This window comes from Miscanthus floridulus, chromosome 17 (assembly GCF_019320115.1).
Source record: "Miscanthus floridulus cultivar M001 chromosome 17, ASM1932011v1, whole genome shotgun sequence".
NCBI classification, from domain to species: domain Eukaryota; kingdom Viridiplantae; phylum Streptophyta; class Magnoliopsida; order Poales; family Poaceae; genus Miscanthus; species Miscanthus floridulus.
Genome location: NC_089596.1, coordinates 21,706,006 through 21,778,094, shown reverse-complemented (window position 1 = coordinate 21,778,094; position 72,089 = coordinate 21,706,006). Strand labels below are relative to the sequence as shown.

The 72,089-nt window shown below is 48.4% G+C and overlaps 1 protein-coding gene and 2 pseudogenes across 1 annotated transcript; all 3 read left to right on the top strand.

Annotated features, from left to right (window-relative positions):
* Nucleotides 1–37,447: 37,447 nt before the first annotated feature.
* Nucleotides 37,448–40,468, top strand: LOC136518853 (disease resistance protein Pik-2-like). The gene is made up of 3 exons (XM_066512532.1): nt 37,448–37,556; nt 37,653–38,524; nt 38,913–40,468. Exons 2-3 carry the CDS (start codon nt 37,677–37,679, stop codon nt 39,244–39,246), a joined length of 1,182 nt encoding a protein of 393 aa, XP_066368629.1. The 5' UTR covers nt 37,448–37,556; nt 37,653–37,676; the 3' UTR covers nt 39,247–40,468.
* A 3,048-nt stretch (nt 40,469–43,516) lies between these two features.
* LOC136515392 (protein TOPLESS-RELATED PROTEIN 2-like) lies at nt 43,517–47,758 on the top strand (annotated as a pseudogene).
* Nucleotides 47,759–59,508: 11,750 nt separating this feature from the next.
* On the top strand, nt 59,509–70,789 carry LOC136515025 (disease resistance protein PIK6-NP-like; annotated as a pseudogene).
* The last annotated feature ends 1,300 nt before the right edge of the window (nt 70,790–72,089 follow it).

The window sequence follows — 72,089 nt, the reverse complement described above, 5'->3', positions numbered from 1 at the left end:
GCGCCCACAATATTGTTCATGTCAGACGCATGTGGGAGGTTTTACCGTGTTCACCAGGTATGGCAAATGACGGCGCCCACAATACTGTAAGCCAAATGTCGGCGCCCACAACACTGTTTGGGTTCTGACATGCCTGGAAGGTTGTAGGGCACCCTTCTGACACGTCCTGTCGGTACTGTCTGTAGGTGTGCAGGGTACGGTCCTTGGTATTGTGGTTGACTTGAGCGTCCTGCCTTACTTGCTCCGCCCATTTCTTGGGTCCTCACTGAGCGGGCGTCCCCGGTCGGTTGGTCCTAGTTGGCTCCGGCTGCACCGGTCGGAGAAGAGCTGTAAGCAGAGGTTCGATGTATCCCCGGTCAAAGAAACGGGTCGGAGTCGGAAGCGAGCGTTGCCCCCTCCTTGGCCAGGCCTTCCGATCGGAGAAGCGGGTTGGAGTTGGAAGCGAGCGTCGCCCTCTCCTTGGCCAGGCCTTTCGGTCGGAGAAGCGGGTTAGAGTCAGAAGCGAGCATCGCCTTCTCCTTGGCCAGGCCTTCTGGTCGAAGATTGGATCGCTCTTCCAGCCTATCGTTTAGATATCTGGGCTGGCCCAGGAGTTACACGTCGTTCGCAATGTCGTATGCTGGGCCGAGCTTTTGCTAGGAAGCAGGCCCATTAGGGACCCCGGGTTTATGAACCCGACAGGAGCCCTCGAGCCCCCGGGTGATTCGGGTAGAATCGTCTAGGGGATTTTCTGTTTTTGCCAGCGGGTGCGTGTGAGCGCACCCGGTGGGTGTAACCCCTGAGCCCCTGGGTGATTTGGGCAGAATCGCTTGGGGGATTTTTCGACTTGTCAGCGGGAGGATTTTTTGTTTTGCCAGCGGGTGCGCGCGAGCGCACCCGGTGGGTGTAGCCCTCGATCCCCTGGGCGATTTAGGTAGCATCGCCTAGGGGATTTTTTGACTTGCTAGTGGGTGCGTGCGAGCGCACTGAAGGCGCCTGAGGGATTGGGCAAGACAGACTCGCGGACCCAGGCGTCGGGTGCAGCCGAGGGATCGGACGAGACGGACTCGTGGCCCCAGGCGTCGGGCACAGCCGAGGGATCAGGCGAGACGGACTCACGGACCTAGGCGTCAGGCGTGGCTGAGGGATAGCCGAGGGATCGAGCGAGATGGACTCGTGGACCTAGGCATCGGGCGCAGCCGAGGGACAGCCGAGGGATCAGGCGAGATGGACTCACAGACCTAGGCGTCGGGCGCAGCCGAGGGACAGCCGAGGGATCGAGCGAGATGGACTCACAGACCCAGGCATCAGGCACAGCCGAGGGAGAGTTGAGGGATCGGGGGAGACGGACTCGTGGACCCAGGCATCGGGCGCAGCCATCGGGCGCACCGAGGGTTTGGGCGTCCCTAGCCCCTGAGCCCCGTTGGGCTCAGTAGGGGTCAGTTGAGTTTCATGCATTACCCTGTCCGCGGTTTCTGCAACCAGAGGGACTGAGCTAACGTCGCTTGCCTCGATGGCTCGAGTGACGCGCTCGGTGAGCTCGCTAATGGGCATGTTTGAGTGGAATCTAGGTCCGTCGTTCGTAATGGGGTCGGCATAGCCTTCATGTGGCATTCCACTGCTCCTTAACCCACGTCCTAGCAGATGTCTGGGTCATTTCAGAGACCGACCCAGGTGCCCCGCTGGCCTCCCCTCGATGGAGATTCTGTGGGAATGGCTTGAGGTTAGGATCGAACGAGAAGGTTGAGATGACCTTGTCTGCTTCTGAGCATATCGGGTGAGGGCCGCTAGGGCTCATCTGCATTTTCTCCCCTAGCTCTGTTTGACATGAGGCGGCCTTGAGCCCTTTGTGGGTCGGCCTTCGAACCCCGGTCGGTCGTTGCTCATATTGAATGACGCAACTATCGCTTCGTGACGCAACACGAAGCGTTGTGATGCATCAATTGCATATGCGATGCTTTGGATGCATGGGATGAATGAATGATTGTATGAATGAATGTGTGAATGCATGTATGAGAATGGATGAATGAATGATCATGCATTAGAAAATAAAGTAAGAGGGTTTGGTAAAATTACCTTGATGACTCGAGTGACGGATTTGAGGAGTTCTTATCGGATATGTCCGAATGGGACCCGTGTTTGTCGTTCGTGATGGAAATGGCATGGCCCACATGGGGCATCCCACTGCTCCTTACCTGTCTCTCGACATTCGCCTGAGCCGTTCGATTGACCCAGGAAGCCCGTTGGTGTCTCCTTGATGGAGATCCCGTCGTTGGGCCCTTCTAGGTCCTGCCTAGGTAGGCGGAGGGCCGCTTGTGTGTAGTTGCGCCTTGTTTCCTACACTCAGCATGCGGTAGTGGTGGACCATGCCTAGGCCATGTCCCATCTAACCAGGCACCCTTACGTTAGGTAGGGCATGTCCCATCTGTCAGGACGCGTCCCACCGTATGCCTATCCGCATTAAAATAGGGGAAGGGAGAGGGTTTTTTGGCCCAATCCTTTGCCTTTCTCCAATAGCTGGCTCTTCTCCTTAAATAGGGGAAGGGAGAGGGTTTTTGTCCCATTCCTTCGCCTTTCTCCATCTGCTACCTCTCCTCCTTCTTCCTTCTCGCCAATTGCATTCGTGTGCCACGACGGTTCCTAGGAGAAAGAGGGTGAGGCGAGATAGAGAACTCACAGATCTATTCATGAATCCGGAGCATGATGTCGAGCTGGAGGCCATCCAACATAGATGAGTCGGTGCTGGCCGCCTTCACCGAGAAGGGGCTGCTCCCACCGAAGGAGGTGGCGCACTGGAGGGCTGCTGCACCGAGGGAAGCTGTTCCACGACCTTGGGCCGATGAGGTTGTCTCCTTCCTTGCTTTCCATGAGTGCGGGTTAGGATATCCTAGGCACTGGTTCTTGTGCAGGCTCCTCAATGAATGGGGCCTAGCGTTGCAGCACCTCAATCCGACTAGGGTGCTGCACGTTGCTGGTTTTGTGACCGTCTGCGAGGCCTTCCTTGGGATGGAGCCACACGTGTACTTCTTCCGGCGGATCTTCATCGGGCGAGCCTTGTCGGAGGGGAAGCCACCCAGGACCACGCCGGTTGGGGGCTTCATGCTACAGAAGAAGCTAAGTTTGTTAGGATCCTACACCGCGTGCTCCCCCTGCGACTCCAATCGAGGGTGGCACGGGGAGTGGTTTTACATCAGGAACCCGGCGGAGGCGCCATTCCCGTTGTTCACCGGTAGAAGGCCACAGAGGCGGGAGAGCTGGTCATGGGGGCCCTCCAGCCGGTAGAACAAGCTAGAGATCATTGAGGCGGAGCTCTAGAAGTTGGTGCAGCACGGCCTCGACGGGCTGTGGGTTTTCCACACCATCTTCCACCGTCGGGTCGCCCCACTGGTGGAAAGGAGGCGGCCGATGTGGATGTACTCCAGCCTGACGGATCTCGATCGTGCGTCTAGAGCTGACTCGACCGGGTGCTGTAACTGAGGGCCAAAGAGTCCCTTGAAGGAAAGCCCGGACCTCTTCACACCATGAAGCTATCCAATCTGGTATGCTCCCCTCTCCTTATTCCGTGTCCTTTTTCCCTTTTTCTCTCCTCTATCTTGACTTTGAGTCATCCATTTCATAGGGACTCATGGGTTACAGGTACCGGCCGCATCTTCTGAAGGGGCCAGAGGGCGTGGCTTGGCAAGCTGCCCTGAAGGAGGCGACGGACACCAAGAATAAGAAGAGAGCTGAGAAGGCTCGGAGGAGGCATGGGAAGGAGATGGAGATCGTCCGGTGGGTGTGGGCCGATGAAAATATGAGCGACATGGAGGCGGAGCTCGAGTCGGAGGAGCCCACAGAGTTCGGTGGCGATGCGAGCTCCTCTAAGGATGGAGACCAGGGCGACATCGTGACCTCGGTGGAGCGCCGTGAGCCTGCGGCCGTGTCTGCCGATGGTGAGCGGGACACGGAGAGGCATGGCGATGTTCCCACGTCAAGGAAGCATGCCACGAGCTTGGACACCGCTGTCGAGCGAGAGGCGAAGCGGCCACGGTCGCTGCGCCTTTCAGAGGTGTCGCTGGCCTCGCCCCCCCGTTGCTCCGAGCATGGTGGGGTGCTCCAGCCGGTCGGAGGAGCATGCCCATACCCCCACATCTTTGGGGTCAGCGCGTGCGCGTGAGCCACAACGGGGAGATGCCCCGTCAGCTGCCCCGGTGGGTGCGCCATGGGCCGGTGGTTGCAGCGACTCGTGGGCCAATCAGGAACTGATCGGGTCGGCTCCCCCCTCGCTCAATGTGAGGGGGCGTGGGCCATGACCCATGAGTGGTCCTCGTCCGGTGGGCTCATTGCCAGCGGGTCGGGGCTTCAGGGTCCTGCCCCTTTCGTCTAGGTATGTACCTATGTTACTTTTGATCTCATAGTTGAGTTTCTTGAGCCCGACTGACCTGTACTTTTTGATAGCGGCCACGGACTGACAAGACTGAGCATTGCCCCACCTCCCATGCAGGAGGAGTGGAGGCCTAGCCTACAGCGAGCCGCGATGAGCGGTGGGGGAAGCAGACTGGCGGTAGTGCGACCTTCCCCTCTGGGGGTTGCCCCCTCTCGGCCGGTCATGAGTATGGTGGCGGTGGTAGTGATGGTGATGACGGCGATCTAGGTGATGACGACGAAGGTTGGGTTAGAGGTGACCCTTGCGATCCCTCCCCCAACAATCCTGGTGGAAGAGAGGGGGGAGACCAGGCTCCCTGCCTCGCCCGGCGGAGGAACACACGGCTCACCCTCCTGGTCAGAGCTAGAGGGGTCCGGAGGAGACGTGGCTAGGACGGAGGTGGGACATCCACCGGCGGGCCATGGAGTCGAGATCGTGGAGATCCCCTCCCTCGGTGAGGCAGGAAATAGGGTGGAGCCGCCAGCCATCCCGTCGGCGAAGGAATTGGCGATGGTCCTGTCGTCGCACGATTTTGTGATGGCTGGACCTTCCAGCAGGTTGGGGGCGACCCGTGAGCTAGTGTGGCCCTACCCCAGTGACCCGAGGAAGGCTTGGTTTGTCCCTCGTGATGAGGAGGAGGTGGCGCTCTGGGACTTGCTTAGGGGGAGAGGACTCTCGATGGAGTCCGATCTCGCCCAAACCAAGGCGAGGCTCGAGGAGGCCTTGGAGCGGGTCAAGCTCATCCATCAGGCGGTTACGGTCGACATACCCCATGTCGTAGAGGTAAGTTTTCTGTGTTTGCCCTTGACTCCTTGGTCTTTCACTAGCTGTCTCAGCATGCTTGCATCTCATTTTATAGGACTTAGAGGCGATGTCATCCCGCAAGACCCATTTCCTCTAGGAGGAGCACAGTCGGATGGAGCGGGAGGCTATGATGTCACAGTGGGTCACCGAGCTTGAGCGCCAACTGGAGTCCACCCGCTGCGAGTTGCAAGACCAGGTGACCGAGGCGACGGGAGCACGGTTGGTAGAACTGCTCACGGTGGAACGGGCGACTGCCGCTGAGCAGGGACTCCACACGGCGAAGGTCCACCTGGCGGAGACCAAGGCAGCACTCCAAAAGTCCTTGGACGCTCTGGAGATGGAGCAGAAGGCCCGGTTGGAGGTTGACCAGGAAGTGCTTGCACTCTAGGGGCAGGTGCTTGGGGTGGAGGAGTTGAATGCCCGACTGCTCGAGAAGGTCACCCAGCAAGAGGAAGGGCTCTCCATCCTCTAAGGCACTCACGTTGGTATGTATCTATTCTTCCTTTGGTTGATTACCTTGATTTTTCCTTTCCTTTGCTTTTGAGCTTGTCATCCTTTTTACAGAATTGGGCAGAAAAATTGGCTCTCTGGAGTGAGAGTTGGAGACGACCAAGGCAGCTGTCGGTCAGAGCGCGGAGGTGCTGGCCAAGTCCCTTGAAGAGTGATGTGCTCTCTAGGGGGAGCTCGACCAGATCCGAAACGTCGCCCAGGTGGTTGTCACCGAGGTGTTCGGGTCGGCGCCGAGCACCAGCACGCCCGCCATCCGACTAGTGGAGGTCTCGGACGAAGTTCGGGCACTCATCTCCGACGGGATGTTCTATGGGACGTTGGGGGTGCTGACTTCAGTGGCGATGCATCACCTAGACCTAGACTTTGCTGCCATCTGTAGAGGGTATGCCATCCACGCGCTCAGGGAGAGCTTGGTGCCACACGCACAGATGGTGGCCGAGCAAGTCTCCGTGCAGTGGGTGATGGAGGCTCGCCATGCAAGCGTGGCCGAAGGCATGCGCCAGGAGGACGTCATCCAGCCTGTGGATGGGGTGAAGACCTAGTCAGAAGCGAGCATCATCCCGCCTCTGACCTAACCGAGCGTCGCCCTGTCAGAGAGCGAGCAGCCCTTATCCTCGTCGACCGTGCTGTCAGCCCATGCCATCGGTCGGTCATAGTAGAATTTAGAGTAGAAGTAGTTAATATGTGTAATAGTTAAGTTCGTGGGGGAGCCCCCGTGTGAACATTTTTGTGTATTCATGAATTCATCATTTTCATTTTTGTGATGAAATCACTTTGTAAGGGGAAGCTTGTCCCATCTGTTCCTTGTGTTTTCCCTAGCATAGCTCAGTTTTTTATCCTTTCTCTTTCGCACCTGCCCGTTGACCCATAGGCTGCAACCTTAAGAACCCAGGCATGGCCCATGCGGCTCAGCTGCTCATAACCGTAGGTCGTGGCGGGGTGCGATTGGTTGGGAGTTTAAAACAAAGTCACGTAGGGTAATCAAAGGAACGGAATGCCCTTTCGCTCGGGCAATGCCCTTTTGTTTGGGCGGAAAAAGTATTACTATATGATAGTAAAAAAGAGAGGTGGTATTGCACCCTCGTGGAGCCCCCGAGTGACCTAGGCCAAAAGTGTTCAGGCTGGGGTGCTTGCAGGAGCAAACGTTGAATGAAAGAAAGCGGTAAGACTGAATTTTTAGGTTAAGAAACGACGTACCTGTTTGATGTTCCAAGTGTTGGTGAGAACGTTGCCGTTGTCATCCTTCAGTCAGCAGGCGCTTGGTCGGATCACCTCGGTCACTGTATAGGGACCTTCCCATGGTGGAGAGAGTTTGTGTTTCTCCTTGGTTGATTGGGTTCTTTGGAGCATGAGGTCTCCGACTTCGAGGATCCTTCCTCTGATCTTTCTTTCATGGTATCTACGGAGAGTTTGCTGGTAGCGAGCGGAGTGGATGACGGTCGTCTTATGAGCCTCCTCGAGTAGGTCAACCGCATCTTGTTGAGCCTCCATGGCTTGGTAGCGGTCGAAGGCCTTCACTCTTGGGGCGCCGTGGTCGAGGTTTGAGGGCAACACTGCTTCAGCTCCATAGGCCAGGAAGAAGGGTGTGAACCCTATAGATCAGTTTGGGGTCATTCACAGGCTCCAGAGGATTGCTGGGACCTCTGCAACCCATCACCCGGTGTACTTGTTGAGTCAGTCGAAGATGCATGGCTTAAGTCCTTGGAGGACCATGCCATTGGCGCGTTCGACCTGACCGTTAGTACGTGGATGTCCAACCGAGGCCCAGTTGATCCTGATGCCGTATCCATCATAGAAGTCTAGGAACTTCTTCCCGGTGAAGTTAGCTCCGTGGTCAGTGATGATACAGTTAGGAACGCCGAAACGGTAGACGATGTCGAGGAAGAACTTGACCGCCTCTTCTAAGCGAATGTTGGTGATGGGCTTCGCCTCAATCCACTTGGTGAATTTGTTGACCGCTACAAGTAGGTGAGTGAAGCCACCCATGCCCTTTTTGAGGGGTCCTACCATGTCGAGGCCCCAGACCATGAATGGCCAGGTGATGGGGATGGTTTGAAGCTCCTGCGCCGGTAAATGAGTTTGCCGAGCATAGAACTGGCATCCCTCACACCTGCAGATGACCTCCTCTGCATCTCGCAGCGCGGTGGGCCAGTAAAAACCTTGGTGAAAGGCTTTTTTGACCAGCGACCTCAGGGCCATGTGATGTCCATAGATTCTGGCATGGACTTCGAGGAGGAACTGTTTCCCTTGGCCAGTCGAGATGCACTTCATGAGTACTCCCGACAGACTTCGTTTGTAAAGTTCATCGCCGAATGCAACGAACGTCTTGGCGCGTCGAGCGATTCATCGTGCTTCAGTCCTTTCGGGTGGGAGAACCTCCTCGAGGAGGTAGGCGAGTAGCGGTGCTTGCTAGTTGGTTTGATTGAGTTCTACCACGGCGACGTCGGCGGGTGATGTCGTCATGGAGGCACCGAGGTTGGAGCCCCCAGGCATCGGGTTGGTGTCAGAGTGTGTCTAGATCAGACCTTCCAGGACGTGGGCTGACGGCTCGTGGACGTCGTTGATGAAGATGCCATCTGGAGATCGAGCCCGCCTAGCAGCCAATTTTCTGAGGAAATCGGTGGCATCATTGTCCTTTCGGGGGACATAATGTAGTTTGATTCCCTAGAATGTGTCCTTGAGCTTGCACACCTCCTAGCAGTATGCTGCCATGAGGGGGCTTTTGTAAGAGGATTCCTTCATGACTTGGTCGACGACCAACTATGAGTCACCACGGACGTATAGCCACGTGGCGCCAAGCTCGATGGCGATGCGGAGTCCGTTGATGAGGACCTCGTATTCCGCGGTGTTGTTTGAAGCCAAAAAATGGAGGTGGATCATGTACCAGAGCCTGCTCCCGTCCGAGGAGATCAGAACCACTCCAGCCCTCGAGCTGAGTGCCATCATCGACCCATCAAAGTACATCGTCTAGTACTCATGGGTGACGTCCGAGGTCGGTAGTTGGACCTCCGTCCATTCGGCGACAAAGTCTGCGAGAGCCTGAGACTTAATAGCAGTGCGGGGGATATACCTGATATCGTGGCCCATTAGCTCGAGTGCCCACTTGGAGATTTGTCCCATGGCATCGCGGTTGCGGATGATGTCTCCCAGCGGGTATGAAGTGACAACCGAGACTTCGTGGTCGGTGAAGTAGTGTAGGAGCTTCCGGGTCGCCATCAGCACGGCATATAGAAGTTTCTGCACCTAGGGGTACCGAACCTTGTGGTCGGTGAGTACCGCCCCGACGAAGTATATGGGTCGTTTGACCTTAAGGTGGTGTCCCGACTCCTCCCTTTCGACGACTAGGGCGGTGCTCACCACATGGTTGCTTGCCGCGACATAGAGGAGGAGGGGTTCTCCCTGTTCTGGAGCAACGAGGATTGGGGCCGATGTCAGTGACGCTTTGAGGCTCTCCAAAGCCTGTTGTGCTTCCTTAGTCCAGACGAATGTGTTCGTCTTTTTGAGAAGCTTGTAGAGAGGCATCCCCCGCTCACCTAGCCAAGAAATGAACCGGCTCAGGGCGGCCAAACAGTCGGTGAGCCTTTGTACGCCCTTGACGTTGCATATAGGGCCCATGTTGGAGATGGCCATGATCTTTTCGAGGTTGGCATTGATACCATGTTCGGACACGATGTATCCAAGCAGCTTCCCCTTCGGAACCCCGAAAACACATTTTTTGGGATTCAATTTGATGTTGAACCTTCGGTGGTTCACGAACGTTGCGGCCAAGTTTGCGATCAGGTCACAAGCTTGAGCCATTTTGACCACTATGTCATCAACATAGACGGCGATTGTTGGCTTTGGCCACTCGACTTGATCAGGCTACTTGAGCGAATCGATTTGGTCGGCGAAGCATTACTGCATGCACCGTTGATAGGTGGCGCCAGCATTCTTTAGGCTAAAAGGCATGGTTATGTAGCAGTACAAACCATACAGGGTGATGAATGAAGTTGCGAGCTGGTCGGACTTCTTCATCACGATCTGGTGGTAGCCTGAGTAGGCGTCCAGAAAGGAGAGGATTTCACATCCTGAGGTGGAGTCGAATATCTGGTCTATGCGTGGCAAAGGAAAATGATCCTTTGGACACGCCTTTTTGAGGCTAGTATAATCAACACACATTCTCCATTTCCTAGTCTTCTTTTTAACAAGAACAGGATTGGCAAGCCAGTTGGAGTGGTATACCTCCTTGATGAATCTGGCTGCTAGGAGTTTGGCGACCTCCTCACCTATGGCCCTGCGCCTCTCGTCGTCAAAGCGACGTAGGTGTTGCTTGGCGGGCTTTGAGGCCGAGACGAGACGTAATGTGTACTCGGTGACCTCCCGTGGTATGCCTAGCATGTTAGAAGGTTTCCATGCGAAGACGTCGTGATTGGCGTGCAGAAAGTCAGCGAGCTCGTATTCCTATTTGGCCGGGAGCTGGGTCCCGATCCACACCATCTTGGTTGGGTTGGTGGGGTCGATCCCCACCGCCTTGGTTTCCTTGAGTGGGTGGAAGGCAGTCAAGGAGGTTGACTTGTTGCAGTCTAGGACTGCTGGGGCCGATGATTCTCTGAGCTGAGGGAGCTCGGTAGAGTTGATGACGGCAGTGGCGAGCTCGAAATGCTCGTGGTCGCACGTGTAGGCGTGCAAAAAGGTGCTACCCACAGTGATGATGTCATTCGGCCCTAGCATCTTCAGCATGAGGTAGGTGTAGTTGGGGATCGCCATGAACTTGGCATAGCATGGCCGCCCCAAGATGGCATGGTAGGACCCTGGGAAGTCCACTACCTTGAAGGTGAGGACCTCTGAGTGGAAGTTGGCTCGATCACCAAACTTGATGAGCAGGTCGATCTGCCGGAGCGGGTATGCCTACGTTCCTAGGATCACATCGTGGAAGGGAGAGCTCACCGGGGGATGCGCATGGCGTCGAGGGTGTCGACATAGAGGATGTTGAGACCACTGCCTCCGTCCATCAGCACCTTGGTGAGGCGCTTCTTGCGGACAATGGGGTCAACGACGAGCAGGTAGCGACCTGGTCTGGCGACATGGGAAGGATGGTCCCTTTGATCAAAAGTGATCGGAGATTCTGACCAGCTGAGGAAGGAGGGTACAGCCGTTTCGGCGACGCACGCTTCTCTGTAGCACACTTTGTGCTAGCACTTGGAGTAGATGGCATCAGATCCCCCGAAGATCATGAGGCATTCCTTAGGATTGGGAAAGCCGTCCCCATCCTTGCCTGCCATGCATCCTTTCTTGGCCACTGCTTCCTTGCCCTTTCCTTCTTTCGGTCCGCTGCCTATCGCAGAAAGCGCTTGAGGAGTTCGCAGTCCTTGTAGAGGTGCTTGACAGGGTAGGCATGGTTGGTGCACGGGCTATCCATGAGCTTGTCGAAGTGGTCAAGCTAGGGCTGCTTCCCCGCACGATCAACGGCGGTGACCAAAGCGGAGTTGACCGGTCGGCGCTGATCCTTCTTGGTCTTCTTGCCCCTCTATGTGGAGGGGCCCTCGTCTTAGTCCTCGCACTTGGCCTTGCCTTTGTCCTGGCCTCCACTAAAGACCACTCCAACTGCCTCCTCGCTAGAGGCATGGTTTGTGGCGACGTCGAGCAGGTCGCGGGTGGTATGGGGCTTCAGACAGCCAAGCTTGTGGATCAAGGACTCGTAGGTTGTTACGGAGAGGAATGCGCTGATGACGTCCGCGTCAACGACATCAGGAAGGGAGTTGCATCGCTTTGAGAACCTATGGATGCAATCCCGTAGGGACTCATTGGGCTCCTGGTGACAGCTCTTGAGGTCCTAGGAATTCCCAGGGTGGACATAGGTCCCCTGGAAATTCTTGATGAAGATCCACTAGAGATCTGCCTAGTCGCGGATGCTGTCAGGCGGGAGGAATTCGAGCCATGCTCGAACATGCTCCCCCATGTAGATGGGAAGGTATTGAATGATGAAGTGGTCATCATCCACTCCCCTGGCTCAGCAGGCGAGCTGGAAGTCTTCGAGCCATATACCAGGATTCGTTTCCCCGGTATACTTGGTGATGTTGGTGGGTGGTCGGAAGCACTATGGGAACGGCCCTCTATGGATGCGACGTCCAAAGGCTCATGGTCCTAGGCCATCCGGGCTGGGACTCTGGTCATTTGGCCGATGACCATGCCTAGGGCGTGTTTCCCCACTCCCCTTGATGGTCCGGCCGGGGCCCATGCCAGCTACCCTCATCGCCCCTTGATGGACGTCATCATCAAGCTAGGCTTGCCGCCGATTGTTGATGACGCTGTGAGCATCTCGGTTTGGCCCGAGGCATTCACGCATAGGTAGTCGGTGTGGAGCGGGTGCATAGTCAGGCCATGGCGCAGCTGCGTCCTCCTGTTCCATGCTCGATGACTGTAATGGTGAGCGGACGGAGCGATTCGACTGGTGTGCCCCCATTGCCCCGGTAGGGAAAGAGGTCGTGAGTCTGTGCCATGACGCGGAGCTTTCCACATGTTGAACGACAGCGGTTTCCACCAGTGCCTAGAGGTTTCGGTGGACCGCCTGCTCCTAGGGGTCGATAGGCTCAGGAAGGCCATGGAGAAGCATCGCCGCAGCGGCGGTGTTCTGGCCAGCCCGGGTGAACTGTGGGGGATCGTTCCTGCCGTCCATGATGTTGCGTTGGACCTGGCGGGCACGACCTCAGGCGCCGCTTGTCGGATTATGTGCGCATGGCACAGCATGCTGCGCCGAGCACGCCAACGCAAGTGGTGGCTGGTTCTGCCGCCTTTGTCATAGCTCCTCGCCATGCTCCTACGCACGCGCGAGGGCATCCGCACGAGGGTCCGGATGGGTATGAGTCTGTTGAGACTCCGCTACCACCGATGGCTGTCCTGAAGCATCCGCCATAGCGCACTTCTAGGATAGGGGGTAGCTAGGTGCCACGACATCGCCGATGCTGGAGCCGTCGCTCTCAATCTCATCATCCATGAGGTCGTGGAAAGAGGCGGGAGCGTAGCCTGCAATCCCCATGAATTCGGATGTGTGAGGGGGTGGCGTTAGCATCTTTTGGAGCCCCCATGCGTACACATCTACGAGGGACGTGAGGCCATAGGGGAACCGGTTGCATGGAGGTCGCGGCAGGGGCAACAGGGCCCCTTCAGAGAATCAACAGAAAATATTGAATAGCGAGTAAAGAACAATACGTACGCTACTCACAGTGGGGTTTGAGCCCAGCGTGGGCTCAAAGCGAAGCGTAGGTGTCTCGTTGTTGAGGTCGCCAGGGGGTCCAAAGCCGACGGAGAGCGCTCCTCCTCCGACGGGTGCCGGGACAAATGCCTCCTCGCGATGGCGAAGCACGCTGAGCCGGTCGGCGATGAAGTCCAGGCTTTCGAAGAGGAAGGACTGGGACGTCTTTAAGACGGGAGGAAGCCACATCCCAATAGGTGGGAGCATGGGAAACTCCAGCGAGCCAAAGCGAATCGTATCGGTTGAGCCCGTCATGCCGAAGATGGCAGAAAGGTGGGCCATCCAATGACCAAAAAGCATGAACATACCAAAAAGCGTGAAAGGGGGCATTATGGTCCAACTGGAGATAGAAGCATCCGACAACCATGCACCATTCATGATTTAGCTTCGCCTCGACGCAAGCCTCATGATGACGCCACGTGCCACCTCCGAATCCTGCTAGAACCGCACCCGGGTTTTGAGGCCCAAACCCGATAACCTGCCACCCGGTGGTTTTGAGGCTGAACCCACTAAACTGCTCGAGAGTAGCGTACTCCATATGCATCCCCCGCAGCTTGACACGTGTCACCGCGTCCTCGACCGCCCGGCCACCAAGTCTTCTAGAGCCTCTGCTCGACTCGCCCGGCCACCATTTTGACTTGGTTAACATGGTCACTCCCATGTACACTTGTACTTGTCGATGTCCCCAAGTGTCAGCCATCGTGGCTAGTCACCCGACCTCCTGGTCCCTCGGTCCAAGCCTCAAGTACGTCCTTCACCACTCCTGATCCATCAGCACGGCATGTCCCTACTTGACCTTCACCTCACCGTCAACCACCGCCTCCGAGCTCCACACTTGCACCACAAGCCAAGAGACATGTTGCATACCCCAACTCACACCATGGTTAGTCCACCAAACTCAACTCGAGGCGCCAGCTCGTTGACAATCACTCATCACAACATCGAACCACAAGGGCACATGTCAACCTTGTGTTCGCAATCTCCCCCTTGATGAGTGCATTATCAACACCAATGCACAACAACTTTTGCAAAAGAAGCAGAAGAAGAGGAAGAAGAAGAGAACTCACCCAAATGACCAAAAGCCAAAGAAAAGCCAAGGCGGGGTCATTTGAAATGAGCAAAACTTCCAAAACTTGGTCCCCAGTGACATGGGCAACAGCTCGATGCAACCAAGTAAAACATAGCTAGCCCTCAAGAAGAGGCAGAAGGGGCTCGACACCACTAGCAAAGCTCAAAGCACCTGAAAAACAGCTAGACCCTCCAGAAGAGGCAAAGGCTCAACACATCTAGCAAAAGCAACTCAATGCAATCTCTCAAGTGTATGCATGCACTCAACTCTCTAGATTTGTGGTTGTGTGTTCTCTCCCCCTTGTTGACACATGCACTTATCAAGATAGCTCTCCCCCTTGAAAACACAACAAGAGGCTGAAGAACTGTAACTCCCCCTCAGAAAATGCTATGAATGCAGAAGATGCAAAACTTTAGGAGTATAGCAATCAGAGTGAAAAGATGCTCTAAGTGGTGCTGTTATGTGTGTGCAGCAACAAGTACAAGTGCTAGCAAATGCTCAAACTGATCAAGTGAAATGAAATATGACAATTAAGCATTTTTGAGCAATTTTAAGCAATTTAAAGGAGGTTCACCACTGAAAGTAGCACCTAGCAGGTACAAGCAAGAAATCAACCGAGTGCTAACAAGTGCATACAATGTGAACTACCCCAAGCAGCGGTCATACATCATGTCAAATACAAACCTAAGACTTGTGTTTTCATCAAATTTTAATTTTATCGGAGTTCGTAGCTTAGCACAAGAATTAGTCAAAAAAATGTGTGTGCGAGAGGTTATCGGTACTGTCAGCCTTACTTTTCAACCACATCGGAGCCTATGTCAGAGACAATCAGGAGCTCAAGGCAATGGTTTCGGTCATCCACTACAAGGCTCAGGTTCATCCAAATGTGCAATTGGAAGCCATCCCGATACCTTGAGGTGGGACAGTACAGACCCATCTCGATCTTTTCTCATCACTTAACTTGGATTTTAAATTTTAGCACAAGTATATCGGAGTTGTCCAAGCAAGTGAATGACTCAAAACAAGAGACATAGCAACCTTGCATATAAATGATAGCATCAGGGATTTCATCATATCCTACACATGCTAGTTTGCTAATCTCAGCGGTGAACAAGTTTTCATGTTTCATCAATTTTTAATCATGTTCACAAGATTATAAAACAAGCTTAGCTCATAATATGTATCAAGTGATCAAAAAGAGCCTAAGCCACAAGCACCATCATGTACGCACAGAACACACCAAAGAGAGCATAATTTCATTCCAATAGCTATAATCAAGAAGCTCAAAGATGCTCTATCATACATAATGCTATGTAATGCAAATATGATACGGAAGCAAAAACAAAGCTAAACTACATAGGAAGTCAAAACTATGATACAACAACTAAATACTTCCCTCCTCTAAAAAGGGAAACAAACTCCTAGTTCCTCTCGCAAGCGGGAAAAGGCAGCTTGGTCAAGTGGTTTGGTTAGGATATTTGCAAGCTAGTTTTGGGTGTCAATATGGCGCAGGTCTATGTCTCCTTTCTCATAATGATCGCGCAAGAAGTGAAAGCGCACATCAATGTGTTTGGTTACACTTATGGCACTTGTGCTGTCACAAAGCAAAGGCACTCCAGTGAACTATAAGCCAAAATTGCGCAAAGTGGCAATCATCCAAAGCAGCTGGGAGCAACATCAAGCGACAACGACATATTCAACTTCTGTGGTGGATTGAGAAACACTAGATTGCTTGCGAGAGGACCAAGACACAAGAGAAGACCCAAGAAACTAACAAGTCCTCGACGTGGACTTTCTAAGTGGCAACCAACAAAATCTGCATCAGAATAACAGCAATGAGAAAAGCGAGGAAGAAGCAGAATACCAAAGCCTGAACTCAGGAGTGGAATGGAGGTACCTCATGATCCGCTTGATGGCTTGGCGATGAGACATGCACGGCAAAGCCTGAAAGCGCACACAAAGACACACCGCGAACTAGATGTCTGATCTCATCACCGTTAGGTATAGCAAAGACCCGATCATGATGCGGTACTCCTTCTGGTCCACTACTTCTCCTTCTTCATCAGCGTCTAGGGCCATCATGGTCGACCTAGGCATCCAAAGAGGCTTGGCCTCACCCATATCGAACTTCTTTAGCATGTCCTTGGTGCACTTCCCCTGGTGCATGAATGTCCCTTCCCAGGTTTGCTTGATTTGCAACCCAAGAAAGAAGGTCAACTCTCCCATCATGCTCATCTCAAACTCCTTGCTCATAAGATCTGCAAACGTGGCAACAAGTGCATGAGAAGAGCCACCAAAAATGATATCATCCATGTATATCTGAACAATGAGAGTGTCAGTGCTTGCTTGAGGAGAAAAAGAGTTTTATCAACCAAACCCATTTTGAACCCTTTTGCAAGCAAGAAGGATTTCAAGCGCTCATACCAGGCTCTAGGGGCTTGTTTCAAACCATACAAAGCTTCGTGGAGTTTAAACACATGATTTGGAAACTTAGGATTTTCAAAGCTAGGGGGTTGCCTCACATAAACCTCTTCCTCTATGTACCCGTTTAAGAAAGCACTCTTCACATCCATCTAAAACAGCTTGAACTCTTTCAAAGCTGTAAAGGCTAAAAGGATCCTAATGGTTCTAAACGAGCAACAGGGGCAAAGGTTTCCTCATAATCTATACCCTCCTTCTGGCAAAACCCTTGTGCTACCAACCTAGCCTTGTTTCTCACTACCACCCCATCCTCACTCTGTTTGTTTTTGAACACCCACTTGGTTCCTATGAGATGGCAATCTTGTGGAGGTGGTACCAAAACCCAAACCTAGTTTCGCTCAAAGTTTTCTAACTCCTCATGCATGGCATTAACCCAATCAGGATCAGATAAAGCATGTCCAACATCTCGGGGCTCGAAAGAAGCAACAAATGCAGAATGAGCAAAGTGTGAGATTTGATAAGACCTAGATCGCGTGACTCGCTGGTCAATTTTGCCAATCATTGTTTGAGGTGGATGGCGATGCTAAATATGCTGAGGTGCCTCCCTGGTTCAAGTTGCCTCCTCCTCAATAGCAGCTGGTGCTTCCTCAGGTGCAGCCAGTGCAGGTTGAGGAAGCAGCTCGAACGGTCCCCAAGTAGTGGAAGAAGAGGGGTCAGGACCGTGAGCTGAAGTAGTCGTCGTAGGCTCAAGAGGGGCATCCGGTGGAGTCGGCTCGAGATCGCTCCAATCGGCATCTTCCTGCTCCTCCTCCACAAAGATGCTTTCACTAAACTCCTGCTCACCTGCATACTCAAAGACAGGAGTCGAACAAGGCATTGTTTCATCGAATGTGACCTTGCAGGTCTCCACGATGTGGTTAGTCTCAAGGTTAAGTACTCAATAAGCTCTAGAATGTGAAGCATAACCCAAGAATATCCCATTGGAAGACCTAGACTCAAATTTGTCCAAATTACCTTGTTTCAAGATGAAGCGCTTGCATCCAAACACCCTAAAATGGCTTACCTTGGGTGGATGCCAAACAACAACTCATAAGAAGTCTTCTTCATGAAAGCACAAAGGAAAATGCAGTTGGAAACATAGCATGCGGTGTTGATCGCTTTAGCCCAATATCACCTAGGAGTCCTGTGCTCATCGAGCATCGTCCTAGCCATTTCAACCAAAGTTCGATTTTTGCGCTCAACAACACCATTTTGCTGAGGGACATAAGGCGAGGAAAACTGGTGCTCATGACCCAAAGAAGCATAGAAGGTTTCAAACTGAGAGTTTTTGAACTCGGTGCCATTGCCACTGCATATAGCTCTCATGACATTCTTTGGCATCTTAGTTTATAACCTAAGAATCAAGACTCAAACCAAAGAAAATGCCTCATCCTTAGTCTCCATGAAAAACACCCAAGAGTACCTCGAAAAGTCATCAATGATCACTAGAAAGTACCACTTCCCTCCCACTGACCAGACCCGAGCTAGACCAACTGTGTCCATATGAAGAAGCTTGCATGGTCCATTGGTCATAACTTGGTTCACAGGGGGTGAGAAGCAGGAACCATCTTCCCGTGATGATAAGGGTGGCAAACCAAATCCTTCTCAAATTTCAACTTGGGCAATCCTTGGATTAAGTCAAGTGAGCTCAACCTAGCTAGTAAGTCAAAGCTCAAGTGACCCAGTCTCCTATGCCACTTCCACAACTCATGAGAAGAACCGGTCACATGACAGCAAGAAGAGCCAAAGGAGTGAGAAAAATCAGCTCGAAAGACACGGCCAAATGGGGAAATCTGACATACAAGATCACCCTAAGAATCAAGAACACGAGACAGGCTTTTCTTAAAGTGCACTTCAAAATCATCCTCAAGGAGTTGCGAAATTGAAAGCAAATTAAAATGCAAATTGGAAACCAAAGCAACATCCTTGAGAACAAAGATCTCGTTGACCCGAATGGTCCGATGAGATACCACCTTACCTTTACTATTGTCCCCAAATGTGATGTACTCCTTGTGTTGCACGGGTTCGAGGCTAGAGAACCATTTGGAGCTTCCGGCCATGTGGCATGAATAGCCGAAATCAATGAGCCACGTGTTCTCCAGGCCTCCATCCTACATCAACAGAAAGGCATAGGGTGAGCAAATGGCACAACATTGGGGTTAGTAAACTGAGAAGGATACCAGTGTTGGCTCATTTACCCTGGAAAAGTGTTAGGAAAAACACCAGATATGCCATGTTCCATTTGAGGAAAGTGATCACCATGTGGTGGAAAACATGGTCCGCTAGAGCTATAGGACTGAAAGCCACTACCACAGAACTCAAGGTCATATTGACCATGACCTGAACCCTGCTGGGCATGACCACCGCGTGGTCTCACAACCTGAGGCATTACACCTCTTGCCCTAGCACTATGCCTCTGAATAGGCGATACATGTACGCCATGGGGAGGGTGGTACATGTTTTGGTTGTTCAACTCATACTCTCATCGCTCCACTCTCTTCCTCCTAAAGCAAAACTCCTCAAGGTGACCATCCCTATGGCAGTACTCATAGTGATACCTCACCTCTCTCTTGGGTGGTCATTGGTTCACTCTCTTGTGGGTATGGTTCACTCTTGGTGGCTTTTGGGATCTAGGAAGGGGATCCTCGGAGATGTTTGGTAGAGTGTCAAGTGGGTTCCTGAGATGGTTAGGTTTTGGAATCCACACTTGTTTCTGGGGTGGAGCTTTTGGAGGTTCTTCAAACACTCCATCTTTGACAGTGGGCTCAGTGAGCTTAGGTGTAGTGATTTTGATCAACTTGGGAGTAGTGGAAGGTTTCTCACTTGGTTTCAAACCACTGCACTCACCAACCTTGCCATATAGATTTTCACCCTTCCCACCTATAGCAAAGCCTACACCTGATCCACCAGTTCCTCTCCTAAACTGGCTCATCATCATGCCCAACTGCGACTCTTTGTAGGACACCTAGCTCAAGATGGACTGAAGGTATGTGTTGTCTTCCTCGGTTCTCATCTTGTCGTGCCTACAGGACTCAAGCTCCAGCACCAAGCTCTCACAAGGCGCGCACTCAGCAACTCTTGTGCCATCTGAATTGGCCTTCTCAAGAGCAGAGATCTTGGCATTCTTCTCTGCCAGCTCAGATTGCAAGCCCGAGCAGGACTTTCATGCACCTAACAAGATAGGCCTAGCCTTCAACTCATCGTTCCCATCAAGCAGCTTGGCATACTTGGTTTGCAGGTCAGCAAGGTTCGACATGTGAACAACACAAGCAACGCACTCAGTCTTGTCAGACACTACCATAGAGGACCTAGCAAACTCAAACTCCTTATGCACACCCTCAAGCTCCTTAAGCACAACCTCTAGCTTGTCCTTATACTCCTTCCTCTCACGAGCAGCGCGCTTAAGCAACTTATCTTGACTAAATAAGGCAGCAGTCAACTTCTCATTGTCAGTAGAGAGCTCATCGGTGGAAAGTGATACCTCAGAGGTGTTGTCGTCGCCGGTAGCATCATCCTTGCCGCTGCCTGCCTCGTCACCAAGCGCCATGGTGCAGAAGGGTTTTCGATCTATGCACGAGACTGGTAGTCAATCTCGGTGGACTTGAGCTTGCTGAAAAGCTCATCCACTGTGAGGGTCTCGTAGTTTGCGAACTCAAAGATAGCGGACACCTTCACATCCCAAACCCTCTGATCTAGGGCGTTTAGAAGCTTGAGAGCCCTCTCATGATCATCATAGGGTAGCTGTGGCTTGTTTGCTCGCATCTTGTTCACAATTGTCAGGCCCCTACTTTAGGGCCCTTTGTGCATCTTGTATCAGTCCCTAGATCAGTAGCTGATATGCACAATTCGAACAAGATTGATATCAAAAACCATACTTTTATTGATAACGGGGAAAACACATTGCAGAGTTCGTGTTTACATAGATTGGGCCATTGGCCTTATTGCAACATTGGGGTTCTATCACAGCGATCCTATGACATCGTGGCTCCATTCCTACAGGCAACTTGGAGTGCGGACGTAAACCTTATCCTTAAGCTCAATCCTATATCTTAATCGTGGTAGTCCTAGCGTAGCTCTCTTGTGTAGTCGTGCGGCTTCTTCCTCACATGTACTCCTGTTGTCCTATTCTTGCGTAGCTTTGGTAGTTCCATCCTCGTATGTGCTCCTATAGTTTCTCTCCTAAAAACATAGAATGCAGGGGATTGAGTACATAAAGTACTCAGCAAGCCCTAAATTTGGGGTAGAGGTGAGGTGGATGGCGGAGGCTGTATGTGGAGGTGGTTTATGGTGGTGGAGGTGTATATGGTAGGAGTGGGTGAAGGTGGTTTATGAAGGTGGAGTTGTACTTAGTGAGAGTTGAGTTATATATAAAAGGGGAGTTTGGACCCTGGGAGAGCATTAACCCTTCTCACCAGTTCCTGGAGTTTATAGGTTGTAACTTACCAAATTAATAGATTGCAACTTACCAGATTATCAAAGTTTCTTTTCATCAAAACATCTAATCATTTGAGACCTCATCCCAGCGGTTGCCCATTCCAAGGACGTGGCTATTCGAATAGATTCAATACACTCTGCAGAGGTTGTACACATTTCCCCACATGATAGACATAGTCCGACACCATTGTCATGGCTTAAATAGGGCTAACGAGATCCCGTACCCAAATGTACATGACCTTAGATTTTCGTATAATTCTACCACGGCTTCTTAGGGGTTGGAAACACACAATGCTTTGGATGATCACACAGCATCCAATTCAATAATTCGGATGATACCACATCATCTAGTTAATAACAAGAAAGGGCTCGAACATGGCCAACAAGAATTTTACATGGAAGATCACATAGCATCCATGCCAACCAAACCATGGAAGATCACTCAGCATCCGTGTCTTCTCCTGATAATCCGCTGCCAACACCGGCCTCCTAGTAGAAATTATACTTCTATCTAACAGGGTGTGAGATCAAGTCTACCCATATAGATATGTGGCTGTACGGAATTCTGGCTAGGCGAGATGGCAAATGAACCGGTCCTTATATCATCGAAGCGGGTATCTCCCAACAGGAACCCTCACTAGGTGATCCTGCCAAGGTAATCCACTCCACATGAAATACCCCCACTTGCTCCCATCAGAAATAAGTTTTAGTTTACCAGTTCAATTAACAACATGGTTGATGTTCTTTGCTCATCCATATCATAAAGCTCATAATGTATCACAAATATTCATCATATATTATATATGCTCACAACATTGTTCACATAATAACAAGAATAATATAAATTGTGTTTAATAGGTAATTAATGGTAAGTGGGAGGTGGTAGGGTATATGGTTGAGGTGGTGAAATTTGGTAGTGGTGGAAAGGTGGAATTAGGATAGATGTGTGGTAGTATATGGACGAAGATGGTAGGTGGGTGTTAGGACTTGCCTCCGCTCGCTGACGATTATACCCCCATTCCATGTTATCCTGATTCCTGGTCTTCTCGCTCTTCTATCTTCATGTAGCTGTGCTTCTGGGTTCCAACGGGTTCCTTCCGCGTCTTCTACCCTACGTTGTCTAGCGTCGACAAGTAATACCAAGCAAGGAAAGCAACACATGCACATTCAAATAAACTTAGAAAAGAAGGGAACGGTCCTACATAGGTGGGTCCTGATTGGTGGAAGGTTTACTTCTAAGACTATCATTACTATGTCAATTTGAAGTAAGATTGAATGAAGTGAGATTCATTCATCAAGGTGTGGCTTCTATGTGTTAAGTTGAAGCGGTGTGGTTACCTGGTGGAAAACCAGACCACATTATTAGGTTAAACTATTATGTGAACCTGAAAGGGAAAGCCTAACCAAGTCATCATAAATGTCCTGTCTGACCTCTATAGGCTCACAAAAGAGCATTTGCTAAGGTTATTTAGATGGGTTCATGTATAGATATTATTACTATGCGAAGGTAGGGTTAGGTGGTTAGGTATGCATATATGTAGACATATACTCATACAGAGAAAATGTAGGCTAAGCGGATGGGTAGAGTTAGGATGGTGTAGGCTATGGCTAGGTTTAGTGGTACATATGCTCATTCATATGTATATGCCTAGGATTATTCAGGTTTGTAACGCTAGCCATACATAGGCGTATACCCAGGTGTATATATGTCCTATGTACGGGGTATATCTATGTATGTATGTACCATGTTATCTTATGTGAGAGGGTGTAAGTATATTCGAGTATGTATAGAGTACACACATACGCGAATACACGTTGATGTTCATTGCTATGGTTTGTGTTAATTTAAATAAGGAAAAGGAAAATAATCAAACTAGAATTTAAATGGGCACCAAATAATAGGATGAAGGATATGAACAGATAGAGCTTGATTTTAGAAATTTTTGGCGGAAGAATCAAGGGATTTGGATTTAGGATGGAAGAGATATGATTTATCAAAGATTTAATAGGAAAAGGCATTTGGAATATACTCTGGAAAATATTACCAGAATTCAGGATAATGAAAAGGAGATGGAAAGAGCTTGGGTAGGTTCTGGGGTGTACCTAGTTTATTTAGGAATTTTTCTATGCAAGGAAAATGGATTTTCACTCCCCTGTGTGCAATACCCGGGTGCTCCCAGCACTTTCCTCTCGGTCCAGAGGCTGGCGCGTGGGCCAGGGTTGGCAGGCTCGGCTGGCTGCACTACTCCATGGACTGGTTCTTGCACTGTGCCGTGGTCTCTCTCTGGGTTCATGTGGACCGAGTCCACGGAAGGAAAGGGGGAGAAGGGAGGGTGTGCCGTGGCTGCCGTGTGGGGTCCTACGACGACGTAGCGAGTCACCGACATGTGGACCATCTCCAGCTCCTCCTGTCTGATGGGTGCGGACACCATTGTGGCTTGGGCCCACCGGACAAAGGGAGGGGAGGACGGAGGGATTACGGCGACGACGGCGAACAAGGGAGGGCCCTCAGAGTTCACCAGAGTAGCTTACGCCGGCGGCGTCTATGGCCAGAGTTCGTCGCTACGTGGTGGCCGGTGCTCCAGAAGACATTCCGCAGCGTCCGGTGTAGTCGGTGGTGACCACAGGCGGTCGGGACGGTGTCGGTGGCTCGCCGGAGTAAGTACGGTGGCGTGGAAACATGTTTGTCCCCAGGCGAGTCCCTTGAGGACGCTACGGCATGCGCGGCGCGATTGCGGTGCGAGCACGAGCACGTAGAAGTCCGGTTATGCTCTTGTCGTGCCTTGTAGATGATGGGCAACGGCTATGGCGGCTCGATGGCTCGGGCGGCACTTCCCGGCGTTAGGCAAACACAGAGGGCTGAGGGGGCTAGGAATGGCAGAAAGGATGGAGGAGGTGTCAAGGAACTTGCCGGCTAGCCTAATTGAACTATGGTGGACTAGAGGGGAAGAGCTCAGAGCTCGGCTCCCATGGCGGCCATAGCACCCAGATTTGGGGGAGGCCAAGCCAGAGCACGAAAGGAGAGGGAAGGGGAGCAACTGAAGGGGAGATGATGTGTTCTAAACCTAGGCAGGGCTTGTGGAGCTGCTGGGACTCGCCGGTCGGACCTATTTATAGGCCGGCGAGGTCGGTTCCGCCGGAGGCGAGATATTTCTAGGGCGCCTCGCATTCTTCCCTGGTGCGCACATGCTCAAGCTTCACCTGGCGATAGCTGGCTGTTGCTCAGTGCATGCTTATCCGAACTCAGCCAGGGGTGCAGAGCTTTGGCTATGGCGGCGGCAACGGTCAAGTGACCTTGCGCTGTCGCGTGTACGCGGGGAGAAAAGGGAGAGTGAGGAGGCGGCGGTGTCATGAAGCTTCAGTGGGTCTTGGGCCATGTTTAGTTCACCCCCAACTCCCAACTTTGACACTATATAAAAAGAAGATTTCTCGTCACATCAAACTTGCGGTACATGCATGGAGTACTAAATGTTGACGAAATTAAAAATTAATTGTACAGTTTGGTTGTACTTGGTGAGACGAACGTTTTGAGCCTAATTAGTCAACGATTGGACAATTATTACCAAATACAAACGAATACTACAGTGCGCTACAGTGTCGCTGGAAATCCGACGGCGCCAATTCCGGGCGCAACTAAACGCGGCCTTGGTGGTGTCCTTGGTCCATATCCACTTTGGTTGGGGTGAGGCGGTGGCTACAGCGAGCTCGAGGAGGTGTAGAGGGACGTGGTATTTGCGCCGTCGTCGTCAGGAGAACAATGAAGCTGACAAGTGGGGCCGTGGCGTCAGCAGATGCGAGAGAGGGGACGGGCGCGCGCTGCGGATGGGCCGAGCGGACAGGCCGGCCCATACGGAGGGAGGGAGAGGAGAAGAGAAGGCGCGTGCTCAGGCTGGGCCAGGACGGTGGCGGCCCAATGCGGGAGGAGGAGAAAGAGGCGGGCCGCGGCACGGGCCAGAAAGGGATAGAGCCCGAAAGGCTCTTTCATTTATGAAATTGCTTATCCATTTTCCAGAATTAAACCAGGGCACATTTGAATGGATCTCAAGTTTGGATTTCAAGGAAGTTTGAAGGTGAAGGGATTGGTAATTCCAGGGAGAGGTCAAGGATGGTTTTCAAGGGAAGTTTAAGGAATTTGGAGGGGAAGTGCCAAGGGAAACTATTTGATGCCAAGATAAATTTAAGGGAAAAAGTCTACTTAACCCTCCACCTATCAACCATGGTCTACTTCACCCCCAAACTATAAAACCGTCTATTTTACCCCCTGAACTTTTCAAAACCGTCTATTTTACCCCCTGGACGGTTTTTGACGGTGGTTTTGCTACAGTAACGGTGGTTTGCTACGCTACCTGTGGTTTCACCTTTTTCTTTTTTTATTTATTTTCGCTGAATCTTTGAAAAATCATAGAAAAATCATAAAATGGAAAATCCAATTTTGTTGGACTCCACATGAGTAGATCTACATAGTTAACATATAATGTGGTATGCTTTAGTACAAAGGTTTTGCTGTACCTTTAGATTAATTAGAAAATCTAATTTTGTCTGTAATTAATTGGAATTTATCTATAACTAAGTTATACATGGTCCAATGAGTACGAAATTTTTACTATAGTTCAAGCATACAATAATTAGCCTACCATAAAAATTTCACCATAATTGGACCACAGAAGCTGCAGCTATGAAGAGTTCCAATTAATTACAGACAAAATTGGATTTTCCAATTAATCTAAAACTACAGCAAAAATTTTGTACTAAAGCATATCATATTATATGTTCATTGTGTAGATCTACTCATGTGGAGTCCAACAAAATTAGATTTTCCATTTTATAATATTTCTGTGATTTACTATGATTTTTTAAAGATTCACCAGAAATAAATAAAAAAGAAAAAGACAAAACCACCATCACTATAGCAAAACCACCATTACTGTAGCAAAACCACCGTCGACAACCGTCCGGGGGGGGTAAAATAGACGGTTTTGAAAAGTTCAGGGGTAAAATAGACGGTTTTATAGTTTGGGGGGTGAAGTAGACCATGGTTGATAGGTGGAGGGGTTAAGTAGACTTTTTCCTAAATTCAAGGGAACCAACATACAAGCATTCAAACAACATTTCAAACATAAATGCATATGGTGATTTTTTGATGCAAGGTTTATGAAAAGGTTTTCAAGAAAATTTGTAGGAGATAAAACTATTCAGTTTTAGTTTGTTATAAAGTTTTAAAAAGTTCAAATTTTTAGTGGATTTTAACATGAGGCAAAAGACAGTGTGTTACCACAATCGACCGGAAGCGAGAAAACATAGCATCGACAGACTCTCCACTCTTCTGAACAAAGTTCTCATACTCACGTTTGTACTTCTCAAAGAGTCTGGTCTTGACCTGAGCGGTCGCCTCGTGATAGCTCTCAAGCTTCACCCAGATCTCTCAAGCCTGGTGAGGTGAGAAACTCACTCAAACTTAGAAAGCGAAAGAGATGAAAAGAGAGCATTACATGCCCTGCTATTGGCATTGTGCTCACTAATTTGCAACGGACTGGTACGAGCAGCAAGGACGGCGTAATTTGGATTCTCACAAATCTCCCAAACCCGTGAGCTCATGCCCTGAAGATGCGCAGACAAGCGGAACTTCCAATACGGGTAGTTTGTTTCATCGAAGAACGGCAGCTTACCAGAACCGCGCTCCATGTCGCCTTCGTGGATCACGGACCGATTAAGGTGGAATGATCCTTAACCACTCCGATACCAATAGAAGGACCGAAAACAGCGAGCAGATGGGGGATGAATGGGAGCCTCAAATTTTTTTCGAAATATTCAACTGCTGTCCTAAAATCACCGCCAAACACACTAAGTAAACACCGTGGTTTCCACGACCCAAACGAGTGGGTGGATGTTCCCTAGAAACAAAGCGGGACACCACAAAACAAGCCAACACTTCCTGAACCGAAGGACTAAAAATAGGATACTCAACTCCTATGGAGAAGAAGCGAATTCCCGAATCTATAATACCCAAGCCAACCGGTGACGAGAGTATCTAGATAGGTTCCTTGGATCGATGGAAGACCAATGCAAAAGACGGAACACGAATTGGAGCTCAAATGCGCAAGATATGAACAAAACAGCAAGAAATAGCACTCAGTCCCTCCTACCGGACATGTACGGTGTGTCTACCGGATATGTACTGTAATCACTCCGACCAAAACTCGAACCACGGTTCATACCGGACATGTACTGGCTGGCTACCGGACATGTCCGGTATTCTGAACAACACAGAGCGACTTTGAGAGAAAAATCGAAAACCCTACAAATTGTGTCAAAAAATTATGAAATTTTAACCATAGCTTTTAGACACCTAAGGAAAGGTCTCCATCAAATTTCATCTCCAAACTCAAAAGTTTGTCCTACCGGACATGTCCGATATTCGCACCGGACATGTCTGGTATTTACGAGCAGATTTCAGGAAAAATCGATTTCTAAGTCCAAAACTCGACCAAATCAACTCGGATCGACTTGAGATTTTGCAGGGAAGTTCTTGGGAGTGTTGAGAAGATATCTTCAGAACATCAACACCTAATTCCAAGCAAATCTCAAACAAACTCAAAATCCATCAAGAAAGATTGGGTTTCCTCAATTTTCCTCAAAAGTGTGGATTTTCGTGCTCGAGTTGAATCTGCCCAAACCAGTTGGAGGGAATGATTCTTAGATGTCCTTGCACGTTTTGATCCAACCCAAAACACCCAAAAAGCTTGGATTCAAAGAAATCACCAAAATCAAGAGAAGGGAAAATCGGGAGAGGAAGAACGCCAAAACCAAATGAAAACCTGACTCAGATCTTGAAGCCACGAGGACAAGAGGAGGTTAAGGCCTCCATTCCCACTTTGATCAGGTCTACAAGATTTGGTTTACACAGATGAATGATTTGGCTAAATCATCTATAGATCACTACAGCAGTCTAGAGACAGGGAAACCCTAACAAGGATGAAAGAAATGACCAACTGAAGAGATGGCTGGTTGGCGGCAGCCTCTACCTTATTTATAGAGCTATTACACATTCCCAACAATGCCCTTAGATATTTTGAGCCGAACCACTTGACCTCGGGGGCGTTATGGTCCAATTCGAGATAGAAGCATCCGACGGCCACGCGCCCTTCATGACTTAGCTTCGCCTCGACGCAAGCCTCGCCATGACGCCACGTGCCGCCTCCAATTTCTGCCAGAACCTCACCCGGGTTTTGAGGCCCGAACCCGATAACCTGCCACTTGGTGGTTTTGAGGCTCAACCCACCAAACCACTCGCGAGTAGCGTACTCCATACATATCCCCCGTACCTCGACACGTGTCACCACGTCCTCGACCACCCGGCCGCCAAGTCTTCTAGAGCCTCCGCTCGACTCGCCCGGCCACCGTCTTGACTTGGTCAACACGGTCACTCCCATATACACTTGCACTTGTCGATGTCCCCAAGTGTCAGCCACCACGGCTGGTCACCTGGCCTCCTGGTCCCTCGGTCCAAGCCTCACGTCCATCCTTCACCGCTCCCGATCCATCGGCATGGCACGTCCCTACTTGACCTTCACCTCACCGTCGACCACCACCTCCGAGCTCCACACCTCCTCACCACAAGCCAAGAGACATGTTGCACACCCCAACTCACACCATGGTTAGTCCAGCAAACTCAACCCAAGGCGCCAGCTCGTTGACAATCACTCATCACAACATCGAACCACAAGGGCACATGTCAACCTTGTGTTCGCACAAGCGGAATGAATGCAGAACCCTGTCAAAATAATTGGAAAATTTGTAAAAGTTTTTTTTATATTTTCACACTAATTTGTTTCCAGACATACTAAATCATGGAAATTTTTATAAAAAACTATTAAATCATTTATCTTATTTTGTGAAAACTATTCACAACCCAAAATAGCAATTTTGAGGTGTGGCAGCGGTGGAATTATCTATCCCATGTTTGTCGCCGCTGCGAATCCCTAGAAGCCAAATTAGATTGCAGTGGGCATGAGCGATGGCGCAGTTCATGTGGTGGAGCCACTGTTTGGACACAGACATGTAAGCAGGGATGAAAACGGTACGGATATTTTCCGACCGTATTTGAAACCGAATCCGTTTAGAGGGGTTGAAATCTGTCCGTATCCGAGTCCGGATATCCAACATCCAATGCCGTATCCGTATCTGAATACTCAAATCGCATATTTATGATGTCGATATCCAATCGTATCCTATCCGACATAGTTGACAATATCCGTATTCGAATCCGAATCCGAACAGAAATATGAAAACAAATGTAATATCGGTGATATCCGATCCGTTTTCATCCCTACATGTAAGACTGGCGCCTCCTCCTTAGAGCAACGTTCACCCGGTGATATCAGCGGGAGCAGTAGTGATAGCCAACAGAGTGTCTGATCAACCGACGAGGCACAACCTACCGTTTTTTTTTATCAAAACTGTGGACCAAAGCTCCCCAGGAATAAATTCAAAAAACACAGGGGCAAGTTACAAACGTGTTAGCTAGGAGCTAACAAGAGCAGGACCTTACCTTACAAAGGGAAAACTACCTACTACAAAGAGTTGAGCCAAAGTTCTATTACATGTTAAAGTTTGGGGGTAGCGACATAAGTGGAGCCTAACTTCACTTATAAAACAAGCTTTCCAAGCAGCTGTGGATGGCACATGATTGTTGAAGATGTAGTATTCCTCTCCTTCCAAATACACCAAGCAGCAATAAGGTCCATGAATAAGGGCAGTTGAAGCTGTTCTATCTCGTGGACAAAGCATCTGATAAATGCTACCTTGGACATTCCATTGTATGCCAAGCATGAACCACCGTGTAACACGTACTAGATGTACATTCAAAGAACAAGTGCATTTCCTTTTTCCTCAGTGTCATCATGGCAGAGAACACAATTGTAGCCTTCATCAAGGCACAACCTACAGTTGCCTAACATCAGTTAACTATTAGGCTTGGCTTCTATTTATATATTCAGCCAAATGGGATTGTTTTTTTATGCACCCATCCAGTTGCGTATATACCAGCGATCTCCTCGAGATCTGTATATTTGAAACTAGTGTTTTCAAGTCAGTGAGGGCTTACTTATTTGTAATCTGCACGTTGCTAATGGGTCAGACATTTCCCTCGCTCTCCAGCATCTCTCCTCTTCTTTATTCAAAAAACATAATTGGATGGTGGACAATGTATTCTCTCCTATTATTACAAAGACGTTGGGGGACAATGTTGGGCATATTATATCCATGAGAACAGAAAAATAAATGATATGACATATATAGCAAAAATTGAAAACAAATGAATAACCAAAAAATAAATAGAAAAAATTAATAAAAGACAAAACAAATATAAAGGGAAGAGGTAGGAAACAAGGAAAAAAAGTAAGGCCATGTAATAGAGGAAATAAAAATAGAACATCAGATGGATACTCATGAGATTATTCTAAATTATAAGACGCTACAGCTTTTTTAGATAGATAGCTTTTACCGTGCATTTAGTTATACACTATGTTTACATAAATTGTAAAAACAATGTACCTATAAAAGCCAAAATGCTTTACAATTTGGAATGGAGGGAGTACATTAAGAATTTGACTACATTAGGGCTCCTTTGGATGACAGGTAGTGATCGAAACTCACGTGGAACACAATCACGTGGGGGAAATTTTCTGTGCAAATGACATCCCTGGCACTTCGGTGCTGTATTCTCTCTTGTCATTTGGCTGTCAAGCAGATGGGGAGGTGCAGGCGGGAGTAGATCAGACGGCGGGCGGCCGCCGAGCAGATGGGGACGAAGCCGCAACGACAAAGAAATAGAAGCAAGCGACGTGGAGAAATTGTCACGGGACAGGAGGCGTTTTTTTATTTCCCCGTAGAAGGACGAGGATGGGGAGGAATCGACCAGGGTTATTCCGCCACATGATTGCTTCCAAACGGGCACCTGTGCTCGGAGGGGGAGCAGATACACAGGGCTCTCTCCACCCGTGGATGAGGCCGGGATACCGGCGGTATCCAAAGGAGCCTTTAGGGGGAATGATCATTTTTGTCCTAATTAAACTCCACCACTGTATTTTAGATCAGGAGAATCATATTCCCGTTAGGTCCAGTGAGCTTTGGGATGGGCCGACAATGCCGCTTGCGCGGTTGCCGCCTCTCCGGTGCCTCATGTGTTCCATCGCGTTCCGCTGGTAGTATGTTAACAGGGGAGATAGGAGTGGAGAATTGGGGATCGGAAGGGAAGAGTAGAACCGGAGTAGAACAGAGAGGATTCGAGCGAGGACAGGATTACGATAGTTGGAGGAGTTTGTTACGATATTGTTCTTACCCTCTTCTCTCCTCACACTTAGCTAATATATATCCCTCTTACACGGGCCTTGCCCGGATACGTGCACGCAGACACAGCTCACAGCCACTCCGTGTAACAGAACCACCCAATTTATACAAGATCAAGTACGGCTGTCCCCGCTTAACACGTTGACACGCGCATACTCTCACTTATATAAACCCGGTAGTCCGCCGAGTGTCACGCAAGACCTCGGTAAATCAACATCACAACCAAGATCGCGTGATTAAGCAAATACACATCACATACACAGAGTTGCAGCGGAAATAGTATTACAATGAGTTCACAATTAATAGTACAAGTTTGGGGTTTCAAAATCGATTGGTGAAAACAAGATAGCTTTCAAATGATTACATTAATATAAGTTCCAAATACATTGCTAGCATAAGTGACATCCTCAGACAAAAGCATGTAGATGAGAAGTAAATATAGAGTCACCGAGCCCATCGGCGGTTAACCACCATCTTCAGCAGGCCAAAACCTCACCTGCAACATGGTGGGATAAACCCTGAGTACTCGAATGTACTCAACTAGACTTACCCGCCATAAACCAGAAATAAAATTGACTCCAAGGAGTATGCAAGGCTTTATAAGTGGAGGTAGCTTGACAACATTTTGCATAAAAAGCGATTAACTCAATTATACCATTATAATTCTGTCATCAAGTTAATTAGAACTATCCATCTCTAGATTAGCAACTATCCTGTGCCAAACATGTGGTATATCTTTTTAGAGCATACAATAGTAACCATAGCAGGTATAGTAATTCCATGTTTATCTGAACCATCACATTCCATAATCCAATTACTACGATGTTGGGACTAGCCAAGTTTCTCACTATCCGGGAGAGACGGCGATTCGAATCGATTTCAACCAGCTGGGAATTTATTCCTAACACAAACCCAGGCAGACCAGATCAACGGTCACCTTAGGTCACCTTTGGTACAACTCAGGTACACATTTCGCGGGTCCATACTATGCCGCACAATCTGGAACACCAGATGCCAGGATGCTCAGGCCAAGCCTGCCCTTGGGCTCAGTCTGATCGTTCCCCGGAAGGAGCGCACAACAGAACGATTCCCGACCTGAGTTGAATTACTCGGCTTCGCGGTCGGAACGAGTTATCCGGCCAGCTAAGTGAGAGGCATGCGTTCAATCTTGTCAGAAGCGCCAACAACGGTACGGTCCTTAATCAACACAGACGGGGATAAATCCACACCCAAGACCTCCATGTCTCGTTGCTTCTCTATCGACTTCCCGTCCGGTCTCGATTTACTTTTACCTCATGGTTCTGTTCCACGATAGCAGATATAGCCAACCGTGCTCCGGTATCCACCTACATCTCATAGGTGACAGGACATCACCCGACTTCTACCGGTCTAAGCATGGCTAAGCATGTATTCGATCCTGGACCTATACCGGTTAAAGGGTTAATATCTGGACAAGGAATTTACATGCATCAAGTGGTTTCATTTAACTCTTATAACCTAATGCATCAATCATAAATACGTAAGTAAACATTTGTAAATTACTGGGAGACTTATAATGCTCCGAGGCTTGCCTGGGATCCGACACAAGTCAGTTCAGTTAGCTTGCACCGACTTGGTGACATCTCCGGCCCTAGCACTTGCTTAGTCCTTCCATCTTCGGGTTTGACTCCACATCACATCCTTCATGTGGTTTATCTAGCGTACCTAAATGAGATGCAAGATGCAGGTGTATGAATACATGGAAGTGCAATAGGCAATGCATCGCATGCAGTAAGTAAGACAAGCACAAGGTTACATTAACATGCACAAGCACTTCACATTGCTTACTATAAATATCGCACAATTTATCATGCCACGATAGCAAAGAAGATGTCAACACCAAGCATGACACAAGTTTCCCAAGATCTCAGGTACTCTAACTCAACCATCATCAAAGGTATGAGCCACACTTAGCAATATACAAGCAAACAACTAAAATGGGAATCTGTCAATTTCTGGACATGCAAACAGCAGCTACAAGATTTAGCTATAACTAGAGTTACACAAATCCAAATGACTTACAAGAAGACATTATGGAAAGCTTATGAAATTTTCGACAATTGATATTTAATCACCTTAGCATGATTCTCAAGTTAACTAAGCCAAACATACCCATGTACAGAAACTGGTCTAAACAAGGCAGAGAGTAATCAATTCTGTAACCCAACTTTAAACAGGCATAACTCCCAAACTACTCAGCCAAATACCACCAAATTTTAACAAAATCTAGATACATGAATTATATACAACTTTGTTATTATCACCAAAAACTCATTCAAATCCTAACTAGATCAAACACTAGCATCTTTCAGATCTGCTCAGAATAAAATCAAAACTTGATAGAGGACTTAAAAGTCATGTAACTCCTAAACTATCAGGCCTATGGTCTTACAATTTGAACACAAGCAATATTATGAAATTTGCTACAACTTTTGTATTCACTACAACCATAGCAAACATCATTTACACCACGAAAATAATTGCACAAGCAAAACTGCAAATCCAGCCCAACAGCAGTGGTATAGAAAACTGATAGCATCATCAGAGAAGCATAACTGGAGTTCTAGACCTCCAACAACCATGAACCATAACTTTTTGAAAATCTTAGGAAGTTACCTACAACTTTCTTATTCTCATATTAAGATGATTCTACAGTTAGAAGGGTCAACTAATCCAATAATTGCATCTCTGTCCAAAACATAGACAGAAACTAACATGCCACTTTAAACAGCTATAAATGGAGTTATACATGTCCAATAAATGTGGTTCTAGACTCTTTAGAAAGCTTAGCAAATTCTAAACAACTTTGTTGTAAACACCTAAAGCTAATTCTACTACTAAGAAGGCCCCACAGTAAGAACAAGGAAACCCTGTCTGGGTTTGGGCAGAAACAGCCACAGAGATTTAAGCAAGTATAACTCAAGATCTACTTAGCCAAAAATCATGATATTTAACTTTTTGGAAAGCTTAAGAAAAGTACTAAAACTCATGTATTGTCATCAAATCATGATTCATAACTTAACTGAGCCAATTAATTCAAACATGCAGAACTGTTCAGAATAGGAGCAAATCAAAATAGGGCATTTGTTATTTTTATAACTCTTAAACTATAAATCCTAAACTCATGAAATTTTTACCAGACAACAACAATCACCTTAGTAGCACTCCACAAAAATTTCACATTTATTTGAGCACATCAACTGCAGTTATAAAAAAAACAAGTAAGACTAGCATTCAAACCCTGACTGCACAAATCCATTTTTACAGCTAAAACTTTAAACTAAAACCTGACATATTATAGATCTAGTGCATAGAGAAGTTCACAAGGATTCCAAAAAGTCCTCATTTACTATTTTACGAATTTTCTACGATTTACTATGAATTTCCAAAGTTTCACCCGATTTACAACAAATAGGTCCCTCGAGGCACTATTCACTTGAGTCAATGACATCGCATTTAGGCCCTTCCCTTTAGTCGAATTTTAAGACGAGGTCCCTGACGCGAATTTTTGAAGAGCTGCACAGGAGCTCGCCGTTCGCCGGCCGGAGGAGGCCATACCGGCGGCAGCGGAGGAGGGCTGCCTGGCCTAGCCGCGGCCAGCTAAGGCCACACCTGGCCCTGGCCGGCCCAAGCTGCAGGCAGCAGTAGTGGCGCAGCAGCCGAGCAGCAGGACGGCACTGGCGGCTGGAGGCGGGCAGCCAAGGCGGTGAGCAGCGACGCTCCAGCGACGGACGGCTGAGGAGGAGGAGCGTGGCCGTCACAGGATGGAGAGGTGGAAAGGTTGGAGGAGGGAGCGACGGCAGCTGCGAGCTCCCGGCATGGCGAGCGAAACGGACAGGAGGAGACCGAGCAAAGGGAGAGAGAGTGAGTAGAATGGAGAGGAGGGAGGAGTGTGCTCAGGCTCGGCCTCTTCACATCCGAACAGCAGGTGGTGCGGTGGCGGACATGCAAGAGAGCGAGGACGCCACGCGGCGTTGCGCTCCAGCGGTCGGTCGGCCATGACGAGCTGAGCTTCAGACGTTACAGAGACAGAAGGAACAATACTACCGCAAAAGTACAACTGAAACTCCGACTTTCCCATCCTATAACTCCCGATCCCATGGTCCTGTGATCAAGGAACAAGAGGCAAAGTTGTACATCTATGTGAGGTGAACAATATTGCCTTAAGGATCAAGAGCTAAGTCGGCCTAGATTTGGAGATATGGATCTTCAAAAGGAGGGTACCTCAAAACTGAATTCAGCCGTTCAGTTACGGGATGACTGAAACCGTATTCTTCTCCCTCTTCTACTCCCAAGTACATCCAGTTTCAGCAAAAACGTCAGTAATACAAGTTGTATATCTATGGGAGTACTACAACTTTTATTAAAGGTTCATGAATTGGTTCGGCCTGGTTTGGGAGATACAGAGCACCAAATAAGCTAACCTGAAACTGAAATTTCCGTTCCCAGACTTAGAAAAATTTCAAGTGCTGAAAACAGCTGCTGATTCAAAGTTTGAGCCTCGGTTTGACTTGCTTACAAGCTGATCTAGCTCTTGGTCCAAAAATAAAGTTTGTTGTGCATAACATGGACTCCAACTTTTATTTAGGTTCCACTACCATTCAAAGAATCCAAGCCACAGTTCAAACCAAGTCAAAGTAGCCTCACGGTAAAGCTTAAATCTGAGTTTTAGACCGATTGATGCATTTTCTTGATCTCTGCTCAACACGAACCCTTCATGACTTTTGTTGTGGAGTTCAATTAGAGTCATTTGGGCAAGGTTGCAAGGTTTGGTTGATGACCTACATTTCCATTCACTTAATAGTGCAATTCAAGCACTTAGTAAAGTCATTCCAATAAGGATATAACTTATCATTTCATGTGACTTTTTGATTCCAAACTTCATGAAACTTTTCCAGTGATCCATATAGATGGGTATTGATGTGAGACACATGAAGATATTCCAATAACACCAGCCAAGCATATATCTTTAAAAGGGCCTATATGTAAAGCAAGGGTGCAACATCCGAGTTTAGGTTGGGGCTCATTCCCATAGGTTTGACCTTGACATCTCCACCACCACTTAACATGCCATGGTTGAGTTTAAACTCATTGCTTAACTGGTGACAAACACCTGGGGTGTTACACTCCGCACCGGTCACACGCGAGTTGGGCTTCCCAACTCGACCCGACCTGCGTGGCCGGTTGGCCGGCTCCTCTTGTGGGCTTGGGCTTGTAACATGGTAGTGGCATGGTTCTGTGTCGTGGTGCCCATGCATGGTTGTTCCACCACTACCGTCCTGATGGACCGTACTTTTTTCCGCGAAATAAAAAATTTTGGATGTCACATCGGATGTTTCGGGGATGTCGAAAGGGGTTTTTGGATACTAATAAAAAAACTAATTACATAGCTCGTCTGGAAACTGCGAGACGAATTTATTAAGCCTAATTAATCCATCATTAGCGCATGTTAGTTACTGTAGCACTAATGGCTAATCATGGACTAATTAGTCTTAAAACATTCGTCTCGCGATTTCCAACCAAACTGTGCAATTAGTTTTTTTTTTGTCTATATTTAATACTCCATGCATGTGCCGCAAGATTCGATACGATAATTTGGGGTGAAAATTTTTGGGAACTAAATCAAGCCTTTATGCACGCGTGATGTAGATGAGCTGCCATGTAGCACATCATCACTGCCGTTGATGCAACCTGATGAACGCTCGGCTGGGTCCTTCGCAGCGCAGCTGGTCAATGGTGGCGGTACTGATGAGCCGGGCCAGAGTAGTTTACTACCGACACATCAAACACGAAGCAGCAGAGCTGTTTTTCTGCGCAACTTCCTAGCTCTGCGTGACACACACGCACACGTTAATCAAACAATTGAAAAATGAAAAGCTCACCTTTTCTCTTGTCGTCAACTGGAAAAGTTGTCTGCCTGCTCGCTCTCTCTGTCTCTGTCTACTATTTTTAATTGTCTTGGCCCGCGGGCTTTTCAGCTTGCTCCAATCTCAAGAACATGGAACAGTAGTTCTATACATTTCTCTTTTCATTTGGAGCCACCCAATCTGTTCGCTCGTTGGTTTCAGCCAGCCCAAATCAGCCAACCAACAGTATTTTTTTCTCACAACAAATCAGCACCAGCTAGCCCAAACCAGCTCAGAAACCGACCAGCGAACAGGCCGACCATCGCAAGGGGCGTGAACCGAAGATCCAGCTGCTGCCCGGCTTCCTCGACCAGTCTGGCTTTCTCCTGCTACAGCTACAGGGCTCAGACCAAGAACAGGCGGTGAATCTAGGTGAGCCCACTGCCCACCTTTACCTTGCTTTCAATTTCAACACAAAAATCAGCCCCGCTTACTACTAGTCTTTTTAATGCAAGCTGCTGCGTGTAGGAGCCACCAATCGATATTGCAAGCATGGAGCTGGCGGTGAGGGCGATGGGGAGCCTGCTCCCCAAGCTGTGCGAGCTGCTCAAGGAGGAGTACGGCCTGCAGAAGGGCGTGAAGAAGAAGGTCCAGATTCTCTCACGGGAGCTCGAGGCTGCGCACGCCGTCCTCCGCGAGATCAGCGACATGCCACCGGACCAGCTCAACGCGCTGGTCAGGCTCTGGGCGCGTGATGTCAGGGAGGCGTCCTACGACATGGAGGACATCATCGACGCATTTCTGGTGCACGTCGATGCCCCTGAGCCTGCTACTGAGACACACAAGCTCCGCCGCCTCAGGAAAAAGGTGAGCAGCCTGTTCAAGAAGAGCAAGGCTCGCCGCAACATCTCTAGCCAGATCCAAGAAATCTACAAGAAGCTTGAGGGGTTGGCAGCAAGGCGTGACCGGTACAAGACACCCGACAGCGTTGTCACCAAGCCAGCAACGACCATCGACCCTCGCATCTTGAATCTGTACAAGAGTGCAACAGAGCTTGTTGGCATTGAGGGACCAAAGGATGAGCTCATAGATATGCTGTCCCTAGGGGATGACGGCGGTGATGCGTCTGGTCCTAAGAACAGTAAGAAGATGAAGATAGTCTCTGTTGTTGGATTTGGAGGACTGGGCAAGACTACTCTTGCAAAAGCTGTATATGACCAGCTTAAACCGCGGTTCAAGTGGGGAGCTTTTATTCCGGTGGGTCGAAACCCTGACATCAAGAAAGTCCTTAGAGACATTCTTGTTGGCCTTGATAAGGAGAAGTTCATGAATTTGAATATGACCATGTTGGATGAAAAGCAACTCATGGACGAACTCAAGGAATTCGTCCATGAAAAGAGGTACGAGTTTAATCACTCAACACAATGTTGCTCACTGCATACATGCATATATAGAGACTTAATTATATTTCAGTAAGTATGTAGCAAATTCTTTCCTCATATCTTATTTATTTTATATATTACATTAAGGCTGGAAGGAGCTAGCATGTTCCACTTCAAGTCTATAAATTACCACAGTAATCTTGGATCCATACACAATTGATTTAAAAGAGTCATAAAGAAGTAAATTTGTATTTTCAGCAATAAGCGTAACTAGTTGTATGAAATACAAATCTACAACCACCTGTTCTTTTTTATGGTCGATAATGCCACTGCTCTGTTCTTTATATGCTTTCTCATTTTAATTACCAACTCATGAAGGCAATTACGCTGTCATGTAAATGTGTAGGTGTTTCATTGTCATTGATGATATATGGGACAAGGAGTCATGGAAATTAATCATATGTGCTCTGCAAGAAATTAATTGTGGAAGTAGACTTGTGATCACTAGTATTTATGAAGTTGCCACATATGCTGGTCAAGCTTATAAAATACAGCCGCTTTCTCATGATAACTCGAAAAAGTTACTGTATGCAAGAATAGTTGATGGTGAAGGGAAGTACATCGATAGTCCTTTGGCTGACGAATGTGAAAAGGTTTTGAAGAAATGTGGTGGTGTGCCACTAGCTATAATTACAATAGCCAGTTTGTTGGCTAGTAAACCAAGGGAGGATTGGTCTTGAGGTCTACAACTCTATTGGTTTTGGGCATAAAGGCAATGATGACGTAGATAATACCAGAAAGATATTGTCCTTTAGCTACTATGATTTGCCTTCATATCTAAAGCCTTGCTTGTTGTATCTAAGCATATTTCCGGAAGATTATGTGATAAGGAAAAATAGATTGATATGGATGTGGATCGTTGAAGGTTTCACCTCTGAGGAACAAGCAGCAGCAGCAGCAGGGGTAGGATTATTTGAGCTTGGGGAGAGGTACTTTAATGAATTGATAAATAGAAACATGATCCAGGCACAGGAGACACAATATGAAGGGTACGTTCATGCATGCTCAGTTCATGATATGGTTCTTGATTTGATACATCAATTATCGAGTGAAGAAAATTTTGTCACTGTATTGAATGGTGGTGAGCGACAGAAACTTCAGGGGAGCATTTGAATGGTGTGTTGAAGAGCACAACGTTGGTCTACTGTCTAAATGTGGAGAAAGTGAGGTCCGTCTTTGCTGGTCGGTATGATTTTTGTGCATTGTGCCCACGCGTCCCATTTTTACGTGTAGTAGACTGCGGCGGAGATGTGCCACGTCATCTTGGGAGTTTACTTCACTTGAGGTACCTTCGACTACATCGTATCACTGAGCTTCCTAGGGAGGTAAGATATCTGAGATTTCTGCAAACACTGGATTTATGGGACCCCCGGATAGAGGACTGCGTTGTCACTTGTTTGCCTACGAGCTAGTGATGTTTGGGAAATAAGAGTCCCAGCAGGTTTGATCGGTAATAAGCTCACGTCACTGCAAGAGCTACGTATATGGTGTGGAGGTGAAGATGCTATAATAATGCAGTTTGTGGAGGAGCTGGGCCTGCTGAAGGAACTGAGGGTGCTCGAGACTATACGGGGTTCAAGTGGTACAGGACTAAATCTAGCTAGCTCCTCTCCTTTGAATTATTATTAGTCCTAGCTCAATCGGGTTCTCCTACACACTATTCCGGGCAACTTAGATTATCTAAATAAATGGTTGCTCCGTGTTAAGTAAGGGTGGGTGGGCCGTGATAGTTAACATAAAAATATCCGGATTGCCTTGTTCTCGCTTGCATGCATGTAGGGCCTGTTTGCTTTTGGCTCAGATTCTGAACACCAGCGGCTGGATCTGCTGCCTAGCTCAGATTCCGATCCAAACACTTAGGATTGCAGTGGCCATGCATGCATGTCACCAAGTTGGCCGTGTTGTCTCACAAATGCCATAGTCTGCCAACCGGTTGGCCGTGTTTGCGTGGCTCAAGGCAGATTCATTCATAACATTATGAATTGTGGTGTCTAACTACTGAAGGAACGTAATTAGAAATGCAAGGAAAAGCACTCAGTTTTTTTTCCGAATACGCAAAAGATTTGCGTATCATTGTAATTAATAATAAGAGTTTAACCGTACAAACGACACGCTTCTGATGAGCGCGCTAGGTGGTCTTACAGCTATGACTGGACCTTCCTAGCCGACTGTTACAAACCTCGATATTACATAAATGGTAAATAACCGAACTAAGAGTACCGCAGTGACCTACGGAGGTGGATGTCTCCACTGCTGGTTGTGCGACCCAACTCCGCCATCCGAGAAGAACATTCTTCTACCAGTCCTGTTGTTGGTTGCTGGGAACAGCTCGTCCAGAGCCTCCACTTGGCTCGGCGTCAAGTTCCCTGCGAATATGTCGTCGTATGTTCCCTTGGACACAGATGAAACAGTAGCTACCGACGGCACGATGCCCATCCTCTGCATGAGGAGTACCTCGCCCCGCTTGGAGGTCGGTATGTGCGCCAGTGACTGAGCGGCAATCTGTCTGCTCCTGATTGGCAGGGGCCTTTTGGTTGCCGCCTTCTACCTTGGTGGAGTGGCGATTAAGGGCGACCTTCGCTTGAGCTGCACCTCCTCGATAAACCATGCGAGATGCCGAGCGGCCTCGCGCGGCGTGGGCGTCGCATCACTGGGGTCGGGCGTGGCTTGGCTATCCGGCTAGCCCTCCTTCGTCGGCGTAGAAGGGTCGGGTGTGGCTTGGCCGTACGAATGGCCGTCCAGCGTCGACGTAGAAGTAGCCGCCATGTGCTTGGTCGGCTCGAACCCAGGTGTGCAGACCTCACTGTCATCCCCTGGCGCCATAGCACCCACGTCGTGCACTGGGGACCCATCGCCAGAGAACTGGTGTCCACCACCGAAGTTTGAACCTCCTAAGAGACAGTTGCCGCAGCATGCAGGCACCCAGGCGCTGGTGTGACCACTGGTCGGCTCGTGATGAGCGAGGCGGCAAGCTCGTCCAGCATCGGGTCGACCGAGACAAGCCAAACGGGAGGCCCTGCGCCCTCGCACAACGCCTCCGCTAGTGGATCTGGCTCGAGCAAGCCGCGTGCGGCAGTCGAAGCAGTGGTGTAGTCGGCAGGCGCACCCATGCTGATGTCCGTCGACGGGACACCCCTACGCCGTTGGCGTCGTTTCGAGCATCGACGGTTGCCATCGGCACACCCCACGACTCCCTGCGCGGTCCCATCCGAGGTCGGTGGACTGCCGAGAAGTGCGTGCTGGGAGGCCGGTGTGTTGTCAACACGAGCTGAGCGGCGAGGCCGGCCACCACCCTTCGGGGCCAACTTGGATCGCTTGTAGTCCCACGCGAGGTGGCGGAATTCGTGGCAGCACAGGCAACGGCGTGGCAATCGACAGGTCGCTACTCGGTGCGAGTAGGAGAGGTAGTTGAAACATCTGTCGTGGAGCTATGCTGGGATCTTCCGAGCCGATCCGCGCAGACCTGGGCCGCGGTGAGGCTCAGCTGAGGCAGCCGCAGGTCCCGCTTCCTATCGGGGTAGGATCTCCCGCCACCCGTCGGCGTTGGGGGGCAGAGACCCGTCTGCGAGCGCCGAGGCATTGGCGGGCAGGGACCCGACCATCCACGACTGAGCAGGCAAGCCGTGCACTAGCTGGGGACGCGGCCAGTTGCGCTTCCTCCGCCATCGCACAGGTCCCTGTCTAGCGTCCGCTCCGCCGTGCCCTAGAACCACGGCTGAACGAGTCTCGCGCGCGGGGGACGCTGCGGCCGGCTTCGCAGGGCGACGAGCGGCCTCTAGGTAGGTTTGTGGGGCGATCGTCGTCGGCCCATTGACGGCCCTTCGTGTGCCTCCCGAAGACGGGTAGAACGGAGCCACGGACGATGAGAGCATGGAGCCTGGCGTCGGCGGCGGCGGGGACGCCGAGGGAATCTACGAGGTGCTCTAGAGCTGGATCCTGCGGGTCGAGCTCAATGGAGCTGCAGATGGAGGTGGTGGTCATGGCGCAGAGGCCCGGCGCTGTCTCGGCGTGGACAGGGAGGGAGTCCACAGAGGCGCTCCGGCACCGGAGGTGGCTGCGGTGGAAGGGCGCGGCATCGTTGGCTTTGGACGCGGCATCCCAGCTCCGGCCGCGGTGACCACGGTGGTTGGGCCCGGCGTCGGCAGCGGCTAGGGCGGACAGGGCGCTCCAGCGCCGTCTCCCGTGTTGGTGAGGTCCGCCGGTCCAAGGAGGCTCCCATCGAAGGCGCCCGCCATCACCGGGGAGGCAGCCCGCAGCGGCGATGATGGGGCGCAGGCGCGGTGAGGTTAGGGTTGGCTGTGCAGTGGGACACCGGTGGAGGGGCCCGACGCGGGCAGCATCGTCGGCCGTGCCACATGCTCACGCGCGCCCGCGCACAGGAGAGGAGAGGAGGGGTGCGCGGATGCAGGGAGGTGGGGGAAGCCATCCCCTACGGTGGCGGTGCGGGCCCTGTGGGCGGAGGCGGCGTCCGCACAGCCTCGGCGTCCGCACCCACGACTAGCAGCAAATCCGGCTGGTGGGGCCGGGTTCGCCGGAAGCGGAGGGGGAGGGGACAACTGGCGGCGGCGGTGGCGGGTTGGGGGCGTCGCTGGCTAGACTTGTGGGGCTCGAGGAGGGAGTAGGGGAGGGGGGACAAGCGGGGGAGGGGGCCGCCGGTGCCAGGATGGCGGCAGATGGCAACGGCGGCGGGGGGTGGGTGCCGGCCGCCAGGGGTCGCCAACCCTAGGGGAGCCAACTCATCCTAGAAAAGGGAATATTGTCTTTGTTTTTTTGAAAGAAAGCTTGTATCTTTGTTTTGGTTGGAATGTGTATGTTGTGTTTCTATGATGATGACAGGGAATTCATGAGTGGCCGTCGAGTGTGCACGTGCTTTTTTTCTTTTTCCTCGAAGTTCAATATATTTGTATTTATTTGCTAACCGTATCGAACAAATGGTAGGCATGTATGGAAATGAGCAAAGCCCCTGAGTTAGTAACCAAGGCCTGGAAGTTGGTGGACGACATCGTTGGCTCAGGACATATTCAAATACTACGTATGCCAGATCCGACCTCATCTTCAAGCAAAGTATGTTCAGCAACATTTGCATGCATGTACATCTTCCATTTAAATTAATGAAAGGAATATCACACATCAGTATCTGTTCGTGTGCTTATGATTTTCATGACATAGCACACACCGAACAATTCGGTAGAATTTAAGACTGTTATGTTCATATTCAGAACAGTATATAATTCTGATAAGCATTGTGTTTTATTTGTTTTCTTCGTAGATTATGCGCTTGCTGTACACAGATAATGGGGTGGCACTTTTGGCTCTCAGCTCCAATGCTGTTCATAAGCTGTGGAAATGGGAGCACAGGGACAAGAATCCACGTGGCAAGGTTAGATAGGACCACTAGCTTAAGATTTCAACATTGTAGTTCTGTTTGGTTGTTTTCTAAAAACCATCCATCATTACTTTTCGTTAGTCGTCCAAATCTGTTCCACCTGTACTATGGCAACCGGAAAATGGCATTCCACTGACAAACGACACCATTGATGGCAATGACCCTAAAGAAGCAACAGCCTGCACTGCACTATCCACAAATGACAGCTATCTAATTTCTGCTTCTGGTGGCAAAGTCTCATTGTTCAACATGATGACATTCGAGGTATGTCTTCTTCAGTTGTCTATAACAATAAGTAGTTAATTCCATGATTGATCTCTTACAAATCATGCATGACAACTTCCGTAAAATAATTTTTATTTCGTAGTTGCACCATGGCCTTTCTTTGGCTTTACTGATCTTGTGCAATCTCTCATATATAGGTCTTGATTACTTTCATGGCACCTCCACCTGCTGCAACTTTCCTTGCAGTCTACCCGTTAAACAATAACATCATAGCTATTGGAAGGGAGGACTCTTCTGTTCAAATCTACAATGTCCGTAGAGACGAAGTGAGTATTGAACATGAATATGTCATCCCCTGTTTGCATGAATCTCATAGGATTGGCAAAACTTATTATATATAGTTCTCACTGGAAATGCATTAGTGTACCCATTGCAAAATAATATGATCTCGTTGCAGACTATATATCCCCTCATATTTTACTTATGTATTAGGATATCATAAGATTGTAGATGTTGTTTTATATATGTTCTTTTTGACATAACAAATTATGTACCTTTTGCGCACTTTGAGCAGATACTACCACAAGGTACACATATTACATAGCAACTTTGTGGTAGCTCCCGTCAACAATATGAAGAGTAGTAAGTACCTCGTGGTATATTGACACAAAAAACCTTCACAAACCATACATATGTTGTTAGCTCGACATTTAAAAATTTGAGAATTTTTAATGATAATGGATTCTTCCTATGTGAAATATTATGCTTAGTGTACTAATTACCGTTTAGTTTATATTTAACATCAACATGCCAAAATATCAATGTATCTTAATCGAATTGCACAGGTTACAACTGTGCTCACGGGTCATCACAAAAAGATAACTGGACTAGCATTTTCGCAATCAATGGAGGTGCTTGTATCTTCAGGTGCTGATGCTCAGGTGTGAATTCTAATATATATCAAAGTTAGGACTAGTGATTTTGTTTTTGCTTATAAATTTAAGGGATGCTGAATTAAATACATTCAAATGTTATGTGTCGGTGTTTTGTGAACCGACTAGTAAATTTAGTGCCGCGCAGCTCTGGGAATCGATGGAAGCACTCAAGACATGGGGAGATTATACTGGTTCAGGCCAGACCCCTACGTCCAGTCTCAGAGGGGTTCGAGTTCATGTTTCTCGGTTCAAGTGCTCAGTTGGCTTACAATGGGGGTGCTCGTAAGTGTGGGTTTAGAAGGGAGAGGACGAGAGAGAGAGAGAGAGAGAGAGAGAGAGAGATCCCTCCAGAGCCAGAGAGAGTGTTTCCTTTTTTCCGTCCGCTAGAATGAAGGCCCGGTTCCCCTTATATGCTTCCGGGGGCCGAGTGACAATTGAAAGAAAAGGGTTCCCCCGACCCGAGTGGTCGAGAGCCCAAGGGGAGGGCGGCGGTTGGCGAGCCCGGTCCGTGGGCCCTCTGCGTCTTGTACCAGCTTATGTTGCATGCTCGGATGTCGTCACAGGTTCCTGTTCTCCACGTCGAGGTATGGTGCGCCATAGCGGCACAGTGTGGGTCATGGCTGTCCTCTTGTAGTCCTGTGGGATGTGGGCGCATAGTGCGAGTCGTGGCCTTCGTCCTTGCGCCTACTTCCCCCGGGGGGGCGTCGTGCACTAGTTTGAGTCTATGGCTGCCGTCCTCTGCTGACCGGCCGCCCTCCTAATCATGAAGGGGGTGGCGAGGCGTCGTCCCCGACCACACGTAGGTGGTCGGGGTCAACTTCTTTGGCCGGTTCCGAGGAGTCAAGTCCCTGGATGTGAGACCCGTGCTCTATGGCGAACGTGGCCATACACCTGCCCGTCGAGTCGTGTTTGAGCGGTCTTGTGCCATATCCTGACATCGCCTGGCCACGGAGTGGCCTTCTGAATTGGTGGGGGGAGCGATCCGAGGGGTGATGGCTCACTCCAAGACCCTGTGGTCCGAAGGGTGGTCGATGCATCCTAAGGCCCCGCGGTCCGTTGGGTGGTCGTCGTCCTTTTGGTCTGAGTGGGTGTGCGGTGCGTGCACGTCTCGTTGCGGCAGGCGCATTGAATGCGCCAACCTCCCCCGGTGTTATCCATTGACGGTCAGCCGAGGCCCGGGGTGGTCGAGGTCGTGCCTCGTATCCTGACCCGACTGCGTGGTCGGGGGGAGCGAGTGGTCGAGGCGCTACGCGGATGATGGGTCGTGGCCTACTGGGCCACCCGAAGTGCGCTTTCCTCTGGCGTAAGCCGCGTTGTGGGGTAACCGGGGTATGCTCCCCCGACATTATGTTAGTCGCATTTCATACCATCCATTAGTCTATTTTCTAAAATATATAAAGATCTATAAATACACTCCACTTTCTAAAAGGTATAATATCTAAAAATACAGTATTGTTTCTTTCTGAATCATTCTTTTCTTGTTTTTTGCAATGAAATGAAATTTGCAGCTATGTGTTTGGAGCATTGATGGTTGGGAGAAGAAGAAATCAAGATACATCAAACATCCATCTAATGGTTGCGGTGCTTTAGTTGGTGATACAATGGTGCAGTTTCACTATGATGGAACGCATCTTTTAGTAGTTCATGAGAGTCAGTTGGCGATCTATGATTGGCAATTGGAATGCTTGTGCTCGGTAAGTCATTCACAACATTTTCATAACAATATATTTGCATCTCTTAGTAATCATATGTTGTCTTGTCTATTGAGTTGGAGTACTAACATATTACATGATTTACATCATGCTTGTCGAATGCTCCTAATCATATCCATGCATTGTAATAAGCACACTACACATTGATATTTGACCTTCCATAACTTGATAATGCAGTGGTACCCAAGAGATGCACTCCCTGCTCCAATTTCAAGTGCGGTATACTCACTTGGTTGTTTGTTGGTCTATGCTGGATTTCGTGATGGTGCAATTGGAATATTCCAGGTAGAATCTCTTACGCTACAGTTCTGGATAGCACCCTCTGCCTACGTACCATCTTCAAAATCCAGGTATGTGGAGTTTCAAGCAGTTTCTATTTTTTTGTTTGAGTGGTACTTTCAATTCGGGTAACAAACGTCTTGTTTTCGTTGCCTCTCTGGTTTCCAGCGTTGGTGAAACTGTCTATCCCACGGTCATCGCAACACATCCTTGGAAGCCTAACCAGATTGCAGTGGGCATGAGCGATGGTGCAGTTTATGTGCTGGAGCCGTTGGATACAGACGACGGACAAGTGGGGAGCGACACCTCCTCAGAACAACGTCCACCTAGTAATGTCAGCAGCAGCGGTGGTGACAGCCAACCGAGTGTCTGATCAGCCGATGAGTTGACATGGCAATGCTTGCTTGGCCTACGATGATAGATTGAGTTAAATATTTTGCTTGGCCTCTAGACACATATTCAGTCAAATGGAACTGATTTTTTATGCACCCATCCAGTTATGTGTACACCATCCATCGTCAGATCTCCCTGAGATCTATATATCTGAGACTAGTGTTTTCAAGTCATTGAGGACTTCCTTATTTGTAATAAATATGCACGTTGCTAGTGGGTGAGACATTTCCCTCCCCATCTCTCTTCTTCTTTATTCAAAAAACATAATTGGATAGTGAGCAATGTATTTTCTTATCTTATTGTATTATATACAAATACCTTGGGGACAATGCTGAGTATCAGCCTACCCAATTCTCCCGTCAAGTTGGCTTAGGTTGAATTGCAATTGCAATACTCTCGTTTGGTGAATAATGTGAGATTTCGACATGCATTGTAAAAACTCGTTTCAAGTGGAGAAAATTGTCCTTGGATAATATAGTATATAGAACATATATATGTGAGTTAGTTTGCATATCGTGACTTACTAAAATAATTATGAGAAAAGCATTCAGGTAAAGAAAAAATACAGAGGGAAATGAGAATGGCAAAATATTTTTTGTTATTTAGGCCTCTAAACGCACTATTATCATTCCTAAGTAGTTATCAATTTTCATAATTTGTAACGATGATCTTGTTTATCTTTAAATAATTAGATAGCTTATCTTCAAGCTAACATCAAATTCATTAGATTCAACCTAAACCTATTGATGCTTAGGACCTCCATGACCACTGTTAACCAAAAGACCCTAAACCTATTGAAGCTTGGGACCACGAAAAAACCCATGAGTTTCGACCTGATTTATACCTCATGTTGGAGACAAATGAGTGCCCTTCTAAACATTTGGAGTTTGTCCAGAAAAAAAAATCATAAGAAAAGGTCAGTCTCAGAGAATGCTGACTGTCACTGTTACAAATGGGGAACGAAGTTACTTATATATGACAGTTGGTGTTCCTTGTTTTCGCTCAAAAGAAATGGGGAAAAGGCCATTTCAAGGGCTTCACCATTCACACATCCTTTCCTTCCTCACTGCAAATAATATCAGTAATGAATATACAACAATGTATCAGTTTCCACAAAGACCCCACGGCGAAAATCAGACCCACTGATATCTGCAAACAACAGTTCCAATTCCTCGTACAAAATGGGGAAAAGAAAGAAAGGCAAAGTGGGCAACCATACATCCGCCAAAAAAGGCACACCCAAGCAGCCCCACTGCAAAAAGGACTATTACCAAACTGGTTATCAACCCTGACAAGAGAAACCCAAAGTGTGCAGGTGATATCAACCAGGACCATGGCCTCAACATGAAGACCACCCTAAACCACTCCCATGTGTCTTCTATCACTGCCTTGCTTGGGACTAGCATTTACTGGAGCGCACAGGTAAAAAACAACTGAGACCACAACTGAGCTCCAAGCAATCAGATTACCAGGCAAAAGGCCAGAGCCAATGAGCCATTGCTGATCATACTATCTGGAAGGTTTCTTGCGGCTAAGGATCTCTTGCACTTTGAGGCGGTGATGGAACCGTGCCAAGCGTGCTTGGAGGCTGACCAAACCTGCAGCCTTGCGTGACAGCAAAAAGCTCAGTTGGGTCACATAGTTGTCAATCAGGCTACCTGGTTGATCAACTTCTGCCAAAAGGTTCATCTCCTAAGAAAAATAAAGCATGTGTTTAAGCAGCATGGCAAAATGAACAGCGCTGTGAAATAGCGGTATTATCAACCAGGGACCTTAAAACAAAAGAACAAACAAGGAAGTCAAAAGCAAATAGACAGCTTAACGTTAATTCGCAAAATATATGGTCCCCTCTTTCTGATAACTGGACTGGACATGTATGTGCATATATGTGTACTAGCCAATCACATTTCTTCCTATGGATACACAAATATCATTATAATAAGGCGTATTATATAATTAAAAGAATCTATCAAGGTACGATTTGTCCATTGATTCTCTTACAATATAATATCAATTACTACAAAACTATGTTACTAAAAGGCATGTGAAATACTACCTCCGTCCCAAAAAAGATGCAATTCTAGGTCTGGTTAAAGTCAAACTATCTTAAGTTTGACGGAGGTCATAGAAAATATTAAAAATATTATTTTTATGACACTTCTAATGATACTTAATTAGTATGATAATATTAGCATCTTTTTATATAAATTTGCTCAAACTTCAAATCATTTGACTAAGCACTATTCGCATCGGTTTTGGCATGGAGTACAAATCTATTGATATATCTTTTTGTCCACTAAACAAGTAAACATAGATAGATTTTAACTAATTGATGATCAAAGCTTCCAGTCTGGCTTTTTCAAATTCTAATTCGCCATACATTCTGAAATGGAGGTGATAGTATACAGTAAGATGACTTATTGTATGTATACAGCTGTCAATCTAAGAACATTATCATGGACATTATTCAGTAGATTAAAACTTACTTCCCGCACGATCTCCATAGTATTCTCGATTTCCTTCCTGTGAGCTGCTATGAGGGCCTCCTCTTCCTAACATACAAAAGAAAGCTTAACAACACATCTCGATGCAGGATAAAATCACACAGCATTTTCATGAATTGTCTTTACCTCAAGAATTGCATCAATTTCTACATCATCACAAGAACTTTCCTTTTTAGATTGCCTTGATGAAGCTGAAGCAGATGCTGGCCTTTGCTGCTGTTGCAGCTGCTTTGCCTGCTGCATCTTATACCTAGCCCAACCTGTCTCAGGACCATTATCCTTTTTCATGTAATTGCTCTGCCTATCAGATTTGTCTTCTCTATAAGCCTTTCTCCGAGGAGGTGAGACTTTTGTGACTTTCTCCTACTCCTGTATGTTTGCTGAATTCTGAACCAACTGTGCCTTACTAGTGTAAGCAGTTTGGCTGGACTTCAAATCATACCTCTCCCTGTCATTACTAGATGCTGCGCCGTTTTCTTCTCTCCCTCTATTAGAATAACTTGGAATCATACTAAAGGAATTTCTGTCAGGCTCCACAAGTGCCACTAGATGCAATCACTCAAGCAAATGCACTTTGGATTACTCCCAACTCACTTGGATGCACAATCAAGCAAGAGATTGAGTGGGAGAGGCTTGGCTTAGCTCACAAGGATGTATCACTGATGAAAATGTACAAGAGAGTGAGCTAGAGCCTGCCAACATCTATTTATGGAGGCCCCAAGCCTCCACTAGCCGTTACCCCTTCGCAGAGGCAACTGGAACGAGCAACAGTGCTCTGGACCTAGGGGTTCGGACCAATCATCCTAGGTCCGGTTCCTCACAGTCGCCAGCCACAGCGCGCCACGCATCCAGTAGCTGTTATGCGCCTCTGGACTCACCGTCCGGACTGAGGAACAGTGGCCACTCCAGACCAAGGGCCCAGGGTCCGGTTCGCTTCAACGTATAACATCACGTCGCCACGTGTCCTTGCGTTTGAAACTAGCCGTTGCCACCCTCGGTCAGCTCTTCCCGCGCGTCTAGACTTAGGCTCCGAACGATGAACAGTCATCATCCGGACCTTCACTGACCCTAGTCCGGACACTTCCAGTAAGGTTCCCGAGGGGCAAAACACGTTCGGACTCCGTCCAGCTCCACCGTCCGAACCAAAGCACCGAGTCCGGAGCTCCCTCGCCTCTTCGCTGCTCACCACGTGGCCGGGGGCCTCCAACCAGACCAAGGGCCGTTGGTCTGGACCCCCACACCACCAGAGTCCGGATCAAGTGCCACAGCACTAATCACCTAGGGTTTGGTTCCAAACCCATCACTGATGGTCCTGACCACCCACGCCCTAGGGTCTGGAGCTCTGTTTCTTCACCATTTCAACTCCTTTCTTCCACCCTTGCTTCCATGTGCTAACACCAAAGTGTTCCACCACTTGTGCACGTGTGTTACCATTTTGAAAAGCATTTTTCAAGGTTAAGAGTTAGCACACTATGTCCTAATGCATATGCATGAATCACTTCACCTGGTGGCACTTGCTAACCGCTTTAACCATGATTTTCCCTCTTCATAGTACGGCTATCTATCCTAAATGTGATCACACTCTCTATAGTGTCTTGATCACCAAAACAAAATGATCCTTAGGTATTATACCTTTGCCTGATCAATTTTGTTTTTCTCTTTCTTCTTTTCCCAATTTGGAGCACCTAATCAACATCAACTAGGCCACCTCCATCACTTTGAGTGCCTTGTAGCTCCATCATTTGGGATGTACCAACCTATCTCATAATCACACTTAGAGCAATAGGTTAGTACACTAGGTTTCATCAATTAGCTAAAACCAAACTAGGACTTTCAGGTATGCAGACATGCCAGGCATTATCCCGTAGAAGGGCTCATTGTCCGGGATGAGAGATTTCCAGGGCAAGCCTAGTCCATCATATGTGCTCACGAAGAGCAGGTTGAGTGCACTGCCACTGTCGATCAAGGTCCTCCCAACCTTGTAATTCCCGATGTATGGCTTGATCACCAACGGGAGCAGTGCTCCGTCATACAGATTCATGGGATAATCTGTAAGGTCGAACTTGATAGGCACCTCTGACCATTTGAGCCTTTTGGTCCGAGGGCTGAGTGTTGTTGACCTGCCGCTCGACTTGCTTTAACTTGGTCTTGGAGGTGGGGGTAGCACTGCCACCGTAGATGGTCAAGATTTCCATCTCTGGCAGGATGATTGCATCATCATCATGAGCCAGTTCAGCACGATGATTGTGTTGTTCTTGCCTCCCGGGCGCATCGCCTCTTCTCTGTTGTTCGTCCTCTAGCTTCTGCTTCTTGTATACTGTCTCCAAGGCTGTGCTTGGTAGAGCGATGAACAGGACAGTACATGGGGAGGTCTTCTGGTTTACCTTGTCATCGAGGTGGCGCTTTTCCCTTCTCGGCGGCAAGGACGTCAGCGCCTTCAGTCTTGCGCTTCTTTTCCTTGTTCTTCTTTTTGTCATCGGCTGCTTGGGTGGACTCGGGTTGATCTCGCACCAGTGCTCGGGAGTCAGAAGCCTTTGCGGTTGCTTCGAGGTTCTTGTACAGCTCAGCCACTGACTTCAGGTTCTTGGTGGCCAACTTCTACGTTGTTCTTTCATCCTTGCAGCCATGTTTAAAGGCCACAATCACCCGATCTTCAATCATGTCGGGGATCGTGTTGCGGATATCGCTGAACCTGCGGATAAAGTCCCGAAGAGACTCATCGGGCTTTTGGATGTATGCAAACAGATCATCCTCGTGTTCGAGGTGGCTGTATGTAGCATGCAAATTGGCCTCGAGCATCTGGCGCAAGTGCTCCCAAGATCGGACAGTGCCCTCGTGCCGATTCATCAGCCATGTTCGGGCCAATCCGTGTAGGATAGTCGGTAGGTAATTGGCTTTCATGTAGTCATCACCTGATGCTGCTTCGATCACCATGGAATAGATTTGGATCCACTCCCTGGGATTGGTGGTGCCATCGTACTTGTCGATGGGACCGGGTCTGAACTTCTCGGGCCAGACTACCCTGCGTAGATCTGGCGCGAACGCTGAGTAGCCAGTTACCGACACATTCCGCTGGTGAGGTGGGGATGGATCGCGTCGGTGTTGGGCTCGGTTAATGTTGATGGTTTCCTGAGCATCGCAGTTCCTGCGATGGGTTTCTAGTTGAGGCCTCATATCACAGTCTGGTCGGGGTTGATACCGGCTACCAATCGATTAGACCTCTAGGGCGCGTTCTGGCCCCTTGACTGAGATCTAGATGCTGCAGCGGCCTTGGCATCAAGACGCTGCTTGGCCTGGTCTACGAGATCCATGGCCTGTTTTATGACGGTCGTGAGGGGCGATCCGTCGTCAGCTAGGGCTCCCATTGTGTTCAGGAGCATTTTGATCTGAATGTTGTCTTATTGGACCACTCGGAAGTCGGAATCTAGATTCCTTGCGGCCAGGGCTGATGGAGCTGTCACGGTGCACTGTGGGATTGTGTTCAGCGTCAGTGCTCCGCTAAGGTGTGGCGGTTCATGAGTTGCCGATGACCTGGCGTCGTCCTCCTGCTATTGATCGCGAGTCACCATATAGACATGGCGACTCTCATAAGGGTTGATCTCGTCGTCCGAGCCCTCGTAGTCTAGGTTGAGTTTGGAGGCTTGGTTGGCAAGATCCCCTTCGAGAAGCTGTGCCCAGGAAGTGAACACTTCCCGGCCTGAGCGAGTTAGATCGGGATCTTCGATCCCGGTTAACTCTCCCTGGTGCTCGAAGACCAAACTACCAAAGTGGATAGATGGTGGCACGTAGAGGGGCGACGGCTGACGGATCGGGGAATACGAGTGGAAATCCCCGATGATCTCAGATCTGATTGAGCTTGGTGGGATGGCGACATTGGAAGTCGTCGGATCCTGGTACCAAACTCCCTTGACGATCGGCATGATTGATCTTCACGCGAGATCCTGGTATCAATTATATTATTATATTATTACTATGATCAATAATGTGCCAGTGCAGGTGTAGGGATGAAAATGGTACGGATATTTATCCCACCGAATAAATGTGAACACTTAATTAGATAGTTATTCGGATATCCAGGGCATCTATCCGACCAAATAAATGTGAACACTCTATTGAATAGTTATTCGGAAATCCGGATATTTTTCCGAATACAGATATTAAAACGGATACTTTATACAGATATCAAATACAACTGTAATATTGTCGGTATTTGCCGGAAATCGGATAATCAAGGTAAAAATCAGATATATCGAACTGAGCCAGCAGTCCAGCCACCTTCCAGTAGTATATAGTAGATGTACATTTTTCATCCTCAAACCACACTTCACGTGAACAAGGCCTTGCGCCTTTGTGCGCTGCCCCCACCCCTCACGTGAGCTTTTATAGCGTACCTGGACATCAGAGCTTTGCTCCGCTAGCAAGGTGGGACAAATTCTTCTTGCTTTGCATAGTCGAGACTACGGCAACAACTTGCTGCTAGTTTTTTTTTTCATGCGGTCCAATAACGTTTAGCTCGGCCCAAGTCCGTTGACGAGCGCGAGTCTAGCACTGGAAGTCGACGTTGACGTGTGCCTAGATGGTTCCCTCAAAAAAAAAAAAACCCCGTACGCCTAGATGGTTCGCATTTCTTTCCTCTTCCGTGTTTTAAAAATTTTGTATTCCAAGATAAATAATGAAAATTAATATAAAAATATTTTATAACGCTTAATCTTATCTCTTATTTGTTGCTTTACTCGTTAGGCTTAATCTAGATGGATTATGGACTCATAGAGTGGTGTAATGGTTTGCGCACCTATGATATATATTGCTTTTACTCATCCGAATAGATATTTGTATCCGATATTCTCCGAATTCGATTCATACCGTATTCGATACTCATTATTCATATCCGTAACCTACTCATTATTCGTATCCGTAACTGAGACAATCCGTATTCGTATATGTATCCGGTAGCTATCCATGTCTGAATCTGAATCCAAACATATATAAATATGAAATATGAAAACAAATATGATATCAGCGATATCCGTTTGTATCCGATATGTTTTCATCCCTATGCAGGTGGATGGGCAAGCGAATGTAGGTTATATAACATCTGTTTTTATAGACCTTTTTATAAGCACTACATCTCGTATTTAACTATAATATGGACTCTTTTATAAGCAATATATCTCACAGTTAACTAGATCACTCTCACGTCTTGTCTGGGTGATTTTTTATAAGCACTACATCTCGCATTTAACTATAATATGGACTCTTTTATAAGCACTGTATCTCACAGTTAACTGGATCACTCTCACGTCTCGTCGGGCTGATTTTTTATAAGCACTACATCTCACATTTAACTATAATATGGACTCTTTTATAAGCATTATATCTCACAGTTAACTAGATCACTCTTACATGTTGTCTGGGTGAACTGATAGGCGTAGAGGCCCAGCCACAGCCCACTCTACAAGCTGCAAGCCGCAAGCCAGCGTCCTTCTCAATTTTATTAGTCCCACCTCGCTTAGACATATGCAAGCGTGGGAGCCAATAGTCTATATAAAAAGATCTTTTACAATGGTTTGAAAAATACAATTTTTTTATTTTTTAGCTAATAACTAATTGAGAAACATTATTTAATAAATAATAATAATAATTTATCTTATTGTGGGTATTTACGTAACAGAGGTTATGCCCTTCACGTAACACTCTCCCCAGGCCCCTCTGCGACATTGTTAAGCCCCGAAGCTCGCCCAATGGTTGTGAAAGACCAGTCTTCATCATCTTTGATTTGATCCCCTGAGATGGCTGCTGTAACCAGGAAAGCCGCCAACGTGCTCGTCTCCATGGGCGCCAAGGCCGCCATCCTCGCGCTGGCCCGTTGCGTGGCGGCCCGTGCTATGGGCGGCCGTGCTGGCCGACGTCGGCACGTGCCTCCTCGCCGTGCTGCACAGCATGCTGCTGCTGCGGGAGCCGGACACGGGCAGGCGGAGGGGTGGGGCGCCCGAGGCTTGCCGCGCGACGGCGAGGTCGCTGGTGATGAGGTCCCAGCTCGCCGGAGCATCGGACGGCGCCACGGCCGAGAGCACTCAGCAAGGACCAGGTGGTGGGACTAAAGTAGGCTGCCATAGTGCCATTACTGTTAGAAGCCAAGCGAGCCGTCTGAGCAGGAGCGCGCAGCAGTGGTGATCAACATACCGGCACCGTCCGCTGACACTGAGCATCCTCGGGCGACGGTGAAAGGCGACGCAACCAGATGTTGCAGCGCCACCGGCGGAGCATGTGCTGTTCCCACCAAGGTGACTACCGTGGACTGCGCGCCATGAGGATGCTGTGGCGGTAAAGGCAAAGGAGACAGCCGTGTGAGCGCAAGGACGAGCTGCTGCAGCAATGGAGATGGAGCAGTCCGTGATTCTCCTAAGATGCTAAAATTACCAACTTACCTATAACCTGAAAAAATAATAAAATAAAAAATAAATCTAGCTACGCATATTTTGGTACTTGCCCCACCTAATTTTATAACTATCCTCACTTATTTAGTACATCTACATACTTTCACATTGGTACCTCCTACTTTTGCACCGTTCGATCTCATCCAATGAACGACTCATGTTTTTTTTTTCAACCATTGTAAAATTTCTCTTTTTTTCAAAGCAAGCTTTGTTACCAGATTTTCATATGGCCCAGCAAACTGCAGCCACTCCCCAAGCATGGTACTTCTTGCCAAAAGACAACTAGTTATCACACCATCGCCAACATTGTTCCAATTCCGGGAGATAGTGTTTGCCCCAAAGCATTTGGCCACCACAGCGTTTTCGGCCATCATTCATCAAGCATGCGAGCTGGTTTGCATCTAAATTACTACCGACACATCACAGAGGAAGCAGAGTTGTTTTTCTTTTTCTCTCTTGTGTGTAACTTCCTAGCTCTGCGTGACACACACACACGTTAATCAAGCAATTGAAAAATGAAAAGCTCACCTTTTCTCTTGTCGTCAACTGGAAAAGTTGTCTGCCTGCTCTCTCTCTCTCTCTCTCTCTCTCTCTCTGGTTACTAAATCATGGAATTTTTATAAAAAACTATTAAATCATTTATCTTATTTTGTGAAAACTATTCACAACCCAAAATAGGAATTTTGAGGTGTGGCAGTGGTGGAATTGTCTATCCCATGTTTGTCGCCGCTGCGAATCCCTGGAAGCCAAATCAGATTGCAGTGGGCATGAGCGATGGCGCAGTTCTTGTGGTGGAGCCACTGTTTGGACACAGACATGTAAGACTGGCGCCTCCTCCCTAGAGCAACGTTCACCCGGTGATATCAGCGGGAGCAGAAGTGATAGCCAACAGAGTGTCTGATCAACCGACGAGGCACAACCTACCGTTTTTTGATCGAAACTGTGGACCAAAGCTCCCCAGGAATAAATTCAAAAAACACAGGGGCGAGTTACAAACGTGTTAGCTAGGAGCTAACAAGAGCAGGACCTTACCTTACAAAGGGAAAACTACCTACTACAAAGAGTTGAGCCAAAGTTCTATTACATGTTAAAGTTTAGGGGGTAGCGACATAAGTGGAGCCTAACTTCACTTATAAAACAAGCTTTCCAAGCAGCTGTGGATGGCACATGATTGTTGAAGATGTAGTAGTTCCTCTCCTTCCAAATACACCAAGCAGCAATAAGGTCCATGAATAAGGGCAGTCGAAGCTGTTCTATCTCGTGGACAAAGCATCTGATAAATGCTACCTTGGACATTCCATTGTATGCCAAGCATGAACCACCGTGTAACACGTACTAGATGTACATTCAAAGAACAAGTGCATTTCCTTTTTCCTCAGTGTCATCATGGCAGAGAACACAATTGTAGCCTTCATCAAGGCACAACCTACAGTTGCCTAACATCAGTTAACTATTAGGCTTGGCTTCTATTTATATATTCAGCCAAATGGGATTGTTTTTTTATGCACCCATCCAGTTGCGTATATACCAGCGATCTCCTCGAGATCTGTATATTTGAAACTAGTGTTTTCAAATCAGTGAGGGCTTACTTATTTGTAATCTGCACATTGCTAGTGGGTCAGACATTTCCCTCGCTCTCCAGCATCTCTCCTCTTCTTTACTCAAAAAACATAATTGGATGGTGGACAATGTATTCTCTCCTATTATTACAAAGACGTTGGGGGACAATGTTGGGCATATTATATCCACGAGAACAGAAAAATAAATGATATGACATATATAGCAAAAATTGAAAACAAATGAATAACCAAAAAATAAATAGAAAAAATTAATAGAAGACAAAACAAATATAAAGGGAAGAGGTAGGAAACAAGGAAAAAAAGTAAGGCCATGTAATAGAGGAAATAAAAATAGAACATCACATGGATACTCATGAGATTATTCTGAATTATAAGACGCTACAACTTTTTTAGATAGATAGCTTTTACCGTGCATTTAGTTATACACTATGTTTACATAAATTGTAAAGACAATGTACCTATAAAAGCCAAAATGCTTAACAATTTGGAATGGAGGGAGTACATTAAGAATTTGACTACAGTAGGGCTCCTTTGGATGACAGGTGGTGATCGAAACTTGCTTGGAACACAATCATGTGGGGGGAATTTTCTGTGCAAATGACATCCCTGGCACTTCGGTGCTGTATTCTCTCGTCATTTGGCTATCAAGTAGATGGGGAGGTGCAGGCGGGAGTAGATCAGGCGGCGGGCGGCCGCCGAGCAGATGGGGACGAAGCCGCAACGACAAAGAAACAGAAGCGAGCTACGTGGAGAAATTGTCACGGGACAGGAGTCGTTTGTTTTATTTCCCCGTAGATGGACAGGGATGGGGAGGAATCGACCAGGGTTATTCCGCCACATGGGCCCCGTTCGGCTTACTCAGAAAACGGTACTATTCAGCTTATTTTTTCAGCCAGAACAATATTTTTCTCTCATAATAATTCAGCCAGAACAGTGTTTTCAGCGAGTTTGAACCACAATTCTGCAAGCCAAACAGGGTCCATGATTGCTTCCAAACGGGCACCTGTGCTCGGAGGGGGAGCAGATACATGGGGCTCTCCCCACCCGTGGATGAGGGCGTGGTATCCAAAGGAGCCTTTAGGGGGAATGAACCTTTTTGTCCTAATTATACAAACGATGCCGCTTGCGTTGTTGCCGCCTCACAACTGCATCTGGTTTGGACGGCGGTACTGATGAGCTGATGAGCTGGTTTGTATATCTAAATTAAACCGGCGGAAAAAAAAAATGTGGTCACCTGCAGCCCGAGAAAAAATACGACATCTATCGCGAGCCGGGCCAGAGTAGTTTACTACCGACACATCAAACACGAAGCAGCAGAGCTGTTTTTCTGTGCAACTTCCTAGCTCTGCGTGACACACACGCACACGTTAATCAAACAATTGAAAAATGAAAAGCTCACCTTTTCTCTTGTCGTCAACTGGAAAAGCTGTCTGTCTGCTCTCTCTCTCTGTCTCTGGTTACTATTTTAAATTGTCTTGGCCCGCGGGATTTTCAGCTTGCTCCAATCTCAAGAACATGGAACAGTAGTTCTATACATTTCTCTTTTCATTTGGAGCCACCATTGCGAGGGGCGTGAACTGAAGATCCAGCTGCTGCGCGGCTTCCTCGACCAGTCTGGCTTTCTCCTGCTACAGCTACAGGGCTCAGACCAAGAACAGGCGGTGAATCTAGGTGAGCCCACCTTTACCTTGCTTTCAATTTCAACACAAAAATCAGCCCCGCTTACTACTAGTCTTTTTAATGCAAGCTGCTGCGTGCAGGAGCCACCAATCGATATTGCAAGCATGGAGCTGGCGGTGAGGGCGATGGGGAGCCTGCTCCCCAAGCTGTGCGAGCTGCTCAAGGAGGAGTACGGCCTGCAGAAGGGCGTGAAGAAGAAGGTCCAGATTCTCTCACGGGAGCTCGAGGCTGCGCACGCCGTCCTCCGCGAGATCAGCGACATGCCACCGGACCAGCACCAGCTCAACGCGCCGGTCAGGCTCTGGGCGCGTGATGTCAGGGAGGCGTCCTACGACATGGAGGACATCATCGACGCATTTCTGGTGCACGTCGATGCCCCTAAGCCTGCTACTGAGACACACAAGCTCCGCCGCCTCAGGAAAAAGGTGAGCAGCCTGTTCAAGAAGATCAAGGCTCGCCGCAACATCTCTAGCCAGATCCAAGAAATCTACAAAAAGCTTGCGGAGTTGGCAGCAAGGCGTGACCGGTACAAAACACCCGACAGCGTTGTCACCAAGCCAGCAACGACCATCGACCCTCGCATCTTGAATCTGTACAAGAGTCCAACAGAGCTTGTTGGCATTGAGGGACCAAAGGATGAGCTCATAGATATGCTGTCCCTAGGGGATGACGGCGGTGATGCGTCTGGTCCTAAGAAGATGAAGATAGTCTCTGTTGTTGGATTTGGAGGACTGGGCAAGACTACTCTTGCAAAAGCTGTCTATGACCAGCTTAAACCGCGGTTCAAGTGGGGGGCTTTTATTCCAGTGGGTCGAAACCCTGACATCAAGAAAGTCCTTAGAGACATTCTTGTTGGCCTTGATAAGGAGAAGTTCATGAATTTGAATATGACCATGTTGGATGAAAAGCAACTCATGGACGAACTCAAGGAATTCGTCCAGGAAAAGAGGTACGAGTTTAATCACTCAACACAATGCTGGTCACTGCATACATGCATATATAGAGACTTAATTATATTTCAGTAAGTACGTAGCCGTACAATTCTTTCCTTATATCTTATTTATTTTATATATTACATTAAGGCTGGAAGGAGCTAGCATGTTCCACTTCAAGTCTATAAATTACTACAGTAATCTTGGATCCATACACAATTGATTTAAAAGAGTCATAAAGAAGTAAATTTGTATTTTCAGCAGTAAGCATAACTAGTTGTATGAAATACAAATCTACAACCACCTGTTCTTTTTTATGGTCGATAATGCCAACTGCTCTGTTCTTTATATGCTTTCTCATTTTAATTACCAACTCATGAAGGCAATTACGCTGTCATGTAAATGTGTAGGTGTTTCATTGTCATTGATGATATATGGGACAAGGAGTCATGGAAATTAATCATATGTGCTCTGCAAGAAATTAATTGCGGAAGTAGACTTGTGATCACTACTCGTATTTATGAAGTTGCCACATATGCTGGTCAAGCTTATAAAATACAGCCGCTTTCTCATGATAACTCGAAAAAGTTACTGTATGCAAGAATAGTTGATGGTGAAGGGAAGTACTTCGATAGTCCTTTGGCTGACGAATGTGAAAAGATTTTGAAGAAATGTGGCGGCGTGCCACTTGCTATCATTACAATAGCCAGTTTGTTGGCCAGTAAACCAGGAGAGGACTGGTCTGAGGTCTACAACTCAATTGGTTTTGGGCATAAAGGCAATGATGACGTAGATAATACCAGAAGGATATTGTCTTTTAGCTACTATGATCTGCCTTCACATCTAAAGGCTTGCTTGTTGTATCTAAGCGTATTTCCGGAAGATCGTATCATACGGAAAAATAGATTGATATGGATGTGGATCGCTGAAGGTTTCATCTCTGAGGAACAAGCAGCAGCAGCAGCAGGGGTAGGATTATTTGAGCTTGGGGAGAGGTACTTTAATGAATTGATAAATAGAAACATGATCCAGGCACAGGAGACACAATATGAAGGGTACGTTGATGCATGCTCAGTTCATGATATGGTTCTTGATTTGATACATCAATTATCGAGTGAAGAAAATTTTGTCACTGTATTGAATGGTGGTGAGCGACAGAAACTTCAGGGGAGCATTTCTCGCAGGTTAGCCCTACAGTGTGTTGAAGAGCACAACGTTGGCCAGCTGGCTAACATCGCTGTGGAGAAAGTGAGATCCATTTTTGCCAGTGAGTGTGATTTTTGTGCATTATGCCCACGCCTCCCATCTTTACGTGTAGTAGAAATGGTAGGATGTTCTGTTTTCAACAAAGACTGCATCAAAGATGTGTCGTGGAATCATCTTGGGAGTTTACTTTACTTGAGGTACCTCAGACTAGATAGTGCCAATATCTATGAGCTGCCTAGGGAGGTAAGATATCTGAGGTTTCTGCAAACACTGGATTTAGGGAACAGCAGAATAAAGGAGCTGCCGGAGGAGGTGGGACTTCTGACGCAACTTGTTTGCCTACGAGCTGATCGATGGGTAACAAGAGCGCCGGCAGGTTTGATCGGTAAGCTCACGTCACTGCAAGAGCTACGTATAACGTGTGGAGGTGAAGATGCTATAATAATGCAGTTTGTGGAGGAGCTGGGCCTGCTGAAGGAACTGAGGGTGCTCGAGATTAAAATTAATGTTTGGAGTGAGAGCATCGAGAGTGCTTTGCTGGAGTCCCTGGGCCATCTGCACAATATCCAGGAACTTCAAATTGTAAACTATTCTCGAGGTAAGGACAGGGTGAGCGAGGCAGGATCGCTCTCCTGTCGGCATCTCCGTTTCCTGGATGTGGACTTCTTCGTGTTCTCTGGACTGCCGGCGTGGATTAACTCGTCGCTTGCTCCAAACCTCTCCTATCTGGATGTGCAAGTGGTAGTTGTGAAAGACCAGGACATGGAGACCCTTGCCAAGTTGCCAGAGCTCAGTTGCCTCGTACTGACTTCCGGTGACACCAAGTCAGTAGTTAGCATAAAGATTCGTACAGATAAAGGTATTGTCTACTTTCGCAAGTTGAGATTCTTAAAGATACTCGGTCCATCTATCTGGTTTGATCTGCGCGGCAGCGAGTGCAACAGCAGCAGGGTACCATCTAATAATACTATCATGCCAAGTCTTGAATCCCTTCAGTTTGTTGTCCATGTGCGGTCCCTAAAAGACGAGAACCTGCATCTTCGTTTTGACAAGCTGCTTGGCTTCCAGAACCTCGGAACATGTTCGCTCCAGCGAGTCAAAGCCCACGTGAAGTGTGAAGGTGCCATTATTAGGGATGTGAAGGAAGCGGAGGCTGCGTTGGAGCACGCGGCCGCAGTCCATCCAAAACATCCCACCCTTCTAACCAACAGGGTAGGGGAAGAATATATGATCTCATGGTACCAAGAGGTATGATGAACTGATCATGCATGCACATTTGAACTTGCTTTCAAAATTCAAATGCTACTGGCTTTGATTTACTATTACTTCCTATCTATCCTGTCTTTCTATCTTTATAATGGTCACAATAAAATGTTTATCTCATACATACAGTACCTACGGGGTTCAAGTGGTACAGGACTAAATCTAGCTAGCTCCTCTCCTTTGAATTATTATTAGTCCTAGCTCAATCGGGTTCTCCTACACACTATTCCGGGCAACATAGATTATCTAAATAAATGGTTGCTCCGTGTTAAGTAAGGGTGGGTGGGCCGTGATAGTTAACATAAAAATATCCCGATTGCCTTGTTATCGCTTGCATGCATGTAGGGCCTGTTTGCTTTTGGCTCAGATTCTGAACACCAGCGGCTGGATCTGCTGCCTAGCTCAGATTCCGATCCAAACACTTAGGATTGCAGTGGCCATGCATGCATGTCACCAAGTTGGCCGTGTTGTCTCACAAATGCCATAGTCTGCCAACCGGTTGGCCGTGTTTGCGTGGCTCAAGGCAGATTCATTCATAACATTATGAATTGTGGTGTCTAACTACTGAAGGAACGTAATTAGAAATGCAAGGAAAAGCACTCAGTTTTTTTTTCCGAATACGCAAAAGATTTGCGTATCATTGTAATTAATAATAAGAGTTTAACCGTACAAATGACACGCTTCTGATGAGCGCGCTAGGTGGTCTTACAGCTATGACTAGACCTTCCTAGCCGACAGTTACAAACCTCGATATTACATAAATGGTAAACAACCGAACTAAGAGCACCTTAGCGACCTAAGGAGCTGGATGTCTCCGCTGCTGGTTGCACGACCCAACTCCGCCATCCGAGAGAACGTTCTTCTACCAGTCCTGTTGTTGGTCGCTGGGAATAGTTCGTCTAGAGCCGCCACTTGGCTCGGCGTCAAGTTCCCTGCGAATATGCCGTCGTATGTTCCCTTGGACACAGATGAACTGTAGCTGCCGACGGCACGATGCCCATCCTCTGCATGAGGAGTACCTCGCCCCGCTTGGAGGTCGGTATGTGCGCCAGCGACTGAGCGGCAATCCGTCTACTCCTGATTGGCAGGGGCCTTTTGGTTGCCGCCTTCCTTGCGCGTCGTGGGCATCGCATCGCTGGGGTTGGGTGTGGCTTGGATATCCGGCTGGCCATCCTTCGTCGGCGTAGAAGGGTCGGTGTGGCTTGGCCGTACGAATGGCCGTCTAGCGTCGACGTAGAAGTACCCGCCATGTGCTTGGCCGGCTCGAACCCAGGTGTGCAGGACCCCACTGTCGTTCCCTGGTGTCATAGCACCCACGACAACGGGCTGCTCCATCTGTGGAGGCATGCCCTGCACAGGCGAGGACGTAGGCAGGTCCATCGTGCACTGGGGACCCATCGCCAGAGAACTGGTGTCCACCACCGAAGCTTGAACCTCCTGAGAGACGGTTGCCGCAGCATGCAGGCACCCACGCGCTAGTGTGACCGCTGGTCGGCTCGCGACGAGCGAGGCGGCAAGCTCGTCCAGCATCGGGTCGATCGAGACGAGCCAAACGGGAGGCCCTACGCCCTCGCACAGCGCCTCCGCGAGCGGATCTGGCTCGAGGAAGCCGCGTGCGGCAGTCGAAGCAGTGGCGTAGTCGGCAGGTGCGCCCATGCTGATGTCCGTCGCCGGGACACCCCTGCGCCGCTGGTGTCGTTTCTGGCATCGACGGTTGCTATCGGCACACCCCCACGACTCCCTGCGCGGTCCCATCCGAGGTCGGTGGACTGCCGAGGGGTGCGTGCTGGGAGGCCGGTGTGTTGTTGACACGAGCTGAGCGGCGAGGCAGGCCACCACCCTTCGGCGCCAACTTGGATCGCTTGCAGTCCCTCACAAGGTTGCGGAATCTGTGGTAGCGCAGGCAACGGCGTGGCAATCGGCAGGTCGCTACTCGGTGCGAGTACGAGAGGTAGTTGAAACATCTGTCGCGGAGCTATGCTGGGATCTTCTGAGCCGATCCACGGCGAGGCTCAGCTAAGGCAGCCGTAGGTCCCACTTCCTGTCGGGGTAGGATCTCCCGCCACCCGTCGGCGTTGGGGGCAGAGACCCGTCTGCGGGCGCCGAGGCATTGGCGGTCAGGGACCTGACCATCCACTGGCTGAGCAGGCAAGCCGTGCACTAGCTGGGGACACGGCCGGCTGCGCTTCCTCAGCCATCGCACAGGTCCCTGTCTAGCGTTCGCTCCGCCATGCCCTTGAACCATGACTGAACGAGTCTGGGCGTGCGCGGGGGACGCTGCGGCTGGCTTCGCAAGGCGACGAGCGGCCTCTAGGTAGGTTGTGGGTGGTCGTCGTCGGACTCGTCGCCACTGTCATCAGCCCATCGACGGCGCTTCATGTGCCCTCCCGAAGATGGGTAGAACGGAGCCGCGGCCGATGAGAGCGTGGAGCCTAGCGTCGACGGCGGCGGGGACGCAGAGGGAATCTGCGGAGGTGCTCTAGAGCCGGATCCCGCGGGTCGGCCTCAATGGAGCTACATATGGAGGTGGTGGCCGTGGCGCAGAGGCCCGGCGCCCTCGGTGGCGTGGACGGGGAGGGAGTTCACAGAGGCGCTCCAGCGCCGGAGGTGGCTGCGGTGGGAGGGTGCGGCGTCGTTGGCTCCCGCGTTGGTGGCGATGACCAAGGAGGCTCCCATCGGTGGCGCCTGCCATCACCGGGAGGCGGCCCACGGTGGCGATGACGGGGCGTAGGCGCGACGAGGTTGGGGTTGGCCGTGCAGTGGGACGCCGGCGGAGGGGCCCGACGCGGGCGGCGTCGGTGGCCGTGCCGCGTGCTCACGCGCGCCCGCGCACAGGAGAGGGGAGGAGGGGTGCGCGGATGCAGGGAGGTGGGGAAGCCATCCCCTGCGGCGGCAGCACGGGCCCCGCGGGCGGAGACGGCGGCCACGCCCGCAACTAGCAGCAAATCCGCCTAGTGGGGCCGGATTCGTCGGAAGGGGAGGGGAGGGGACCACTGGCGGCGGCAGCGGCGGGTTGGGGGCGCGGGCCTGCGTCGCTGGCTGGACTTGTGGGGCTCGAGGAGGGAGTAGGGGAGGGGGGGGGGGACAGGCAGGGGAGGGGGCCGCCGGTGCAGGGATGGCAGCCGGCGGCAGTGGCGGCGGGGGGTGGGTCACGGCCGCTAGGGGTCGCCAACCCTAGGGGAGCCGACTCATCCTCGAAAAGGGAATATTGTCTTTGTTTTTTGAAAGAAAGCTTGTATCTTTGTTTTGGTTGGAATGTGTATGTTGTGTTTCTATGATGATGACAGGGAATTCATGAGTGGCAGTCGAGTGTGCACGTGCTTTTTTTTCTTTTCCTCGCAGTTCAATATATTTGTATTTATTTGCTAACCATATCGAACAAATGGTAGGCATGTATGGAAATGAGCAAAGCCCCTGAGTTAGTAACCAAGGCTTGGAAGTTGGCGGACGACATCGTTGGCTCAGGACATATTCAAATACTGCGTATGCCAGATCCGACCGCATCTTCAAGCAAAGTATGTTCAGCAATGTTTGCATGTACATCTTCCATTTAAATTAATGAAAGGAATATCACACATCAGTATCTGTTCGTGTGCTTATGATTTTCATGACATAGCACACACCGAACAATTCGATAGAATTTAAGACTGTTATATTCATATTCAGAACAGTATATAATTCTGATAAGCATTGTGTTTTATTTGTTTTCTTCGTAGGTTATGCGCTTGTTGTACACACATAGTGGGGTGGCACTTTTGGCTCTCAGCTCCAATGCTGTTCATAAGCTGTGGAAATGGGAGCACACGGACAAGAATCCACGTGGCAAGGTTAGATTGGACCACTAGCTTAAGATTTCAACACTGTAGTTCTGTTTGGTTGTTTTTAAAAACCATCCATCATTACTTTTCGTTAGTCGTCCAAATCTGTTCCACCTGTACTATGGCAACCACAAAATGGCATTCCAATGACAAACGACACCATTGATGGCAATGACCCTAAAGAAGCAACAGCCTGCACTGCACTATCCAAAAATGGCAGCTATCTAATTTCTGCTTCTGGTGGCAAAGTCTCATTGTTCAACATGATGACATTCAAGGTATGTCTTCTTCAGTTGTCTATAACAATAAGTAGTTAATTCCATGATTGATTTCTTACAAATCAAGCATGACAACTTCTGTAAAATAATTTTTATTTCGTAGTTGCACCATGACCTTTCTTTGGCTTCACTGATCTTGTGCAATCTCTCATATATAGGTCATGACTACTTTCATGGCACCTCCACCGGCTGCAACTTTCCTTGCATTCTACCCGCCAGACAATAACATCATAGCTATTGGAAGGGAGGACTCTTCAGTTCAAATCTACAGTGTCCGTACAGATGAGTATTGAACATGAATATGTCATCCCCTGTTTGCATGAATCTCATAGGATTGGCAAAACTTATTATATATAGTTCTCACCAGAAATGCATTAGTGTACCCATTGTAAAATAATATGCTCTCGTTTTAGACTATATATCCCCTCATATTTTACTTATGTATTAGGATATCATAAGATTGTAGATGTTGTTTTATATATGTTCTTTTTGACATAACAAATTATGTACCTTTTGCGCACTTTGAGCAGATACTACCACAAGGTATACATATTACATAGCAACTTTGTGGTAGCTCCCGTCAACAATATGAAGAGTAGTAAGTACCTTGTGGTATATGACCCAAAAAACCATCATAACCCATACATATGTTGTTAGCTCGACATTTAAAAATCTGAGAATTTTTAATGATAATGGATTCTTCCTATGTGAAATATTATGCTTAGTGTACTAATTACCGTTTAGTTTATATTTAACATCAACGTGCCAAAATATCAACTTATCTTAATCGAATTGCACAGGTTACAACTGTGCTCACGGGTCATCACAAAAAGATAACTGGACTAGCATTTTCGCAATCAATGGAGGTGCTTGTATCTTCAGGTGCTGATGCTCAGGTGTGAATTCTAATATATATCAAAATTAGGACTAGCGATTTTGTTTTTGCTTATAAATTTAAGGGATGCTGAATTAAATACAGTCAAATGTTATGTGTCGGTGTTTTGTGAACCGACCAATAAATTTAGTGCCGCGCAGCTCTAGGAATCGATGGTAGCACTCAAGACATGTGGAGATTATACTGGTTCAAGCCGGAGCCCTACGTCCAGTCTCAGAGGGGTTCGAGTTCGTGTTTCTCGGTTCAAGTGCTCAGTTGGCTTACAATGGGGGTGCTCGTAAGTGTGGGTTTAGAAGGGAGAGGACGAGAGAGAGAGAGAGAGAGAGAGAGAGAGAGAGAGAGAGAGAGAGAGAGAGAGAGAGAGAGAGAGAGAGAGAGAGAGAGATCCCTTCGGAGCCTAGAGAGAGTGTTTCCTTTTTTCCGTCCGCTAGAATGAAGGCCCGGTTCCCCTTATATGCTTTCGGGGGCCGAGTGACAATTGAAAGAAAAGGGTTCCCCTGACTCGAGTGGTCGAGAGCCCGAGGGGAGGGCGACGGTTGGCGAGCCTGGTCCGTGGGCCCTCTGCGTCTTGTCCCAGCTTATGTTGCATGCTCGGATGTCGTCACGGGTTCCTGTTCTCCACGTCGAGGTATGGTGCACCATAGCGGCACAGTGCGGGTCGTGGCTGTCCTCTTGTAGTCCTATGGGATGTGGGCGCAATAGTGCGAGTCGTGGCCTTCGTCCTTGCGCCTACTTCCCCCGGTGGGCGTTGTGCGCTAGTTTGAGTCTATGCCTGCCGTCCTCTGCTGACCGGCCACCCTCCTGATCATGAAGGGGGCGGCGAGGCGTCGTCCCCGACCACACGTAGGTGGTCGGGGGTCAACTTGTTTTATCCGGTTTCGAGGAGTCAAGTCCCTGGATGTGAGACGCATGCTCTGTGGCGAGCGTGGATGTACACCTGCCTGTCGAGTCGTGTTTGAGTGGTCCTGTGCCATATCCTGACATCACCTGGGCAGGGAGTGGCCTTTTGAATTGGTGGGGGAGCGGTCCGAGGGGTGATGGCTCACTCCAAGACCCTGTGGTCCGAAGGGTGGTCGATGCATCCTAAGGCCCCATGGTCCGTTGGGTGGTCGTCGTCCTTTTGGTCTGAGTGGGTGTGCGGTGCGTGCACGTCTCGTTGCGGCAGGCGCATTGAATGCGCCAACCTCCCCCGGTCTTATCCATTGACGGTTAGCCGAGGCCCGGGGTGGTTGAGGTCGTGCCTCGTATCCTGACCCGACTGCGTGGTCGGGGGGAGCGAGTGGTCGAGGCGCTACGCGGATGATGGGCCGTGGCCTACTGGGCCACCTGAAGTGCGCTTTCCTCCGGCGTAAGCCGCGTTGTGGGGTAACCGGGGTATGCTCCCCCGACATTATGTTAGTCGCATTTCATACCATCCATTAGTCCATTTTCTAAAATATATAAAGATCTATAAATACACTCCACTTTCTAAAAGGTATAATATCTAAAAATACAGTATTGTTTCTTTCCGAATCATTCGTTTCTTGTTTTTTGCAATGAAATGAAATTTGCAGCTATGTGTTTGGAGCATTGATGGTTGGGAGAAGAAGAAATCAAGATACATCAAACATCCATCTAATGGTTCCGGTGCTTTAGTTGGTGATACAATGGTGCAGTTTCACTATGATGCAACGCATCTTTTAGTAGTTCATGAGAGTCAGTTGGCGATCTATGATTGGCAATTGGAATGCTTGTGCTCGGTAAGTCATTCACAACATTTTCATAACAATATATTTGCATCTCTTAGTAATCATATGTTGTCTTGTCTATTGAGTTGGAGTACTAACATATTACATGATTTACATCATGCTTGTCGAATGCTCCTAATCGTATCGATGCATTGTAATAAGCACATTACACATTGATATTTGACCTTCCATAACTTGATAATGCAGTGGTACCCAAGAGATGCACTCCCTGCTCCAATTTCAAGTGCGGTATACTCACTTGGTTGTTTGTTGGTCTATGCTGGATTTCGTGATGGTGCAATTGGAATATTCGAGGCAGAATCTCTTACGCTACAGTGCTGGATAGCACCCTCTGCCTACGTACCATCTTCAATATCCTGGTATGTGGAGTTTCAAGTAGTTTCTGTTTTTTTGTTTGAGTGGTACTTTCAATTCTGGTAACAAACGTCTTGTTTTCGTTGCTTCTCTGGTTTCCAGCGTTGGTGAAACTGTCTATCCCACGGTCATCGCAACACGTCCTTGGAAGCCTAACCAGATTGCAGTGGGCATGAGCGATGGTGCAATTTATGTGCTGGAGCCGTTGGATACAAACGACGGACAAGTGGGGAGCGACACCTCCTCAGAACGTCCACCTAGTAATGTCAGCAGCAGCTGTGGTGACAGCCAACCGAGTGTCTGATCAGCCGATGAGTTGACATGGAAATGCTTGCTTGGCCTACGATGATAGATTGAGTTAAATATTTTGCTTGGCCTCTAGACACATATTCAGTTAAATGGAACTGATTTTTTATGCACCCATCCAGTTATGTGTACACCATCCATCGTTAGATCTCCCTGAGATCTATATATCTGAGACTAGTGTTTTCAAGTCATTGAGGACTTCCTTATTTGTAATAAATATGCACGTTGCTAGTGGGTGAGACATTTCCCTCCCCATCTCTCTTCTTCTTTATTCAAAAAACATAATTGGATAGTGAGCAATGTACACTACTAGAGAACAGACTTTAAAACGATGTCCCAATTTGGCATTAGCCTCGGCATTTTTTGCCCCCGGGACTAAAGGACCCTTTAGTCCCGGTTGGTAATACCAACCGGGACTAAAGGTCCCTGCCCAACGGTCATCCGCCGGGCAGGGATCTTTAGTCCCGGCTGGTAATACCAACCGGGACTAAAGGTTTACCTTTAGTCCCGGTTGGTAATACCAGCCGGGACTAAAGCTTTTAGTACCGGTTTGGGTTATGCCCCGGGAATAAAGATTAATCTTTAGTCCCGGTTTGGCCCCCTAACCGGGACTAATTATCCCGGCCTATAATCCAGCTCATTTCTTCCTCCCTGAGCCCGAGCCATTCCATTCAAACTCACTGCCTCTGTTCTTCAGCTTGCTGTTGTTCTTGCTCTCTCCCCCTCCATTGGTGTTGCTCTTCGATTTTGGAGGTAACAAACTTAATCCTCTTATGTTTTATCAGTAGCTTATCTCATTTTGCGATGTAGATGCATGTGTAACTTTATATGTTGGACTTTATTATGATTTTATATGTCATTTTTAGCTCAAAATCACATGATGATTTGCATATATGTTTGGATAAACAAAAGTTAAATTAGTTCATCAAAATCACGCCTCGCTCGTCCTCGCTGGAGCACGCGCCATCCTCGTCCCCGGTGGCTTACGTGATCTTAGAATTAATTTTTCCATGAAATGAAAAACTTAGAAAATTGTTAGAAAATTGTAGAAAATCCGTACTAGTTGAACTTGCGGACCGTGTTCAGCTCAGCAAGCATGTTCTCTGCCGAGCGGTAACGGACGTCAAGGAGGAGCTTTGATTCTACGAGGGAGAGCGGCAACGGTCGTGGAAGACCGTGTTCCCTTTCTCGTAGAATCGGAGCTCTTCCTTGGCCAAGTACGGTGCCGTCCGGTGGAGAAATGCTCGCGGAGATGATCACGTAAGCAAGGTCAACTAGTACGGATGGTTATTTATTGAAACATGTTTTTGAGCTATAATTTGATGGATATTTGATAACTTCAGACCTACAAATGTCATCTACAAATGTTACTATCCTCGGCAACCTAAACGCCCGCGAGCTCGCCGATATCGAGCAGGTCACTTAGAATTATTTTTTCCATGAAATAAAATACTTAGAAATCATGCCTTTTATTTTTTAGAATTAAATTTTCCATGAAATGAAAAACTTAGAAAATAGTTAGAAAATTGTAGAAAATCTGTACTAGTTGAACTTGCGGACCGTGTTCAGCTCGGTGAGCATGTTCTCTGCCG

What these genes read in the sequence shown, in the direction of transcription:
- LOC136518853 (XM_066512532.1), top strand. Translation starts at nt 37,677, where the DNA reads ATGGAGCTGGCGGTGAGGGCGATGGGGAGCCTGCTCCCCAAGCTGTGC. An exon ending in GAATTCGTCCATGAAAAGAG is followed by an intron (nt 38,525 to 38,912) that starts GTACGAGTTTAA and finishes GTAAATGTGTAG; the next exon opens with GTGTTTCATTGTCATTGATG.